At 31.8% G+C, this 72,089-nt stretch overlaps 1 long non-coding RNA gene across 1 annotated transcript; it reads right to left on the bottom strand.

The window, feature by feature from the left end:
* Window positions 1-42,545: 42,545 nt before the first annotated feature.
* On the bottom strand, window positions 42,546-71,717 carry LOC139527744 (uncharacterized). Its single transcript, XR_011665427.1, has 3 exons — window positions 71,155-71,717; window positions 69,506-69,603; window positions 42,546-45,741 (listed from the first exon to the last, which is right to left on the bottom strand). It is a non-coding gene; the product is annotated as an uncharacterized lncRNA (long non-coding RNA).
* Window positions 71,718-72,089: the final 372 nt, after the last annotated feature.

Below are 72,089 nucleotides of genomic sequence, written 5' to 3'. Positions count from 1 at the left end.
TCAATCGTCGTGTTTATTACATATTGTTATAGATTACATGTTTAGTATGATTTTAGTTGATAATGTTCAATATAAACACTACATAAAAATGTGTACTCTGTACATTTTGATTTAGATTAAGTGTAGTTTTGCACAGGCAAAAAAAAAGATTTATTATTATAATTGTGGATTTGTTTTACCTTACAGCTTTCCTAAGAAGAGTATCTCCTCACCTGAAAAATGTTCCATATCACTAGGATCGTTAGGTTCTTCTTCAGGAAAACAATCGTTGTCCTTTCCACTTCTGCTACTTCTGCTACTTTTTTTCGACTTTGAGGACATGGTTTAATCTGTTTTTGTACTTAATACACTGTTTAACTGTGAATAAAACATTAAGTTTAACGGCATCATCTTTACTGCAACAGATACTCATCTCAACAAAAATATATCTCTTCAGTGGTGCTTAATGCTTTATGATGCCTGTATCATATAATTTCTTATAAAAGACAGAGAGACAAATTATTACTACATTCCAGCATAACAATGTTCATTCATTATCCGATGACATAACGAATGTCAGAAAGGAAAACAATAGCATACTTGGGTATTGGTGATGTTCTGTCATTATCAAAGTAATTGATGTCAATTAAAAACATTCAGATTTGATCATTACAATCCTTACTACAAAGCTGTATTTGGGAAGAAATGTCTATTACAATTACTTTCTAACGATTATTGTCTGCTAGATTGATAAAACCGTAAGTTCAATTGCTGGAAGGTTCAATAAAACATGACAAAAGAGCCGTACGGTGCTTACGTCCACTTCATTTTAATTTTGATGGATAGTTTTTCATTGGCAATCATATCACATCTCATTGTCTTGAGATATCCGTATAACTGTTAGAAGATGGGGTATGGTTGCATAATAGACAACTCTTCACACGAGACCAAATGGCATAGACGTTTACAACAAAAGCCTTAGTTATCCAAAAAGGCCCCAAAATGACAAATGTAAAAGAATTGAAAAAAAAATAATGGCCTGACTATTGTACAAAACAATAAACGAAAACACATGACATACAGCAACAGATGACAACCAGGCCTCTACATAAGGAAAGATAAAAACACACTGGTGTTGGGTCAAACTGGTTTGTTATCGTAACAGCATGCCTCTTTACCTTGGATAATTGTTGGATTACTAATATGTATACAAAGGGATTTTATTTGACTGATACATTTGTTTTTCTTTTGATATTATTGCAATATGAATTTGTATTGTTACAATATCAATAATTTCCTTTCAAATATAACAAATGTAATTTGAATCTAGAATTTATTTGTTTTTCGTTTCAAATCTTTAAAGAAAAAAAGCACACTAAACAAAATGCGTACAAATAAAAGGTTTACAAGCGTTCCCGTTTATTTTATTACCAATTTCTGAATGAATTGATTCAAAGATGCAAGTTCATGCTTGTTACAGACCGATATCTTACTCTTAATAATTAAATGGTTAATTGTTTTCAAAATAATAATTTTAGCACATATCTGTAAGATCCATGAGTATATGCACCATTCAATTTAATTTTATTTGTTGTTTTGTCCTTAATAAAAGAAAATGTGATAATATATTCCCTTGCCATACCGTATTTTGTGTATATAGAAGAAAGAGCATACCTGAAACATTGCACTGCAAATAAGCATAAAGGACAAGGTTCACTTATGGCACAAAATGGCCTAAAATATCAACATTTTTACATAAAACACCATAAGGGTCACAATTGGTTCATAAATGGGTCTATTTCATAAATCTTAATGCTAGATACATCAGTTCTTTTCATAAAAGTACATAATATTCTCACAAGTAAGCCCATTTTGGACAGTTTGTCAAAATATGATGATTTTGTGCAATTTTTAGACCTAAAAGCTTACGAAACACATTGGCCGCCACCTACGATCCAGAATGTGTTGGTACCAAAAGATTCCATTTTTTTGTATAGAATTCATCAATATAAAAACTTTTTGGATCGTGGATGAAGGCCATGGTTAATTATGCAAAAAACAATTGAAATTATGGGGAAAAAGTACCAAAATTGACCTTAAAATACAAATAATGTTTTTAAGGGTTCATAGCTTCATAAATTGTAAAGGAAGGTGCCAGAAAAATACATTTTTTTGTCTTAATAGTATTATCACAAGTACTTCTTTGTGAAATTTGTAATTTTTTGGCCTGTTTTAAAAAACGTCAAAAATTTAGGGCCAATTTTAACCCTTCGTGAACCTTCTCCTTTTCAATGACTATCTATATAAAACAAGCTTCAAAAACAATAACGATTTAATACAAATAATACCAAATGCACTGATGTAACCCCTGTAAGACTAACGATACTATTTGCAGATGGTGTAATTTTACATATATTAAAAATGTGTTACCTACTATATAGATTCCATCTGTCATTTTCAACTTGAAATAAAGTTCCCCACACTAGCGATTTACTAAGTTGTATGTTTAAAAATTGAAAATAAAAGTAAACTGATTATTGAAGGAACACCAACGGATTTTAATATAATATAACAGGTTGAGTGAACAAGAAAGCTTTAATATATTCTTGTCGAGTGGTCCATATGTCCCTACTCTTTAAAAGGTTTAATTACGGAATGCAGGATCTGACAAGCTAACCTTTGTTTAATATGTAAGAAAATCACTACTACATATTATCTTCGATAAAGCAATCAGCTATTACTGACAAGTTTATAAATATGTTTTCGGTAAGGGTTTAAATTTTCCATAACAAAACATTCATTATTTTTAAAAGGACACACACATCTTCTATGCAGATCGTAAATATTCCCCTTTCAAAAACTCGATCAATGGACACTGAAAGGTACAGAAAGGGTATTATAAATTCATTTAAATCTGTATTCCTAGTTTTAAACTTAACGTAAGCACAGGTACACTAAAACAATATTAATTAACGTACACAATGCACGACATATTATGCATATACACTTACCAATGAAAATTAATGCCGTTCTACACTTATATCAACGTTGGTAGAATATCAGAGCAGATGTCATGCAGAAACGTATAATTATCAGAGAGTGCATGAAGAAAAATCAGCTATGTAGTAAAGTGTTATTAATTTATATTTACTGTTTTTTTTATCAAACGCTTATCATTTTTAATTTAACGATTAATTATCTGGTATTTTGTTGTTTCAAGTTTAAGTTTGTTTAAAGTAAGCACAGAGCAAGATTTTGACATACCTACAAGGTATCGAATACTTCCTCTGTTCCTTTTTTTCTAAATATGTAACATAAAGGTAAATTTGTATGATTTTAAATTATACTTGTTTGCCATGTGACGGTTTCAACTGAGTTCATTTTGACTAAAGAAATAACTCTTAATGTTATGTCGAAAATAACTCTATTATCATTTTCGTGGAACAGATTGCGTGACTTATGTAAAACGTGGTAAGGTGGGATAGTAACGGACTGACTAAGCATAACTTAAAATGAATGATTAAGAATTCTTGGAAGTCAAAGTTAATCATAATATCTAATTTGATGATAAAACGATAATGGCCATGATGAAATAAAACGGGATAATGACACCATTGAATATTTTATGCTGATGAATAAACGAAAAACAAAACCATGCCCAAATGGAAAAAAGTTTACCAGGTAACAAAGTGACAATACCAAGTAAGGAACATGACCGTTATTTTCTCTGTCTTCCGTTGGTTTTATTTAATTTCGGACTTCCTGCTTTTAGATATTCGATAGAAGTTCTTTTTTTTTTGTCCATTAGTTATTTATTTTCTGGGGCAGTAAACTATAATACTACAATTTCGCTTCAGAACCATACTTAACAGGGGCGGATCCAGACATTTTAAAAAGGGGGTCCCAACCCAGGACAAAAGGGGGGGTTCCAACCACACGTCCCCATTCAAATGCATCGATCGTCGAAAAAGGGGGGTTCAAACCCCCGGACCCCCCCCCCTGGATCATTTAAACAGCAACATAAACAGGAAAGAAATAATCATAGTGATGATGGCAATGCATGAAAATTACCTCTGGTCAATCACGTGAATTCAGCAACTAATGATCATGTTTTAAAAAATGTATAAACAGCAACTTATAAAAACTTTACTATTTTTCGCCGAATGCACGTTTACATCGGTTTTTTCGTTGGTGATACTTTAAACGACACAAAACATGTTCTGACATTACTTGAATTCAGAATTAACATAATGGATATTTGTTAATATATTGTTCATCCCCACATAAAATAAATTTTTCAAATACTATCACAAAAGTGTCGGCATTCACCTACATGTTATAGCTAACCAAACTTTTACACAGATTGATTCAAACGGGATATAGTTCATATACTGCTATCAGTTTTGTGATTTGTTTTTAAATTTAATAGAATTTAATTTAATGAAAATTAAATTCATTTATTGAATTAACATATACTTGTATTGAGACTCGACAAATCGAGTTGTCCTTACTCTTATTATGCTAATTTGAGCATGTGACAGCCGAGTAGTAAAAGTCCGTGCAATTTAACGGTCTCTTTTTAACCTTGAAAACCGAACTGAGTGGACGTTAAAAAATTAAGACCCATCCTCTCCCACCCTTAAGTATTGAACTTTGTTTGCTGCTGGTTTTATTTATTTTTCAGATGCTCCAGTCTTCATACAAATATCCGTCATGGTAACATGCTGAAGCAGTCACACAACCGGAGCGAAATTTACTTCATTTTATGCAGACTATGGATAGCCCAGCTGCTAATTCTAAAATATTGCTGAATGGACCGCCCTTCAGTACACCAGCTTTGGATCGCCCAGCTGTGATACAATGATTAGTTCAATAGTCATCAACATTTTATTGATTGACAAATATTTTGGTTGTGTACTGTTGTTGTAACAGTTGTTGTTGTTTTATGAATGAATTTTGATTAAATGTTGCCATGACAATTCAATATTCAAACAAAATCAGTGTTTATTATTTGTTGTAGTGAAATTTAAATCAAGGCATCAATGGCGTCTGTTCGTCAATTCTAATAATTGGTTAATTTACACCAAGTGATATTTTTGATCAAATGATATATTCAATAATATTGATTTACTCATTTGATCTTAACATCGGAAATAAACACATTTATTTTAAAATCAGTTGTTGGCATGCTCAGTGTTATGTTCTTCTGATATGTTTTATGATGGCATAATACTTAACCTCTAACGGTAGGGATTGTACTTGAATTTTATATGATAAAGACATAATCTTTTAATCAATTTAATTGAGGTCTAACGAATAATGAAATACGAAATATTTTATTAAAGAAAGCTCTATTATGAACATGAGTCAATCAAAGCATATATACAATCATTTAAACAATCTCACTACAATTAATACTAAACAAGTATCAAACTATTGTGTTCCAAGGAGAGTAATTCTAGTGTATATAGAAATAAAAAAACAGTCAGTTAAAAGTTGTAGATTTATAAATAGGAATCCAATGAACAAAAAAATTCAAAAAGTCACACTTTTACTCTTAAGAAAATTAGAAATGTTAAGGTACTTATCTATACTTCTGCATACATCAGTGTCTTCACTACGTAACAACCACATATATACAATGAGAATTGATATTCTTAGTATTTACAATATTTTTGAATAGTTTTACACTAGTTATTTTACTATATAACTTGCTGTCATGTTTGAGTCAAGGCTTCGTGTTTAAGGCCGTGCATTGTACTTTGACCTGTATTTGTTTACGTTTTACACATTGTGACTTTAATGGACAATTGTTATATTAGCACTCATACTACATCTCCTTATTTTTATATATGTCTTCTTTCTATATATATGTCTCAAAGTGTTCCACCTGCTAGAAACCCTCGGTCATTAAAATATTAACCTTCATATGTAAAAGACTTAGGCCGTATTAAACTTCACATTGACCTAAACTCGGTGTTGTGTTAGTGTAACTCACACATAAACTAAACATATTCCGTTCCCATTGATAAAACTCAATGTTTACATGTAGTTTAAATTATGTTTTGTCTTCATGCAGTCGATACATGTAGTCGATGTAGGCCTTGTGTAGGATGAGTGCACACAAAACTATGCATTCATAACTTTAATTTTCCCATGTATATTTAAAAAAAATTCAATGTTGATATAAAATTGATAATTTTAACACTTATTAATAAAGTTCTTTACAGAAATATTTGTCTTAATATTTATTTGTTATAAAAATACTTTACGTAGCATTGTTAATCCCCAATCAAGACTCATCTATTATCATTGCCAAACACATAACTCATTTGATGTACAACTAGTGTACATTACATTAAACCAAATGTAAACATGTTTACTGTACACGGCGTTTGGTGTGAACACGGCCTTATGTCTTGTTGATTACATCATTTTATTGGAACCCCAAAACATGTAAATGAAAATGAAATAAAGATTTTTTGTGAATATTTACAAAGCAATTACACATCAATTGTTTAAATCTTTATATATCGTGTAAATGTAATATTGGTTTTTCAATTGGTACATATATTTTGTATCAATATGTTTTGCTACAATGTTATTCAAATAAGCACATTTTTTTTATTTGGAAATGAAGCTGGTACTGTAAAGACTTCTTGCATAGGTCTTGGTTTTTGGTATATGAGCTGCGTCAGAAAGAAATCGACCTTATGAAAGTGCACGTTTTAATGTGCATGTATTAGACTGGTTAATTTTAGAACAATTAAATCAAAAACAATTGAGAGGTTTAGGTCTGTTTTGTACAGTTTTCATAATAACTCAATTTTCTAAATTTTCCCTAAATGATTTTTCCCACCCGAAAAAGATTTAAGAATGTAAAAGTTATCAAAGGTACCAGGATTATAATTTAGTACGCCAGACGTGCGTTTTGTCTACATAAAACTCATCAGTGATGCTCATATCAAAATACTTATAAAGTCAAACAAGTAAAAAGTTGAAGAGCATGAGGGATCAAAAATTCCAAAAAATTGTGCCAAATACGGCTAAGGTAATCTATGCCTGGGATAAAAAATCCTTAGTGTTTCGAAAAATTCAATGTTTTGTAAACAGGAAATTTAAAAAAAAAATGACCACATTATTGATATTCATGTCAACATGTTGACTACTGGGCTGGTATTACCCTCGGAGACGAAACTTCCACCAGCAGTGGCATCCACCCAGTGGTGTAAAAGTTATCAAAGGTACCAGAATTATAATTTAGTACGCCAGAGGCGCGTTTTGTCTACATAAGACTACATTGAATTTGATTTAAATAAGGTCTTTCAGACTCACTTCATACGTTAAACAACGATTTGTTCAATCCTTCCTTCTCTTTTTTTAATTCTTTTTTTTTTCTTCAAAAATTAAGGGCGTCCGCTTCAAGTATCTGTTTCACAGATAATAATGCACAGTCATTGGACATAAGTGAGTTCCAACTAAAAAATGTCCTATCATTACAACTAAAATCGATAGTTTTCAAAACAATATTACCAAGTTACTAAATGGTCCATTTATATAAAAAAAGATACCATACATGTTAGATGTAGAAATGTTTAAACAATTATTGTTTATTTGGCCCTGATACTATTCATGTTCATTTAAATTATCTGACAAGATGAACACACATAATGTTTTTGGGGGAAACATTTGCTACATGTATATATTCTAACCAAATTAATATTCTAACCAAATTAAAATCGTAAAAATTTGCACGTCTTGTTTTTAACCAATCAGAAAATGAAAGCAACTCTCACAAAAAATATTACCACATACACATCATTTAAACTTCACGCAGTTCTACATATAATTGTGTCTTTATTATACAAATCGTTAGAAAAGTGACTTGGTAATATTTTTTTGGAAAACTATCGATCTTAGTTGAAAAGATAGGATATTTTGTCAGTGAGAACTCCCTTTTGTCCAATGGCTGTATATATTTTCTTTTTCTTTAACACAATTTTGTCATCTTTAATGAAATAACAGAATTTTACTTAATGTGATATATTCATGACTAAGAATTGGACAATTTCATCATAAACACATTTTTCTACTAGGAAAATGTGGTTGGTGAAATTGAAGGGAAACAACTGCCAGCAACCGATTCCTTTCTTCTCTTCTTTTATGTCACGTAAATGCCCCATTGATTAATAACGTGTTTAACTGAGTAAGACTGTTTTATCATCTTTAAAAGCTGGTTCATGTTATAGTACTACTCATTAAACAGATAACATTATGCTAAAATATTTATGAATTAATAGCATTATATTATGTAGAAAATTAAAAAATATAACGGGAATTTCTCGCTACATTAAAGACCTGTGGGACACCTTCTGCTGTTGTCTGTTCTATGGTCGGGTCGTTGTCTCTTTGACACATTCCCCATTTCCATTCTCAATTTTATATAATTCTTGTCTGATTTGCATATTAGGAAATACGTAAATATGATTGGTCGAGAGGACTTCCGGTAGTTGTTCTTGACGTTGTATATTTTTTTATAGACGACGTTGACCGAATTGTTTTTCATAACCAATGTAAATAAGATGGCGGTCATAATAAAACAATACGGATTGACGTAATTTTCACTCCGCGTTAATCGTAAAATTTAATAATTTTTTTTTTAGAAAGCAAATTTCATGGAGTACATATTTTTGCATTAACGGACAAATATAGTCATGCGCCAGGCTTATTCAGTGAGTCTAATATATACAATTTATGTGTGATAGAGGTTATGAGTTTGGAAAAATAAATTCCTTATCTCCAATTTTAAAGAATTATAAGGTTAAACGGCTTTTTAAAGGAATTTATTGGTGTATAAACTGGACCAAGTCAATCCCAAACATATCATCAAAGTCCATCGGACTTTTATTTGTAAGGAGTGAATTGGTCTAATTTTTACACCAATAATTCCTTTAAAAGGGCGTTCAATCCTATACTGACATTGTGCTTAAATATTTATGAGTCAATAGCATTATATTATGTAGAAATAGATATCAAATGTACTAGGTTTATAATTTAGTACGCCAGACGCCCGTTTCGTCTACATAAGACTCATCAGTGACGCTCATATCAAAATATTTATAAAGTCAAACAAGTACAAAGTTGAGAGCAATGAGAATCCAAAATTCCATAAAGTTGTGCCAAATACGGCTAAGGTTATATATGCCTTGGACAAGAAAATCCTTAGTTTTTCGAAAAATTTAAACTTTTGTAAAGAGAAAATTTATAAAAATGACCACATTATTGATATTCATGTCAACACTTCTACTGGGCTGGTGATAACCTCGGGGACAAAACGTCCATCAGCAGTGTTATCGATCCCCGATAGCTATGATAATGTAAGTTGCAGTGTAGCCTTAATAATTTAAACATTTGAAAGACCTACTGACCTTTTGTATGCATTGTATTTGGAAAAGTTAGATAAGATAAAGTTCATTTATAGAAAAATATAGCGTAACCCTATATTAAGAAAAAAATTGGATTGAAACCTGTGAGCCCCCTTAATTTAACAAAAATAGTTCACTGTACAGTCTTTGACAATGAGCAAACGCTATACCGGACAGTGGTTTTAATAACAGCACAACATTTGAACAAATTGTAAATTTTTTTTGCAATGGGCTTACATTTAACTCAAAAGACTGCAACAAGGAACCAAACAATAACCAGTAATATGTAAATCATAGACACAAAGCGCTGAAATGAGAGTACTAACAATAGATATTTAAATGAAAGTTTATTAAAATGTTCATAAACATGATAAAATAGCCATTTTATTGCTGTATTTCTCTTCACTGATAATTTTTGAGTTTTGTGTATTTGTAGGTCAGACATCTAAGTTTTCATGATCATCATTCAACAGATGAATACTGAACAGAAAACTTGGAAGATGATATTTTTCTCAATAGTGCGACTTTTTTTTATTAATTTGAAATGGAACGTTTTTTTCATACATTTAATAGAAAAAAGGAAATTTCAACATAATGACTATAAACAAAAAGGAGTCATATCATCACGATCATAGATGCTCAAGAACTTGATCATGTAAATGCAACAATGTAATTATCAATTGAAAGAAGGAACGAATGAAAAAAAAATTAGTATGTTGTTGTCCAAATAAACCTGCTTTGTCTTCTCATTTGAATCGCTCCATCCAATACAGATGTACGGAGGAAGATCTTTGAAGAACAGATTGAAAAATGTTTTGTCTAAGAATTGCGGGAATATTCTAGTGGATGAAATAATTTATTGACTTGACTCTTATATAGTGGACTGAATAATTGTACATTGCTCTAGCATAAATAGAGCAAAATCCTGCATTCTCGCAATCTCCTGGCACCTAATTTAATCTTTCAAATGACCATTGTTTATGTATGAAATTAAAGAAAGAAAAAAAAAAACTCAAAGAAATTTCATTTTATTTAATGTTAGTTTTTTTATTTTCATTACCTTATGCTTAAAATTCATTTACTTTCAAAGGAGTTTTATTTAAATAATCATCCGGTTTGTTAGAAATCTTGATCGATTTATTTTGCATAACTACGTGCAATTGTAAACAAATGACCCCCTTTTCTCTCTAAAGACTGTTACGCGTATTTAAATCAATCAATTATTTCTCAAGCATTGACATATATCCTCTGATTTTCTCTTTTTTTTGTAAACTGTTCAATATGTCGGATACATAAATCATTTGGAAATGTTATTTATTTGAGGTCGAGTCGACAATATTCTACTTTCGTTTTTTACCTTGATTCTCTGACACCACGTGGGCTTTGAAAAATGAACTTCAAAAGATACTGTTTTCCAGATTCTGAAGAATATGATCTACTAGACTTTCTTTAATTTGACTAATATTTTTCCATAACATAAGATTGTCATCCTATCTGATTGTCTTCACGTTTTAAAAGCAAAAAAAAGCCAACGAGTTAATGACCATCGGAACGTCTCTATTGTTATCGTTCAATGACCACCGGAACGTCTCTCTTGTTATCTTTGAAAAGAAACGATGCATTTTGACTTTAAATAGACAACCAATCAGTGACCTGAATTCATGTAAACTATATTTAACCCAAGGTAAACACTGACTTTTCATCCTTGTTTATCGTGACCGCGACTTTGCGACAATATACGTCTCTCGGCTGCCTGTAAACATTTGAAAAAGATATTTTTTCTTTTTGAATTGATATTTTTGTCAGTGAAGTAGCCGGCACTTGAAGCCACCGTAAGCGACGGATTTCCGCCGGCTACCGGCTTCAATGGAAAGCCCTGCAAGCAGCGAAAAAGAAAACTAAAACTTTAACACAAAAAGTGTTTAAATTATAAATTTGCAAATATAAGCATAATATTATGTACACCACAAAGGTATATAATTCAAATTGTTTGCATATTCATGTATTGCAATGAAACTATAACAAAGAAAACCTTACCTCATGAAAAGAGTAAACTATTCAGTCAGAATGTGAAATATTTTTTTCAGGTCTATTTTTCAATATAAAATAAACAAGACAAAGATTTCAAAACAATATTTTGTCATTTATTTAAACATGGCATCATTTTGTTTCAGTGAAAAAACTTTACTCTTTGACCTTAAATTTTATAATACATTCCAAAATCAGAATTATAATCTTTATTGTCATATAAACAAATGAAAAATATGTTTGTGACAAAATGAAAAAAAAATTATATATATATAAAGTAGCATGGGTTCGAATCCCGGCGAGGGAAGAACCAAAAATTTGCGAAAGCAAATTTACAGATCTAACATTGTTGGGTTGATGTTTAGACGAGTTGTAAATATATATATAGATATATATATATATAGATATATATATATATATAAAAATATAAAAAAAAACTTGTATACATTTAAAACGTTTTACTACCAAACAGCATTCATTGCAACATACACATACTGTATATTTATATCTATATATTTATAATTTGAATCCCATAGGATTTTATTTTGTCAATCCCATGTTTTTATAAATCAAATAACAAAATAAACATAATAGTAACAGTAGAAAACCAATGAAATTATTGAATCCCATGTAATTCTGCACATTTTGGTTCTATACATGACATTGTAGCTCTTATTTGAGGCGGCGGCGGATTTGCAAATGAGCGTTTTGCAAATTTAAAGTGTCCAGTGTTTATAGATGTTTTGTAACTTGTCGATTCGTAAATTGATCATTCTTTTATTGATGATTTGTAACTTGTCGATTCGTTAAATGTTAATGTGTGAAATGTCATCGTTGTATTATGCTAACGCTCATTATGACGACATATGGCGCTCTGTTTCTTCTTCGGTGTATAAGCCTCCTGTAATTATATATAAGTAGGAGCATCGCCAAATGGAATATATACCAAAGTAATTTAAATCACATATATACAGCACATACATATAAAAGAAAACAACTAGATATTAAATGCATTGTTTGTTTTATATGCCCTGTTACATGTACATTTAACAGGGACTCGGCTTTATATAGGGGTGACCTCGAATAAACATGTTTGTTTACTGTACTGGTCACCAAACCTGGGATGGGGGTGTGTCACTTCCCGTATTAAGGTTTATACAGATGTGTCGCTGGAACGGGCTTCTTGATCAACTTTGCAGATATATTACTGTCACTTGGCAGGAAACTTCTACTTAATATTTAACCGTGTCAAAAAATACTAAATGCATGAAATATATGACGGTGCTGGAAAATTTATACTTAAATATTGTCCTTGGCCGCAAATTTTTGACTAAAATCATAATTTATATATAATGGGAGAAATGGTTTGACACCGATTATTCCTTAATATTATAATCTCAATATGAAAATTTCAGAAAAGAATGTAATTATCTAATGATATATTTTAATACAAGAAGCAAATGGACGAACAATCTTTATCTATTTGGCTCATGAAGATAAAAAATGTTTTATTATATCATATTTGTACTTTAAATCTGTATTGAATATGCACTATTTTGCAACAAAATCTAAAAGAACCAGAAAACTAAACGAGGACCTAAAATGAACTACCAATATTTCCAACGTAGCCAAGAATGCAAAATTAGCATTTGGATTCCTGATAAGAAATTTGAGATATTGTTCATCGGAATACATGAAAACCTCATACATTTCAATGGTCAGGTCAATAATTGGATACCATATGGTCAATAGTATGCATGGGACCAGTACACATCTACAAACACCAATAAGCTTGAAGAATACAGCGATATCCTGCGATATTTATAACAGGAGACTACAAATCCGGATAAGTTGGTTGCGTCTCAAACACGCTCACCAAACTGAAACTACAAGACATACAGACAAGATGCTCAAGCCAGAAGCTAATATTTCTGTACGAGGTGGTCGAGGGCTGGTTTTTCTGTGCTATATAACCAGACATTTAAAAGAAAAGCTAGTCCAAAAAGAACACTGAATCGCTTCCAAGGGCCCGATTTAACAACTATCAGTCAAGAGATGTGGTAAAAAACATGCACAGTATGCAATAGTATGCATGGGACCAGTACACATCTACAAACACTAATAAGCTTGAAAGAATACAGCGATATCCTGCGATATTTATAACAGGAGACTACAAATCCGGATAAGTTGGTTGCGTCTCAAACACGCTCACCAAACTGAAACTACAAGACATACAGACAAGATGCTCAAGCCAGAAGCTAATATTTCTGTACGAGGTGGTCGAGGGCTGGTTTTTCTGTGCTATATAACCAGACATTTAAAAGAAAAGCTAGTCCAAAAAGAACACTGAATCGCTTCCAAGGGCCCGATTTAACAACTATCAGTCAAGAGATGTGGTAAAAAAACATGCACAGTATGCAATAGTATGCATGGGACCAGTACACATCTACAAACACTAATAAGCTTGAAAGAATACAGCGATATCCTGCGATATTTATAACAGGAGACTACAAATCCGGATAAGTTGGTTGCGTCTCAAACACGCTCACCAAACTGAAACTACAAGACATACAGACAAGATGCTCAAGCCAGAAGCTAATATTTCTGTACGAGGTGGTCGAGGGCTGGTTTTTCTGTGCTATATAACCAGACATTTAAAAGAAAAGCTAGTCCAAAAAGAACACCGAATCGCTTCCAAGGGCCCGATTTAACAACTATCAGTCAAGAGATGTGGTAAAAAAACATGCAGATAAAAAACTACACAAAGTATTTTGAGATCTCAACGAGCAAAATACCACAATATTCTATCTAATATTTCGTAAAAACAGTATTCGAATGGAACCCCCTTGAAGAAACTGTAGTTCGCACACCGAGCGTTGACAGCCGTTCAGAAAATGCTCTCGTGGATCGTCAATACCTCGACGGCGCTCTCTCTATAGCGTTGTATTAAAGCCGGTATTTGTATTCACAGCGTTTTCCTACAGATACAGATACAGATACAGAATGATCATGGTACTAGGTCGAAATATATTAGGTGTCCCCTTTGGATATTGTGATAATGACCATGATCGTAAAACTATGAAACTGTTTATTTTTTACTACACGCGTCACTTACATAAAATTGAGAATGAAATGGAGAATGTATCATAGAGACAACAACCCGACCATAGAGCAGACAACAGCCGAAGGCCAGCAATTGATCTTCAATGCAGCGAGAAACTCTCGTACCCGGAGGATTCTTCAGCTGGCCCCTAAACAAATATGTATACTAGATAATGGACGTCTCACTAAACTTCGATTTATACACAAGAAACTAAAATTAAAAATCATACAAGACTTACAAATGCCAGTGGCTCATGACTTGGGACAGGCGCAAAAATGCGGCTTGGATAAACTTTTTTTTTTAGATCTCACCACCCCCACCTCCACCCCCTAATACTCCAACTTAAGTGACGCCCTATTCCTTTGACTTGTCAGAGAAAAGATCTTGTAATCGCGCCATTTGCATGACAGAGACAATTATCTCCAATATGCTTACACTAATTTCATTTCTCCATGAAAAAATTTGCATATGATTTGGGGTTTGGCCCAGGGGAATGTATCATGTCATTTATAGGGTAAAATTGTAGTCTGCCAGGCGGAATACAACGTAGTTTGTCAATTGGATATTAGGATTATATTGTTACGAATTCATTGCAAATGATTTTTTTTAATTTTATGTGACATGCAAATTATTTTTTTAGCTTTATTGATTAACAACATGAACTAGGGTGATCTCGGGTGCTCCAGAAGGGTAAACAGATTTTGCTCCACATGTTGCACCTGTCGTGTTGCTTAATTTATTATAAATCTGGTAAATAGTTTTATTCGGTAAGTCACATTCATGAAAAGGGAGGGGGTATTGCAGTTACGTCATAAGGAACATATCCGATATTATCTGTGAAACAGTTATTCTATAACGGTCAACCAACTCATTTGGAACTCTTGGTTTAATAGTTTCATTGAGAGAAGCAACCCTCTATCAAGGAAATCTTGATAGAAAACTGTATCTCAATATAAACATGTTGGGCTCTTTTACAGCCAAATGTTCAGTGGTTTTCTCTTTTCGAAGGTGGTATGCATATGGTTGTCTAAAATTTCTTACTTTTTTTTTGAATTTAGGGGAATAGTTATTATTTATATAAACAAATCCCATGGCCACATCGATATAATACATTTACAAGTAACAACAATCAGACATCAACGCAACGCCAATTTTGATATAGTTGAAGGGCATCTAGAGGTCAATATACTGTCTCGAACAATAGACAAAATAAGAAAAAGTTAGCGAATTATGCAGAAGAAGTATTATTTTATACATGTATTTGCAAGATTTAAAAGATATGGTTTAAAAAAATGAGTTTTAGGTTCCACCTTCCACTTTAGAAAACTGGGATTTCATTGCGACTATTCTATTAGAGGGGTATTTCATTGGTCGTATATTTGGAATCTTAATTTATTGTGAAGTCAGATTTGAACATCGACCTGAAGAATAAGGGTCGAGTAAAGACCGAACATCAATTTTAGTCTTATATGTGTATACATATAGGATTGAATCAGTGGTGATGGTAAATAGACACTTGCAAGTCTCTTAAAGTTTTGAAGGTTTCTTCACCTGTAAACTACAATTAGGTAGAGGTATGTTCTTATTTCCTACAGAGGGGTACTCAACCTATATCAATTCATGCATGAAGCGATTGTTACTTGCTAGATGCTGAAAGATTTTACCAGAGGCATTAAGGTCTGTTTTTAGCCAAAGAAAATGAAATGTTTGATAACTTTTTCAAATTGGCACATAATGTTCAGAAATGCATAGGGTCAAGAAATATATATGAAAAACATAACAATTGTTATGTTATGACGTCGCAATGACGTCATGCTATGTACAGGGTTGAGTTCAATAGCGTAGCATCTACGTAGCGGCTACGTAGCTGCTATCAATATCTATGTATTAGCTAGTCTATAGCTACACGTTCAATAGTCAAAATCTACGTAGCAATACGTAGCTGCTACGATATTGAACGCAACCCTGTTTTAACTAAAACGATGAAAAAACAGAATTTATGCAGTTTTCTATCTTTATTTCGGATGTGGAAACATCGTGCGCAGCCAAGAATCAACAACAAAATAATTTAACAGAAGCTTTATTATAACTATTGACAAAATCTCACGAAATATAATGTTGTTTCTTAGGTGCGTACATAGTTTTTCAATAAAAAATATACATAAAATTTCAATGAAAAACAAGGAAAATCCCGATTTTTTTTTTACAAAATATGCAAATTAAGTCATGAATTGTTGCCATGGTAACTTTTCCAATGTCAAAGTTTTTTTGTTTTTCTAAATACCTTGTACTTTAGTCAAGTTTTCAGTAATGTATGATAACTTTTAAATTTGCAGTAATTTTGGGGTCAGATAAGGACCTTATTGCCCAGTGGCGGATCCAGAGGGGGGGGGGGGGGGATTCCTGGGGTTGGAACCCCCTTTTTTTTGGCCGATCAATGCATTTGAATGTAGTTGGAACCCCCCTTTATCCTGGGTTGGGAACCCCCCCCCCCCTTTTTAAAATGGCTGGATCAGCCCCTGTTGCCCCAACTCCTTTGTGAAAGTTTTAACCGGTGCATGTACCTAAATGTGATAAAACAAATCATGTCTTTTTTAGGACTTCTGATCCAACTATGTCGTAAGGCATGTGTGTGATATGTGGTTATGGCCGATGGATGTTCATGAACTTGATGAAGGCCCTGTAGTACAAAGTATATCACTGGATTGAGCTCGTTGTCTAGGTGTATTATTAAAAGGGCTTTGCTTTGAGCTTAGTTCATTGTTATGCGATTCTTTTTTTTTTTTAGAAATAAAAATTTGACAGAAAACTCACAAGGAGTTGTCTAATTAGTATCCATTTTTTGAACAATGTAAGAAGTAAAATGGAGATAAAAGCATTTTAGATGAATTTGAACCAAACATTTTTTGTCCATTAGCCATATTTAAAAAAAAAGCACAAATTTAGCAAACAATGGTACTCGTGCTACTACAAATATGATGCCATGTTGTTTGGTTACATTTTTTTTTTTATACATCGTACTGCATACTGACTACTTAGTCCTGGGTGTTAATGGTCATTCAGTATGTAAAAATAACACCTCATAAGGGCTATCAGGCCTAATTGATTTCTAAAACTATATTTCATTGTTCAACATTTATCATTCATTCGTTTATTTCTTAATTTGTGTGAATTGACAGTACATATTACTAATTACTACACGTTCATACCACAACAAAACTGCCTTTATGTACTGCTATCACTTATAATTGTATCCATAAAACAACAAAACAAAATTAAAAAATACAAAATTTTGCACTATCTTTTTCATTTAAATACTATAACTTTTTGGATATTTATACATATTAAGTAGATATATTCACTTGACATTTTATCAGAACACTTCTGAAGCAGCTATGAATCTTTAATGGTTCTTTTGTTGATTCTCATTTTCATACTGGTCTAAACTTTTTTTTGCTTTGAACATGCTTGGGAGGAGATATTTTTGATGAATTAATAAAAAGTAACATAGAAGTTTACTTTCTATCTCTTCTAGCCTGACGCATCAGTCCGGGCAATTTCAATATTTATAACCATTATAGATATCCTCCAATCTGAGAAACAATTTCGACATTTAAACAAATAGTTTTACTAATAAAACTGACGATCCACCACAAAGTAACATAAATAAAACCATACAAAAAGTAAATAAATACATGTTCTCAGATACCATCTCCCATACAAAAAAAATCACATCATGAACAACATATTGTGTCATTATCATTTGGTATTCAATGCAATTAGTGTCTCCTCCGTGACAGTCTTGAACATAAAAAAATGAATATTAAATAACCAACACTCATAATATATGCCCAGGGTGGCTGTCATTGTGCAACACAGTTAATAATATTGAACCCTAAGGGGAAAAAACATAGAACTCTGTTTTTACATAAAACTACGTCAAACATCCAAAAAATACTATCCACACCGATCTGTGTTCTGACTTGTTTATGCATTAAATTAAATAACTGAACGATATAATGATACTTTTAAATAGACTGACCTATTTCAAGTACAGCGAAAACCAGATTTTGTTCAAGGTTTTTAAAGTGTGTTTGCATTGTGTTTTAACATTATAGATAATTACTCAAACACAAGTACTGGTTAACCATACAAATCTATAGAAGTGGTGTACTACTTGAAAGAATAAAGATATCTGACGAACTTGCAATCAAATTTTGGAAAAGCTACTATTGCCGAACTAGTACAAGATTTCCCGCCGAAAATCCATAGCCTTTATTTTCATTGCAAATTGATGATTTGATGATTTTATTTTTCTCGAATATGTTATTCTATAACAGACACACATTTCAATATATCAGTTTGAAAATGTGTAAGTTGTATAAAGCAGCAATTGCCATTTTCATAACGGAAGCTTATTATCAATTTATTTGCCGAACTAAGTAAAAACTATGTATATGTTATATGTTGCTATAAATAGTTCACACAAATAATTTTCCACGAATTATTTCTACTTAATATGAAAGATAAGATACCTGAAGTAATCAATAACCACTGCTTTTGTTACGGCCTTTAAAAATTCAAAAGAAATAAAGTCTAATATGAATCGATTTGGTTAACTGTTGAATATCTGCAATAGTATTGTTACAATTAGTACACTCATTTGTTGTCATTCAACTTTTATATATTATAGTTCATTCCAAAACGTAATTGATAATTACAACCCAGTGTTGTATCATTTTGTTATTTGTCGGGGTCGGATATTTATATTCTCTATTTTCATCTGCCTTATATGGTTTTTTTTATGATTTTTTCTCAAGTTATATTGTAGAGTCGTTAGTCATTACTGCTAAACGCATAATGGAGAAGGTTTTGTTTTTAGTCGTAACTATAAATGTAGGATTGCCTGTCTCACGGTTATGTTTTGTTATAGATAATAGCATTCATATATCGACCGTTGCAACCTTTTATCTTTAAAAGCTGGTTCATGTTATAGTACTACTCATTAAACAGATAACATTATGCTAAAATATTTATGAATTAATAGCATTATATTATGTAGAAAATTAAAAAATATAACGGGAATTTCTCGCTACATTAAAGACCTGTTGGACACCTTCTGCTGTTGTCTGTTCTATGGTCGGGTCGTTGTCTCTTTGACACATTCCCCATTTCCATTCTCAATTTTATATAATTCTTGTCTGATTTGCATATTAGGAAATACGTAAATATGATAGGTCGAGAGGACTTCCGGTAGTTGTTCTTGACGTTGTATATTTTTTATAGACGACGTTGACCGAATTGTTTTTCATAACCAATGTAAATAAGATGGCGGTCTTTTTAAAACAATACGGATCGACGTAATTTTCACTGCGCGTTAATTGTAAAATTTAATAATTTTTTTTTTAGAAAGCAAATTTCATGGAGTACACATTTTTGCATTAACGGACAAATATAGTCATGCGCCAGGCTTATTCAGTGAGTCTAATATATACAATTTATGTGTGATAGAGGTTATGAGTTTGGAAAAATAAATTCCTTATCTCCAATTTTAAAGAATTATAAGGTTAAACGGCTTTTTAAAGGAATTTATTGGTGTATAAACTGGACCAAGTCACTCCTCGGACTTTTATTTGTAAGGAGTGAATTGGTCGAATTTTTACACCAATAATTCCTTTAAAAGGGTGTTCAATCCTATACTGACATTGTGCTTAAATATTTATGAGTCAATAGCATTATATTATGTAGAAATAGTTATCAAAGGTACTAGGTTTATAATTTAGTACGCCAGACGCCCGTTTCGTCTACATAAGACTCATCAGTGACGCTCATATAAAAATATTTATAAAGTCAAACAAGTACAAAAGTGAGAGCAATGAGAATCCAAAATTCCATAAAGTTGTGCCAAATACGGCTAAGGTTATATATGCCTTGGACAAGAAAATCCTTAGTTTTTCGAAAAATTTAAACTTTTGTAAAGAGAAAATTTATAAAAATGACCACATTATTGATATTCATGTCAACACTTCTACTGGGCTGGTGATAACCTCGGGGACAAAACGTCCATCAGCAGTGTTATCGATCCCCGATAGCTATGATAATGTAAGCTGCAGTGTAGCCTTAATAATTTAAACATTTGAAAGACCTACTGACCTTTTGTATGCATTGTATTTGGAAAAGTTAGATAAGATAAAGTTCATTTATAGAAAAATATAGCGTAACCCTATATTAAGAAAAAAAATGGATTGAAACCTGCGAGCCCCCTTAATTTAACAAAAATAGTTCACTGTGCAGCCTTTGACAATGAGCAAACGCTATACCGGACAGTGGTTTTAATAACAGCACAACATTTGAACAAATTGTAAAAAAAATTTGCAATGGGCTTACATTTAACTCAAAAGACTGCAACAAGGAACCAAACAATAACCAGTAATATGTAAATCATAGACACAAAGCACTGAAATAAGAGTACTAACAATAGATATTTAAATGAAAGTTTATTAAAATGTTCATAAACATGATAAAATAGCCATTTTATTGCTGTATTTCTCTTCACTGATAATTTTTGAGTTTTGTGTATTTGTAGGTCAGACATCTAAGTTTTCATGATCATCATTCAACAGATGAATACTGAACAGAAAACTTGGAAGATGATATTTTTCTCAATAGTGCGACTTTTTTTTATTAATTTGAAATGGAACGTTTTTTTCCTACATTTAATAGAAAAAAGGAAATTTCAACATAATGACTATAAACAAAAAGGAGTCATATCATCACGATCATAGATGCTCAAGAACTTGATCATGTAAATGCAACAATGTAATTATCAATTGAAAGAAGGAACGAATGAAAAAAATATTAGTATGTTGTTGTCCAAATAACCTGCTTTGTCTTCTCATTTGAATCGCTCCATCCAATACAGATGTACGGAGGAAGATCTTTGAAGAACAGATTGAAAAATGTTTTGTCTAAGAATTGCGGGAATATTCTAGTGGATGAAATAATTTATTGACTTGACTCTTATATAGTGGACTGAATAATTGTACATTGCTCTGGCATAAATAGAGCAAAATCCTGCATTCTCGCAATCTCCTGGCACCTAATTTAATCTTTCAAATGACCATTTTTTATGTATGAAATTAAAGAAAGAAAAAAAAAACTCAAAGAAATTTCATTTTTTTTTTAATGTTAGTTTTTTTTATTTTCATTACCTTATGCTTAAAATTCATTTACTTTTAAAGGAGTTTTATTTAAATAATCATCCGGTTTGTTAGAAATCTTGATCGATTTATTTTTGCATAACTACGTGCATTTGTAAACAAATGACCCCCTTTTCTCTCTAAAGACTGTTACGCGTATTTAAATCAATCAATTATTTCTCAAACATTGACAGAAAATTGATATATCCTCTGATTTTCTCTTTTTTTTTTTGTAAACTGTTCAATATGTCGGATACATAAATCATTTGGAAATGTTATTTATTTGAGGTCGAGTCGACAATATTCTACTTTCGTTTTTGACCTTGATTATCTGAACACCACGTGGGCTTTGAAAAATGATACTGTTTTCCAGATTCTGAAGAATATGATCTACTACACTTTCTTTTATTTGACTAATATTATTCCATAACATAAGATTGTCATCCTATCTGATTGTCTTCACGTTTAAAAGCCAAAAAAGCCAACGAGTTAATGACCATCGGAGCGTCCCTATTGTTATCGTTCAATGACCACCGGAACGTCTCTCTTGTTATCTTTGAAAAGAAACGATGCATTTTGACTTTAAATAGACAACCAATCAGTGACCTGAATTCATGTAAACTATATTTAACCCAAGGTAAACACTGACTTTTCATCCTTGTTTATCGTGACCGCGACTTCGCGACAATATACGTCTCTCGGCTGCCTGTAAACATTTTAAAAAGATATTTTTTTCTTTTTGAATTTATATTTTTGTCAGTGAAGTAGCCGGCACTTGAAGTCACCGTAAGCGGCGGATTTCCGCCGGCTACCGGCTTCAATGGAAAGCCCTGACTGTGAAGCAGCGAAAAAGAAAACTAAAACTTTAACACAAAAAGTGTTTAAATTATAAATTTGCAAATATAAGCATAATATTATGTACACCACAAAGGTATATAATTCAAATTGTTTGCATATTCATGTATTGCAATGAAACTATAACAAAGAAAACCTTACCTCATGAAAAGAGTAAACTATTCAGTCAGAATGTGAAATATTTTTTTCAGTTCTATTTTTCATTATAAAATAAACAAGACAAAGATTTCAAAACAATATTTTTTCATTTATTTAAACATGTCATCATTTTGTTTCAGTGAAAAAACTTTACTCTTTGACCTTAAATTTTATTATACATTCCAAAATCAGAATTATAATCTTTATTGTCATATTAACAAATGAAAAATATGTTTGTGACAAAATGAAAAAAAAATTATATATATATATCATTGATGGCGATCCGATGGATACATCTGTTGTAGAGTTGTCACTGACTCAGACGTACTTATAAATATAATTATTTTCTGTGACTGTATATTACATTAATTTGTAGGATCCTTTACTATAGATAATTTAGCTGATCTGTAACAATAACATCTTCATGCCTTATATATCATGTACTGTAGTACGCCGCTAGATTAAAACTGACGAGGAAAGGTAACATACGACCAGCGAAAGCTCTTTTTTTGAGAGCCCAGGTGGTCGTGTGGTCTAGCGAGACGGCTGCAGTGCAGGCGATTTGGTGTCACGATATCACAGTAGCATGGGTTCGAATCCCGGCGAGGGAAGAACCAAAAATTTGCGAAAGCAAATTTACAGTTCTAACATTGTTGGGTTGATGTTTAGACGAGTTGTATATATATATATATAAAACATAAAAAAACTTGTACATTTTAAAACTTTTTACTACCAAACAGCATTCATTGCAACATACACATACTGTATATTTATATCTATATATTTATAATTTGAATCCCATAGGATTTTATTTTGTCAATCCCATGTTTTTATAAATCAAATAACAAAATAAATAATAACAGTAGAAAACCAATGAAATTATTGAATCCCATGTAATTCTGCACATTTTGGTTCTATACATAACATTGTAGCTCTTATTTGAGGCGGCGGCGAATTTCCAAATGAGCGTTTTGCAAATTAAAAGTGTCCAGTGTTTATAGATGTTTTGTAACTTGTCGATTCGTAAATTGTTCATTTTTTTTATTGATGATTTGTAACTTGTCGATTCGTTAAATGTTAATGTGTGAAATGTCATCGTTGTATTATGCTAACGCTCATTAGAGATGTCCAATAAAATGACATACGTACCTAACTCGACGTACGCACGTAACGGGACCGGTTATTGCTAACCAATTAATTTTGTTAAATGCGTTTCTCAAGTTTTAACTAAGTATTCCTAAACTATGAAACCCATTCATAATAAATTTTATCAATATCAAATATTTCTAAGATGATGAAAAACGAAAGAAATCATGATTTTTATATATCACGTGATTATTAAGAATCCCGCCTAAACTTCACTGTCATAAGACCACGTATATATACGTATCTTTACCTATCATACGATTCATTTTAGTTGTCTTTCATGGTTTTGACAATGAGTTTGATTTTCAGATATACTTTGTAAAATTTAATGAACCTTTTATTATTTGATATTTGTATTGATTTTGTTTGTCGTTTTCAGATAGATTCTTCTTTTCGATTTTTAATGTTTTATAATATTGAATTTCCGTGGGTATTAATTTACATAGATTTTGTCGTAATTTCAGAAAAAAAAATGAACTCAAAATGTTAATCAGAACGTTTCTCTGTTAAAGTTGATAACTGGGATTCATTATACTTTATTAAGTATCATTTAAAAAAAAAAAAAAACATTTTATATTCATTATTATATACTTGTATATGGGATTGACTGGTAGCAGGATAGCCTCGAATACAAATTCAATTATTTTGTTGGACCCCCTGATCGAATGACTTTAAGACTGTATTTTTCGGCTTCTTCACCAATCATGATGCATTCACGAGCAAGAGCAGGTATTGGTTTACTCGTAGAAAGACAAGTGTTTCTTTATAGTGGTTACGCTCTCTTGTTACCTAGCATATGAAAATGCGACTCTTAATTGTCGGGCATGTTTAAAAAGGTATATGTATTAATCATTATAATTAATTTTCATCATCCTCAGTATATATGTAATATTTGTCGCTGGATATAAGACATACATCAGTATCATCATCATCATCATAAGTACTATAGCTTGAGGCCTAATCTTCGTCGTCAGTACATGTATTATATATAGCTTGAGGCTTCTTCGTCGTAAGTATAACGTGAGGCTTAATTCTTATCTGATATTTTAGCCAGTTTATGTCGAGAACTTATTTTACGCAAGCATCTCTATGATACATAGTTTTTATAAATATCCAAGTTAAAGCCAATGGAGATCATAGAAGTATGTTTATCAAACGATCATGTCACTATTAAAACAGATAGAAAGGGATTGACTCGTGAGACTGAAACGAAGCATAAAAACAGCTAGCCATTTCTTATTTTGTTACGGATGTGACTGTCCCACGTCAGAAGCTTTTATTTCAGTGCTTATCGTTTGTTGTTGTGTTTTCGTTGATTTTTTTTAACATTAATTTGACTGTTAGTTTTAGTTGTTTTACATTTGTCATTTTGGAGCCTCTTATAGCTGACTACATTGTTGAAAGCCCTTCGTTGGACTAAAGTTGTTAAAATTTCTGTGTCATTTTAGTCTCTTGTAAAGAGTTGTCTCATTGACAATCATGCTACACCTTGTTTTTTGTACATATCACAAATTAAGAATAAAAAAATCATAGATAGTCTAGAAAAGCGAGACCTTTTGTCATGTCAAAAGTACAGAGTATCTGTAGGACCATTAGTGGTCATAACTGTATAGATTTTATGTAGTGCCCATGTGTCCATTAGATTACATGTAAGTATCACATTTCTGTGTTCAGTGAGCTACAAAATCACGGGAAAAAAATCCAATTCAGCTGCAGTATGTATTCTTAAACTTTTAAATCACATGCGAGATGCCTAATGTTCAGACATTGTTGTTTTTAAAAATTATTTATCAAAGTCAAACGACAATCATTTATAAGTTTTTTTTTCGTGCAATACAGTTTGGGTTATGGCCGGATCCAAGATATCTGAAAGAGGGTGTAGTTTTCGATAATTGAATTTATACTGACGAGCGGAGCGATGCAAAAAACAATTATACGCTAAAAATGATATTGTGGAAAACATGAGATTTTAAAACTTATTTAGACATCGAAAAGGGGAGTACGCCATCTACCCCTGTATCCTCGGATGCAAGTTTAGGTATACTTAAACAAAAACCTTGCCCCATAATTTGGTATAGGTAAAGACGAAAAAGTACTTTTGAAAAATATATCATTGATATGAATTTCTGCCCACATCAAATTATCTTCAATTAAATTATAGAAAAATACTATTTTGTTTTAAAAGTCGAGTACACCTTTTACATTCGGGTGTGTTGGAATCTACTTTCAACGTTTAATCTTTTTTGAACAATAAAAATGCAACCTTCTCGCTTCGGAATTCGTTATTTTAATATTTTTATGCTAAATTTCGTCTTGGTAGTTTTTGAAATTCATAATTTGAGAAGAACTAAAATATGGGTCAAGTGAAATGACAAGAAATAATGGGTGTGTTTGATTACAAGTTGCTAATTTAATTGTTCCATTATATTATTTGTGTCAATAAAATCATTCAAAGTTTAATGACAAAATACTTAAAGAGTAAAAAAATTAGTTGGGGTTGAGTTTTACTGAAGGTATATTCCAGCAAACAATGCGTGTTCAAAGAGCAAAATATGCATGCATTGTATGCTCCCCTCCTTCGTGCTTCAATGCAGTAGGACGAAATACGTTGAGTTAGGCCGGTTATGTCGAGTAAAGTCATTTTATTGGAAATCTCTATTATGACGACAAATAGCGCTCTGTTTCTTAATCGGTGTATAAGCCTCCTGTAATTATATATAAGTAGGAGCATCGCCAAATGGAATATATACCAAAGTAATTTAAATCACATATATACAGCACATACATATAAAAGAAAACAACTAGATATTAAATGCATTGTTTGTTTTATATGCCCTGTTACATGTACATTTAACAGGGACTCGGCTTTATATAGGGGTGACCTCGAATAAACATGTTTGTTTACTGTACTGGTCACCAAACCTTGGATGGAGGTGTGTCACTTCCTGTATTAAGGTTTATACAGATGTGTCGCTGGAACGGGCTTCTTGATCAACTTTGCAGATGTATTACTGTCACTTGGCAGGAAACTTCTACTTAATATTTAACCGTGTCAAAAAATACTAAATGCATGAAATATATGACCACTGATGACGGTGCTGGAAAATTTATACTTAAATATTGTCCTTGGCCGCAAATTTTTGACTAAAATCATAATTTATATATAATGGGAGAAATGGTTTGACACCGATTATTCCTTAATATTATAATCTCAATATGAAAATTTCAGAAAAGAATGTAATTATCTAATGATATATTTTAATACAAGAAGCAAATGGACGAACAATCTTTATCTATTTGGCTCATGAAGATAAAAAATGTTTTATTATATCATATTTGTACTTTAAAGCTGTATTGAATATGCACTTTTTTGCAACAAAATCTAAAAGAACCAGAAAACTAAACGAGGACCTAAAATGAACTACCAATATTTCCAACGTAGCCAAGAATGCAAAATTAGCATTTGGATTCCTGATAAGAAATTTGAGATATTGTTCATCGGAATACAAGAAAACCTCATACATTTCAATGGTCAGGTCAATAATTGGATACCATATGGTCAATAGTATGCATGGGACCAGTACAGATCTACAAACACCAATAAGCTTGAAAGAATACAGCGATATCCTGCGATATTGATAACAGGAGACTACAAATCCGGATAAGTTGGTTGCGTCTCAAACACGCTCACCAAACTGAAACTACAACACATACAGACAAGATGCTCAAGCCAGAAGCTAATATTTCTGTACGAGGTGGTCGAGGGCTGGTTTTTCTGAGCTATATAACCAGACATTTAAAAGAAAAGCTAGTCCAAAAAGAACACTGAATCGCTTCCAAGGGCCCGATTTAACAACTATCAGTCAAGAGATGTGGTAAAAAAACATGCAGATAAAAAACTACACAAAGAATTTTGAGATCTCAACGAGCAAAATACCACAATATTCTATCTAATATTTCGTAAAAACAGTATTCGAATGGTACCCCCTTGAAGAAACTGTAGTTCGCACACCGAGCGTTGACAGCCGTTCAGAAAATGCTCTCGTGGATCGTCAATACCTCGACGGCGCTCTCTCTATAGCGTTGTATTAAAGCCGGTATTTGTATCCACAGCGTTTTCCTACAGATACAGATACAGATACAGAATGATCATGGTACTAGGTCAAAATATATTAGGTGTCCCCTTTGGATATTGTGATAATGACCATGATCGTAAAACTATGAAACTGTTTATTTTTTACTACACGCGTCACTTACATAAAATTGAGAATGAAATGGAGAATGTATCATAGAGACAACAACCCGACCATTGAGCAGACAACAGCCGAAGGCCAGCAATTGATCTTCAATGCAGCGAGAAACTCTCGTACCCGGAGGAGTCCTTCAGCTGGCCCCTAAACAAATATGTATACTAGATAATGGACGTCTCACTAAACTTCGATTTATACACAAGAAACTAAAATTAAAAATCATACAAGACTTACAAATGCCAGTGGCTCATGACTTGGGACAGGCGCAAAAATGCGGCTTGGATAAAAAAAATAATTTAAGATCTCACCACCCCCACCCCCACCCCCTAATACTCCAACTTAAGTGACGCCCTATTCCTTTGACTTGTCAGAGAAAAGATCTTGTAATCTCGCCATTTGCATGACAGAGACAATTATCTCCAATATGCTTACACTGATTTCATTTCTCCATGAAAAAATTTGCATATCATTTGGGGTTTGGCCCAGGGGAATGTATCATGTCATTTGTAGAGTAAAATGGTAGTCTGCCAGGCGGAATACAACGTAGTTTGTCAATTGGATATATTAGGATTATATTGTTACGAATTCATTGCAAATGATTTTTTTTAATTTTATGTGACATGCAAATTATTTTTTTAGCTTTATTGATTAACAACATGAACTAAGGGTGATCTCGGGTGCTCCAGAAGGGTAAACAGATTTTGCTCCACATGTTGCACCTGTCGTGTTGCTTAATATATTATAAATCTGGTAAATAGTTTTATTCGGTAAGTCACATTCATGAAAAGGGAGGGGGTATTGCAGTTACGTCATAAGGAACATATCCGATATTATCTGTGAAACAGTTATTCTATAACGGTCAACCAACTCATTTGGAACTCTTGGTTTAATAGTTTCATTGAGAGAAGCAACCCTCTATCAAGGAAATCATGATAGAAAACTGTATCTCAATATAAACATGTTGGGCTCTTTTACAGCCAAATGGTCAGTGGTTTTCTCTTTTCGAAGGTGGTATGCATATGGTTGTCTAAAATTTCTTACTTTTTTTTTGAATTTAGGGGAATAGTTATTATTTATATAAACAAATCCCATGGCCACATCGATATAATACATTTACAAGTAACAACAATCAGACATCAACGCAACGCCAATTTTGATATAGTTGAAGGGCATCTAGAGGTCAATATACTGTCTCGAACAATAGACAAAATAAGAAAAAGCTAGCGAATTATGCAGAAGAAGTATTATTTTATACATGTATTTGCAAGATTTAAAAGATATGGTTTAAAAAAATGAGTTTTAGGTTCCACCTTCCACTTTAGAAAACTGGGATTTCATTGCGACTATTCTATTAGAGGGGTATTTCATTGGTCGTATATTTGGAATCTTAATTTATTGTGAAGTCAGATTTGAACATCGACTTGAAGAATAAGGGTCGAGTAAAGACCGAACATCAATTTTAGTCTTATATGTGTATACATATAGTATTGCATCAGTGGTGATGGTAAATAGACACTTGCAAGTCTCTTAACGTTTTGAAGGTTTCTTCACCTGTAAACTACAATTAGGTAGAGGTATGTTCTTATTTCCTACAGAGGGGTACTCAACCTATATCATCAATTCATGCATAAGCGATTGTTACTTGCTAGATGCTGAAAGATTTTACCAGAGGCATTAAGGTCTGTTTTTAGCCCAAGAAAATGAAATGTTTGATAACTTTTTCAAATTGGCACATAATGTTCAGAAATGCATAGGGTCAAGAAATATAAATGAAAAACATAACAATTGTTATGACATAACAATTGTTATGTTATGACGTCGCAATGACGTCATGCTATGTACAGGGTTGAGTTCAATAGCGTAGCATCTACGTAGCGGCTACGTAGCTGCTATCAATATCTATGTATTAGATAATCTATAGCTACACGTTCAATAGTCAAAATCTACGTAGCAATACGTAGCTGCCACGATATTGAACGCAACCCTGTTTTAACTAAAACGATGAAAAAACAGAATTTATGCAGTTTTCTATCTTTATTTCGGATGTGGAAACATCGTGCGCAGCCAAGAAACAACAAAATAATTTAACAGAAGCTTTATTATAACTATTGACAAAATCTCACGAAATATAATGTTGTTTCTTAGGTGCGTACATAGTTTTTCAATAAAAAATATACAAAAAAATTCAATGAAAAACAAGGAAAATCCCGATTTTTTTTTCTCCAAAATATGCAAATTAAGTCATGAATTGTTGCCATGGTAACTTTTTCAATGTCATAGTTTTTTTGTTTTTCTGAATACCTTGTACTTTAGTCAAGTTTTCAGTATTGTATGATAACTTTTAAATTTGCAGTAATTTTGGGGTCAGATAAGGACCTTATTGCCCAGTGCCGGATCCAGAGGGGGGGGGGGGGGTTCCGGGGGTTGGAACCCCCCTTTTTTTTGGCCGATCAATGCATTTGAATGGGGACATATAGTTGGAACCTCCCCTTTATCCTGGGTTAGGAACCCCCCCCCCTTTTTAAAATGGCTGGATCAGCCCCTGTTGCCCCAACTCCTTTGTGAAAGTTTTAACCGGTGCATGTACCTAAATATGATAAAACAAATCATGTCTTTTTTAGGACTTCTGATCCAACTATGTCGTAAGGCATGTGTGTGATATGTGGTTATGGCCGATGGATGTTCATGAACTTGTTGAAGGCCCTGTAGTACAAAGTATATCACTGGATTGAGCTCGTTGTCTAGGTGTATTATTAAAAGGGCTTTGCTTTGAGCTTAGTTCATTGTTATGCGATTCTTTTTTTTTTTTTTTTGAAATAAAAATTTGACAGAAAACTCACAAGGAGTTGTCTAATTAGTATCCATTTTTTGAACAATGTAAGAAGTAAAATGGAGATAAAAGCATTTTAGATGAATTTGAACCAAACATTTTTTGTCCATTAGCCATATTTAAAAAAAAAGCACAAATTTAGCAAACAATGGTACTCGTGCTACTACAAATATGATGCCATGTTGTTTGGTTACATTTTTTTTATACATCGTACTGCTACTGACTACTTAGTCCTGGGTGTTAATGGTCATTCAGTATGTAAAAATAACACCTCATAAGGGCTATCAGGCCTAATTGATTTCTAAAACTATATTTCATTGTTCAACATTTATCATTCATTCGTTTATTTCTTAATTTGTGTAAATTGACAGTACATATTACTAATTACTACACGTTCATACCACAACAAAACTGCCTTTATGTACTGCTATCACTTATAATTGTATCCATAAAACAACAAAACAAAATTAAAAAATACAAATTTTTGCACTATCTTTTTCATTTAAATACTATAACTTTTTGGATATTTATACATATTAAGTAGATATATTCACTTGACATTTTATCAGATGACTTCAGAAGCAGCTATGAATCTTTAATGGTTCTTTTGTTGATTCTCATTTTCATACTGGTCTAAACTTTTTTTTTTGCTTTGAACATGCTTGGGAGGAGATATTTTTGATGAATTAATAAAAAGTAACATAGAAGTTTACTTTCTATCTCATCTAGCCTGACGCATCAGTCCGGGCAATTTCAATATTTATAACCATTAGATATCCTCCAATCTGAGAAACAATTTCGACATTTAAACAAATAGTTTTACTAATAAAACTGCCGATCCACCACAAAGTAACATAAATAAAACCATACAAAAAGTAAATAAATACATGTTCTCAGATACCATCTCCCATACAAAAAAAATCACAGCATGAACAACATATTGTGTCATTATCATTTGGTATTCAATGCAATTAGTGTCTCCTCCGTGACAGTCTTGAACATAAAAAATGAATATTAAATAACCAACACTCATAATATATGCCCAGGGTGGCTGTCATTGTGCAACACAGTTAATAATATTGAACCCTAAGGGGAAAAAACATAGAACTCTGTTTTTACATAAAACTACGTCAAACATTCAAAAAATACTATCCACACCGATCTGTGCTCTGACTTGTTTATGCATTAAATTAAATAACTGAACGATATAATGATACTTTTAAATAGACTGACCTATTTCAAGTACAGCGAAAACCAGATTTTGTTCAAGGTTTTTAAAGTGTGTGTGTATTGTGTTTTAACATTATAGATAATTACTCAAACACAAGTACTGGTTAACCATACAAATCTATAGAAGTGGTGTACTACTTAAAAGAATAAAGATATCTGACGAACTTGCAATCAAATTTTGGAAAAGCTATTATTGCCGAACTAGTACAAGATTTCCCGCCGAAAATCCATAGTCTTTATTTTCATTGCAAATTGATGATCTGATGATTTTATTTTTCTCGAATATGTTATTCTATAACAGACACACATTTCAATATATCAGTTTGAAAATGTGTTAGTTGTATAAAGCAGCAATTGCCATTTTCATAACGGAAGCTTATTATCAATTTATTTGCCGAACTAAGTAAAAACTATGTATATGTTATATGTTGCTATAAATAGTTCACACAAATAATTTTCCACGAATTTCTACTTAATATGAAAGATAAGATACCTGAAGTAATCAATAACCACTGCTTTTGTTACGGCCTTTAAAAATTCAAAAGAAATAAAGTCTAATATGAATCGATTTGGTTAACTGTTGAATATCTGCAATAGTATTGTTACAATTAGTACACTCATTTGTTGTCATTCAACTTTTATATATTACTAGAACACACCCGCGAAATCGCGGGCATTCAGAGCGCATTTGAGAGGATGTTAAGTGTTGTAGTCAGAATTTTGTAAAAGATTTATAATGACTTTAGAATTTCAGGAAAAGTATCAAAAGTCATAGGTACTTGGGGACAGGAAAATGTTTTTTTATTAACCCTCCTCCAAATGATATCAGACAGAAAATACACTTTATTCGTAGTATATGTATTTGTTTCAAAGTAAAAAGAAAAACGCAAACCGGAGGTCTAATCTGACTTAAATTTCGTCCAACGACGGATATAAGACAGAAAATACACTGTATTCGTAGTATTAATGTATGTTCAAAGTATACAGAAAAACGCAAACCGGAAGTCTAATCTGACTTAAAATTTCGCCCAATGACGGAAACATATCCGGACGTTTTTTTTCTCGTTTTTCACCCAAAATAACTCAATCTGAATAATCATATGAATGGATGACAAATGCGATTATGCACTGAACCAATAGGACACAGAGGCATGATGATTAATTTATTGTGGAAAGAAGAGAAGCGACACCCAAAATGAGGTCTTCTCGTTTAATAGTATAGATAGTTCATTCCAAAACGTAATTGATAATTATAACCCAGTGTTGTATCATTTTGTTATTTGTCGGGGTCGGATATTTATATTCTCTATTTTCATTTGCCTCAGTGTATATAAAGTGCGAATCCAGCTAGTTCATTTTTACTGTTATATGCGGGTATGTCTATTGTAGAATAAAGGATCATGGGAAAACTGTATTTGTTTACGTTTTGAAAATATCAAGTTAAAGGATTTTAAGTTAAGTTTTAACATATTTTCATTGTGATATGTCTTTATAATATACAAACATAGCATTAAACTTCAAATAAGTGTTATACAAGCATCATAATATAGCATATCGATTATTGAAAGCGATCCATTTTAACTATAGATGCGATGAATTATCACTGTTAGTGCAGTCATTATTAATGTAGAATTTTCAAAGATGCGAGGAATTTTTATTGTAGAATTATGTGATAAATGCACTTGCAACAAATGAAAAAAAAACTTAGTTGATGACTTTAGGATTTATGATACATGTATTTTCCAATTGAAATACAAACTCCTCATTCATTCTTCATCAAATATATAGCTTTTCAAACTTGTAACAAAAGCGATTCTCAAAATGTCATATTGTATTCTTCAGATTACGTTTATCCTTGATTTTAACTTATATAGTGAATCACTGGAGCGTGACAGCAGCGGGCCCTCTTAAGCAGTCAGTGGGCCTCTACTTATGAAAAATTCTAGATCCGCGAATGGATACTACCACAGAGGTAAAACCATGCACATTTGGGTTATTGTACACGAAATGCATGCTACAATTCATATTTGTTGATTTTAGACCCTTTGGAACTCTATGTGGGCTATTTCAGCAACTAGGCAAAAAATCCCCAAACTTGATACAAGGTCAGATTCAGCATGTCAACGAATTCCAAATATCTATATTAAAGGACTTTTGTCTATAAATTTGGACCCCACAAAATTGAAAAAGGGACCAAAAATATGAAAAAATGCATGCATCGGATACTTTTGTTATTGAAGGCATGACTGTAACAATGGGATGAATATACAAAAATATCTTTTTCTGGGGTCTCATTGGGGGGTTCTTATCCCGGATCCCGCTTACTGTTTTGGCAGATTCCCGTACTCCGCTTATTGTTTTGTCAGATTCCCGTATCCCGCTTATACTATGCAGTTCTAATTTTTTGTAATTATCCGTGTCCCGCTAGACTTCATTTCCCGTTTTTCTCTACACAATCATTTGACTTTTACCTGTCACGCTTGCAAAAAATCGGCAATCCGGCGTGACGCTTATACCCAAATGCGACCCACTATTTTACTCTATTTTGACTCATATAAAGCCCATTATAAATATATTAAAAAAGTAGCGTAGATTTTTTCATCCCTTTTTATCCCGTCTCGTTTCGTTTTTGAGCCATATAGATGTCGTATGTGACAATGAGACAACTCTCCATCCGAGTCACAATTTATAAAAGTAGACCATTATACGTCAAAATACGGTCTTCAACATGGAGTCTTGGTTCACACCAAACAGCAAGTTATAAAGGGCTCCAGTGTAAAACCTTTTAAACGGGAAAACAAATCTGCAATCTATATCAAGATATACGTAATTAGTGGTGAAGTGTCATGGAAATGGATAAAAAAAAAATAAGGATAAAGATCTCTATACGCTTTATAAGAAACTAAATGGAATACATTTGAAATAAATGTTATTTCTATTGAATTTAGTAGAGTGTTTTAAAACCAAACTTTTATCCGTAAGTTAAATTTTATCAAATCTTTCTCTTACTTTATCTATTATTTGAGCAAGTCGGCTAAATTAAGGCTTTACAGCTAATTCCTAATGCATGTAGAGCAAAACTTTGGATGGCTTGCTTGCTTTGTTTGTATAATTGTTTATACAAACTTTGTAAATAAGATTGACATTTTTAAACAATATGAATAGGCATAGTTTAACCTGTATTTTTAATATTTGAATTAAATTGGGTATTATCACAATGATTATCCAATAAAAAAAGCAAGCAAATCAACTAAAATCTTGCTCTACATGCTTAAAGAAATGAGCTGTAATAAAAAAAAAATAATAATTATACAGTGAAAATGCACCGCATATACAATACTAATGATTCGCTCCACAGTTAAAATGAAAGAATAGTATCATTATTCGACAGTAAACATGACTAGCATTACGAAATCATCATAGTGGAATTTAGTTAAATATGAAGAAACTGAATGACAAAACATATTCTACGTTATACAACTTTAATAATTGTATTAAAATGAATATTTTTTTACTGCAACAACATCTCACCTGTTAGTTATAAAGCACCTGCACGATCTGTTCGTGAAATGTCCTAAAAATTCACCTATTTTGGTATATATTTCACAGTTGGATGGCTTTAGGCGCGATAAATCCCGCTCGCATCTCTTACTTTGTTTTATTAGTATTATGTATTTCTGAACATATACATTTTAACTATTTTTCTTCATTTTCTTCAAAAATTAAAAAAAGTTCGTCTGTTTATTTATCATTCTACATTAGACATTTATACCGGGCTGAAGTACGTTCACTATTCACTATTCACTTTTCACTATTCAAAATTCATGAATAGTGAATTGTGTTTTGTGCACTATTCACTATTCAAGTTTATTATTGAATAACTTTAATATCTTCTTGTATGTCCTGGATATATAAAAAAAAGATGTCGTATGATTGCCAATGAGACAAAACTTCACAAGAGACTAAATTACACAGCAATTGACAGCTACAGGTCATTGTACAGCCTTCAACTATAAGAAAAGCTCATACACCATAGTTAGTCACCGAATAAGAACGGCCTTATTAATGTACAAAAAATTCACGAAAAACAATAAAGTATTTAACACAGCAAAAAAACGACAACCACTTGATTACACACTCCTTACTTGGGACAGGTACATACATGTATACAGAATGTGGCGGGGGTTAAATATATTAGCGTGACCCCCCCCCCCCCCCCCTAACCTAGGACAGTGGTGAAACAGTGCAACATAAGAACGACCTTATAAAAATGATTTGTGTAAGGCTAAACTAAACTCATCGAATGAATACAAATAGAAATACATGTAACAAAAAACATAGAGTAATCGTGGACAGATATACTTGTACATCTCAACAACAAAAAGACACTAAGTACAGTTCTGAGAGTACTCGCAGCTACTGATACATGTATAATACATTCTATGCATATCTACAAGCTTACGGTACAATTGTCGCACTTAAGTTGTAACATATATTTCGTAAAGGGGGAAAAAGGGGGGGGGTGGTCCACTTTTATTCATCAAGCATTAATCTTATCATTCGTTTCCCCCATCACTACTCTATCGGATTGTTCTCACCAAATGAAAACCACCGGGGAGGGCAAACTAATTATAATGTCTCAAAGTGCCAATAATTCTTTTCTAAATCTCATTATCCAATTTAATATAAATACTCTAATCTCATTTTTTCACATTTATGCATAAAACATGGAAAATATAAAAACTATAAATATATATATACAGGTAACAAAAGTTTCGTATAAAAAAAGTTTCGTATAAAAAACAAGGAGTATTTTCTCAGAGAAAAATCTAATAGTCGCACTAAAAAAGAGGATACCGTAAACCCTTGAATCATAAAACAAGAAAAAATACTTCCAAAGGACGTTACGATCGAGTTTTGAACCCTCGAATCCCCTAATTTCAGGTATATCCTATATGCCATAAGAAAGCTTATAAAATGAGGAACATAAGCTATTTAATGAATATAGTGCACGGATTTGGTTTAAGGGATATTACGGTGCTCAAAAATAAAAAACGGCCAAAATCAAGAAAAATTAATTCCAAAGGACCGTCACGATCGAGTTTTAAACCCTCGAATCCCCTAATTGCAGGTATATCCTATATACCATAAGAAAGCTTGTAAAATAAGGAACATAAGCTATATAGTGAATATAGTGCACAGATTCGGTTTAAGGGGTATCGAGGCGCCCGAAAATAAAAAACAGTCAAAATCAAGAAAAAATACTTTCAAAGGACGTTGCGATCAAGTTTTGAACCCTCGAATGCCCTAATTGCAGGTATATCCTATATACCATAAGAAAGCTTATATAATAAGGAACACACGCTATATAGTGAATATAGTGCACAGATTCGGTTTAAGGAGTATTGGGGCGCCCGAAAATAACAAACGGTCAAAATCAAGAAAAATTACTTCCAAAGGACGTTGCGATCAAGTTTTGAACCCTCGAATCCCCTATATAATTACAAGTATAACCTATATACCATAAGAAAGCTTATAAAATAAGGAACACAAGCTTCATAGTGAATATAGTGCACAGATTCGGTTTAAGGGGTATCGAGGCGCCCGAAAATAAAAAACAGTCAAAATCAAGAAAAAATACTTCCAAAGGACGGTACGATCGAGTTTTTAACCCTCGAATCACCTCATTACAGCTATATCCTATACACCATAAGAAAGCTTATAAAATAAGGAACACAAGCTTCATAGTGAATATAGTGCACAGATTCGGTTTAAGGGGTATCAAGGCGCCCGAAAATAAAAAAAACAGTCAAAATCAAGAAAAAATACTTCCAAAGGACCTTACGATCGAGTTTTGAACCCTCGAATCCCCTAATTACAGGTATATCCTATATACCATAAGAAAGCTTATAAAATAAGGAACACAAGCTTTATAGTGAATATAGTGCACAGATTCGGTTTAAGGGGTATCAAGGCGCCCGAAAATAAAAAACGGCAAAAATTACTTCCAAAGGACGTTGCGATCAAGTTTTGAACCCTCGAATCCCCTAATTACAAGTATATCCAATATACCATAAGAAAGCTTATACAATAAGGAACACAAGCTTCATAGTGAATATAGTGCACAGATTCGGTTTAAGGGGTATCGAGGCGCCCGAAAATAAAAAACGGCAAAAATTAAGAAAAATTACTTCCAAAGGACGTTGCGATCAAGTTTTGAACCCTCGAATCCCCTAATTGCAGGTATATCCTATATACCATAAGAAAGCTTATATAATAAGGAACACAAGCTATACAGTGAATATAGTGCACAGATTCGGTTTAAGGAGTATTGGGGCGCCCGAAAATAACAAACGGTCAAAATCAAGAAAAAATACTTCCAAAGGACGTTACGATTGAGTTTTGAACCCTTGAATCCCCTAATTACAGGTACATGTATATCCTATATATCCAAAGAAAGGTAATAGAAGGGGGAACAAAACCTATATAGTGAATATAGTGCACAGATCCGATTTAAGGGGTATTGGAGCGCCCGAATGTTAAAAACGGCCGATTTGAAGAAAATATGCTTCCCCCATGACGTTACGATCGAGTTTTGAACCCTTGAATCCCCTAATTCCAGGTATATCCTATATATCCTAAGAAAGGTAATAGAAGGGGGAACAAAACCTATATAGTGAATATAGTGCACAGATCCGATTTAAGGGGTATTGGAGCGCCCGAATGTTAAAAACGGCCGATTTGAAGAAAAAATGCTTCCCCCATGACGTTACGATCGAGTTTTAAACCCTTGAATCCCCTAATTACAGGTATATCCTATATGTCCTAAGAAAGGTAATAGAAGGGGGAACAAAACTTATATAGTGAATATAGTGCACAGATCCGATTTAAGGGGTATTGGAGCGCCCGAATGTTAAAAACGGCCGATTTGAAGAAAAAATGCTTCCCCCATGACGTTACGATCGAGTTTTGAACCCTTGAATCCCCTAATTACAGGTATATCCTATATATCCAAAGAAAGGTAATAGAAGGGGGAACAAAACCTATATAGTGAATATAGTGCACAGATCCGATTTAAGGGGTATTGGAGCGCCCGAATGTTAAAAACGGCCGATTTGAAGAAAAAATGCTTCCCCCATGACGTTACGATCGAGTTTTGAACCCTTGAATCCCCTAATTACATGTATATCCTATATATCCTAAGAAAGGTAATAGAAGGGGGAACAAAACCTATATAGTGAATATAGTGCAAAGATCCGATTTAAGGGGTATTGGAGCGCCCGAATGTTAAAAACGGCCGATTTGAAGAAAAAATGCTTCCCCCATGACGTTACGATCGAGTTTTGAACCCTTGAATCCCCTAATTACAGGTATATCCTATATATCCTAAGAAAGGTATTAGAAGGGGGAACAAAACCTTTATAGTGAATATAGTGCACAGATCCGATTTAAGGGGTATTGGAGCGCCCGAATACCAAAAAAGACCGCATGTACTTTGCATGAGGACTGTGTTTTTAAAACATTGACGTAAACGATTACTATTCTAGACTTTTAATCATGTGATACACAATATGAAATGGACGAAAATTAAAGTGAGCTTTTTTTCCGGTATATTCTCAGAAATTTGTTTTCTTGAGGTGAATATTTTCTGTACAATTTCATTAAATGCCTAATATATTTTCCGTTAGTTTATTTTAGGTTTGCCAGAATGTTAATTCTTGATTTTGGTCATCCGAATCTGTGCAATATATTCACTATATAGCTTGTGTACCTCATTTTATAAGCTTTCTTATGGTATATAGGATATACCTGTAATTAGGGGATTCGAGGGTTCAAAATTCGATCGTAACATCCTTTGGATGTAATTTTTCTTGATTTTGGCCGTTTTATATTTTCAGGCGCCCTAATACCCCTTAAAGCGAATTAGTGCACTATATTCACTATAAAGATTGTGTTCCTCATTTTATAAGCTTTCTTATGGTATATAGGATGTACCTGTAATTAGGGGATTCGAGGGTTCAAAACTCGATCGTAACGTCCTTTGGGAGTATTTTTTCTTGATTTTGACCGGGTTTTTTTTCTCGGGCGCCTCAATACCCCTTAAACCGAATCTGTGCACTATATTCACTATATATCTTGTGTTCCTCATATTATAAGCTTTCTTATGGTATATAGGATGTTCCTGTACTTAGGGGATTCGAGGGTTTAAAACTCGATCGTAACGTCCTTTGGAAGTAATTTTTCTTTATTTTGACTGTTTTTTATTTTTGGGTGCCCCAATACCCCTTTATCATTTTTTTCAGAGTTTGTTCCTATAGCTGTTTCTTGATATTGTTTCAGTTTCGTACCAAACGCATCCCAAGTTTAAAATTTTTCATCCAAAACAAAATTGGTAATAGGAATCTCTTCATACATTGTTCAAAGTATAATGACAGTAATAAGAGTAGATGTGCAGTTCAATACTTAAAAAAGTGAACACTTTTCTCAGCCCGAGTTCTCAACAACAAATCATTTTTCGCCTTTTGCACTACTAATCTTAAGTTGTACCTTTAAGAACATCAAAACCATTAAGAGCCAATCTGCCAGAAAACCATGCAAAACCGTCCGAATGCCAATTTTGCCAAATGAGTTCATACTTGGCACATTGGTGCACCTTATTGATGTTATTAACCACACAAATTTTTTTTTGGAAATTTTGAACCGATCTTGATTTTTTTAGGCGCCATCTTTAAACAGCTGAAATTGCTCGAAAACGTCAAAAATAAGCCTTTTTTGGCATATTTTGATGGTTTAAATAAAAAAACATGGCAATATTTATAATTTTTTGATAGTTGTTCCTAGTAATACATTACTTTAAGTGTAAGAATGCATAGAAATAACAATGCTGTCTATAAAGTGTATGTATAATCTAACCATTTCAATATGTTCTATTTAGCTTCAAGTCCAAAATGGCTGATTTTGGTCATCTTTAAGAGCCAAAATACTCCAAGACCCGTTTATTATTGTAAAACAACATATCTAGGCTTAAATTAAAATATTGTTTGTTTGCCCTTTACCGACCGACCCTATCAATTCGTTCCGCCTGAAAATCTTTTATTTGTATTTACCAGCAAGATTTTATTTTATTTTATTTTTTCGTTCCGACCAAAAATTTTATATTTGTATTTCCCGCTCAAAACATTTTTACCGGAATCCTCGGGTTTTATCTTTAACGGATAAGGTCCGGTCCGTTTGGTATCACCTGAGCGTTTGACATGAACACTTGCATTTGAAGTTTCAATGCATTTGTTTGAAATCGATGTCGAACGCTTCCTGAAATCATGATATGACGTACGTTACTTTGTACCTTTATACTTTAAGAGCAGGGTTCATTTACAAAAAAGTTCGTTTGATACAATATTATCAACGTGTGTACAAACTAATTTGTAAACGGACGTTGTGTTCTATGTTGGGATTGCCTTTTGTAATTAGCAGATCAGGATGATTATGTTAACGATGCTGATATATTATTTATATCTGACATGAACCAAAAGTGACAAAACCCTGTAAAGTGGAGAATATCTGGCAGTAAAATCGCCAAGTTTTTCATACAGATCATTTATAAATGTGATGTAAAATACGTGAGTTTTAAGTCTTTTTATTGGAAACCAACTTTTAGGCACACATGAAATTTTTAACACTCTAGGGACTTTTTCTACTAGTAATGTATGACTTCCCGGACTTATCTTACCAGTACAAAGTTATCTCTTACAGAAAACCTTTAGGTAAGCGTACAAGGTACGTAGTACAGAATATGAGTGCAAGTTCAAACTCTTCAAAGTTCCAGGCATATAAACATTGAAGATATGCGGCACAGGTCTATATTTTGATATTTGAAAACAAAATAGTAGTGCATATGAATTAGCTTCACATTCTACGTGATATTTTTTTTCAAAACTAATAGTCCCAGAAAACTTATTTGCAAAAACAAAACGGACCAAAATGACATTATGCAGATTTTGTATCTATAAAATAAAATATAATACCTACCTGCCTACCCATGACAAATAATATACCGAGCCAAGTTATTTTATTGGGGAAAAAAATAAAATATTTTACCTACCTACCTACCCTGTTTCAAAACATAGAGTCGGAAAAGGGCAAACAAACAATATTTTAATTTAGGCCCTACTTGCAAAGTATAACTATATATATTCAATCAAAAAAAATATTAAGCTCGGCAAATAATGTTGGTGTCTAGTATATGCCACAACAAAATGGGGTAGCCTGCATATTCAAATTTTCTCAATTTTGCCGTCTAATTTTTAAAATCTGACATATTATAAGATCTGGATTTATGAATAAGTATAACAACAAAAGGAAAAGATTAATTAATGTTTCATTTAATACATTAAGAAAAAAATCATATACAAATACAAATTATTCATTACAAATCTAGAGGCTCCCAGGAGCTGAAATAGCTTGAATTGACAAATTGTGCACCTCAAAACGATAAAAAACACATAATTCATTAGCAATAAATTTAAAACAATTCAGAATAAGTTCAGACTGTAAAAATAAGTTTTTCTGACCACTTTTGCAATATTTTCTTATATCATATTGATATAGCTGTCAGATATTAGCAGAAAACTCTGAAAATTTGTAAAGGAGAAGGTCCGGTAAGGACTCATTTTGGACTCAAATTTCAGTTTCATCTGACGAAAGATTTTGACCACTTTTTAAACACTTAAGTGTCTATTTCACTTGATTCAATTAGTAAATGTGAAAGATTTTAACTGATTTAGTCATTTAAGACAATCAGATTCATGCTCAAATATGCAAAATCTCTCAAATATGCCAAAAAACGTCACTTTTTAGATGGTTTTTGTCAAAAATGAAAGTGGTCGCATCTGTGTTCATCCACAACCTTTATATATGTTATGTATTATCATAAAATACAACTTACATTTCAATATTAAGAATGAACACGAATGTGGCCACTTTCGTTTAACACGGAAACCGTCTAAAATTTAACTAAAATGATAGAATATTGAAGATTTCAGTAATTTAGCATGACTTATGGTGCTACAACCCGATATATGTCAATTGTATTGTCAAAAACAGCCCATTTTTATGTAGCAGAAGCATTCAACTGTCCAATAAATAACTTAAAGTTTACATTTTAACAATTTTGTAAAACTGTTATATTTTGGGGCCAAAAAGGGGTCTTACCGGACCTACTCCTTTACACACTTCAGGGACAATAGCTCATAGATGTTACGTCCCAATTTTACAGAAAAATTTTGGGTAGTAAAAGATCTTGACATTTTGATAGTTTTACAATATATATATATGCTGCAGTGCAGGCGATTTGGTGTCACGATATCACAGTAGCATTGGTTCGAATCCCGGCGAGGGAAGAACCAAAAATTTGCGAAAGCAAATTTACAGATCTAACATTGTTGGGTTGATGTTAAGACGAGTTGTATATATATATATATATAGCCTAGGTGGTCGTGTGGTCTAGCGGGACGGCTGCAGTGCAGGCGATTTGGTGTCACGATATCACAGCAGCATGGGTTCGAATCCCGGCGAGGGAAGAACCAAAAATTTGCGAAAGCAAATTTACAGATCTAACATTGTTGGGTTGATGTTTAGACGAGTTGTATATACATTATGTACACAGCCATGTATCACCATCATTGATGGCGATCCGATGGATACATCTGTTGTAGGGTTGTCACTGACTCAGACGTACTTATGAATATAATTATTTTCTGTGACTGTATCTTACATTAATTTGTAGGATCCTTTACCATAGATAATTTAGCTGATCTGTAACCATAACATCTTCATGCCTTATATATCATGTACTGTAGTACGCCGCTAGATTAAAACTGACGTGGAAAGGTAACACATGGCCACCGAAAGCTCTTTTTTTGAGAGCCTAGGTGGTCGTGTGGTCTAGCGGGACGGCTGCAGTGCAGGCGATTTGGTGTCACGATATCACAGCAGCATGGGTTCGAATCCCGGCGAGGGAAGAACCAAAAATTTGCGAAAGCAAATTTACAGATCTAACATTGTTGGGTTGATGTTTAGACGAGTTGTATATATATATATATATATACATATATGTATGGTACTTCTTCTAAAGTTTTTAAAATAATGGTTTAAAAGAGAAAACTGTAAACAGTTGCAATATAGAGATGATTTTAACAGACACTAAGAGATGGACTTTTTTATGGCCCTTTGAGCCTAGTATGCTAACAAGGTAATATTTGCCAGGTACCTATATATCTACGTTGCTGCAATGTGGTCAATAAAAACATGAAAATCATAAATGCATCTACTGTAATGTAGTCAATACAAAAATGATAATCATAAATGTATCTTAAACTAGATGTGTGAAAGCAACACGAAAGGCTACGTCTCAAAAATTTGAAAATCTGCAATTTCAATAACACATGTGGATATAAACATGATGGTTGTCTCACATATAAAAAAATCAGCTCTAAATCTGGAGGCATATACAAAAATGTCCATATAAATGTGAATTTTGAACAATTTTCAAAGTTTAAAACCCTTAATTCTGGAAAAAATTACACAGCGGAACGAAACTTAAACTTGATATGTAACTCATCATGGTTAGCTCACATACCAAAAATCAGCCCAATATCTGAAAGCATTTTAATAGAAGAAAGGTCCATATAACTTTGATTTTCCAAAATTTTTCAAAGTCCAAAGCCCGAAATAACAGCAAATATTAGGGTAGCATGACGAAACTTTAACTTGATCTGTAACTCACATACCAAAAATCAGCCCAATATCTGAAAGCTTTTAAGGAAAAAAGTGCATATAACTGTGATTTTCAACAATTTATCAAAGTCCATAGCGGGTAATTTCAACAGAAATTAGGGGAGTGGAACAAAACTTATACTTGATCTGTAACTCATCATAGTCAACTTACATACCAAAAATCAGGCCAATATCTTTGGCGTTTAGAAAAAAACACTGTATAATGGTTTGTTTCGGAATGACTGAATTATGGAATTACGGAAAATCGGTATTTTAGTACAAGGGTAAAACTTAAGGCACCGACTACTTTGTTACTGGCCATAAAAATCCCATAACTAGACGAAAAACAAATTACTTCAGTTTATATTTACTAGTGCCAAATTTTCAAAGAATTTTGAATGAAATTGAATAGCTGTTTAGATTACTGTCATGACTGTACCTCTACATGACATCCTGAGAAATAACAAAATTAAAACAAGTCATATGAATCTTCAAATTTCAATAAAGTTAAATGTTTTTTTTAATACTTGAACAGCAAGGTTTTACTATAAAAACAAGTGTACATTAACTTTCTTGTAAAAGAAAATCCATAACATAAAAATCTTCATTAATGATGAACTGTTATTTTTTGGAACATCATCCCATGGAAGATGTAAGTAGTGTTTTAAAGATGCAAAGTTTCTGTTACTTGTTTGGTTGGTTGAAATTGTTTCTGTCAGAAGCATTATCAGTCTTCCAATCTGATGTTGACTGCTGTAAAGTTCAGTTAGTTGTGAGTCTAGATCTGAAAATCACAAAACATACATGTACATATATAGATCAGGCTGTTAGCTTTCATATTTTTTCATTTTCCTATTTTTTGGCCTTTTATGGCTGAATAGATATGCAGTATTGGTCTTGTGCATTGTTGAAGGCCATATGGCATATGAAGACTTATAGCTTACATATAAGTTGTATGTCATCTATTCTAATTGGCAATCATACCACTTTTTTTCATATTTTTCATTTACATGTTTACCACTGACAGGAAATAAAGATGACAACTTTTTTTTTTGCCATCCTTAGTGGCCATCTTGAAAATGTAATAGTTGTTGAATGCAAAACATAGGACCGCCCTATATATGTACGAATGTACTACATGTATTCCTACTACAAATTGAATTAGTATAAAAGTGATTTTTCAATGGGAAAACCAAGTTAACAAAGACATGTTTAATAAAACTGATGTATAATTATTATAAAGGTGATGACGTATATACTTTGTATGTCATTATAACCATATTTTCCAAACAGTTAAATTAATATATACAGTCAGAGCTCAGACACATACAAGTCTAAACATGTTTCGACTTCTGCAAGTCAATTTAAGTAAATCACAAGAGTTATCTCTCTTTTTTCATATATCGCAATTAGACTTCAACAAGTCGATTTATGTCAAATCTCAATCAATACATAAAATGACTTTTGCAAGTCAATTTTTGTACAGCTGGTAATGTACATATTTTACTTATTATTCAGTAGGGATTATGTCCCCTAATTACAAGAATGGACCTGAAGAAGTCAAATTTAGTCTATGACTAGTACAAGTCTTTTTTTGGAAAAAAGCTGCTTCAGGTGAAAAGATTATAATGAGTGGACAAAGCATTAATGAATATAACCTCATCTCAAAATATTTCATAAAATGAAAGAATGTTTGTGTCTCTGCAAAGTACTATATTTTATAGTTATGGTTATTAGGCAATAATAACAAAAGAATTAACTTTTAACTTTTTATTTTTAACCAAGTGGTTTAAAAACCAAAAATGTATTATTACAGCACCATTGTAAAACATGTATGTACATATCAAAAACAAAGTATAAACATTTTCAACACAATTAACTCTAAAATATGATATAAAAAACATGGGAACTTCTGTTTAAATGTTTAAACCCATGAACTTCATATATTTTTTTAACTTCTAATCAACTAGTTCAATTAAAAATAATATCATTTCTGCACCATTGTATAACATACATACAAAAACATAGATTAAAACATTGTTATCAAAACATGATACTCTAAAAATAAATCAGAAAGAGGTTCCTTTTAAAAATTGCACATCATTTTATTGAGACATGTGATACAGGGACTATGAGTGATATGTTAACAGCTAAGCAGTCAACACATTATAATACTTAAAATGTATTTCTCCATTCTCACTGGGAACAAACTTTTATACAGCAGGTATAGATGAAAATCAATCTGAATAAGTAGAACTCCTCACACACATGACTATTTGTACAACCATAGAAATTTAATGAAACAAGAATGTGTCCATAGCACATTGATTCCCCAAAAGGTACTTTCATTTTTCATGTACTGTGGGCGGTGAAATTGGAATAATCTCTATTTGGCATCAAGACTACATAGATTATATTGGGAACATGTGTACGAAGTTTAAAGTTGATTGGACTTCAATTTTATGAAAAACTATGCAACTGAAGTGAGACAGGAAAATGACCAGAAGAATGAATGAACAAACCAACAGAGCAGAAAACAAAATGCCCCTCTACTATAGTAGGGGTGTATGTTTGGCATAAAAGTAATATATACAAAACATACTCCCTCTCCCTCTTAAAAATATAACAGCAAATAAGATCTATTACAGGTTGGGTTTTGGAATTGATGCAAGTTTGTTTATTCCCAATTCACCCATTTTTTTTTTTAAAAGAAGACATCAAACAGCTAATAAAGTAGGGCCAAAATAGTTCTTAACAGAAATGAGATCAAGCAATCAGCAGGCAATATCACATCTTATCATACAAACTACAGGTTTATCATGTACATATAACAATAACAACAACTTAAAACAATTATATGTTAACTTGGCACACTGTACAACAAAAGATCAAATAAATCTTGATAAAGAATCAGAACAATTATGCATTATACTAGTCTAAACATATTTTAACAAGTTATAGTAACCTTGTTAAGGTAGCACTACAGACAAATTTTAGTGATTTTATTTAACACATTACTTTTCCGAATCAGAAGGATGATTAATATAAATTTATTTTTATGTTTCAATAAAATCAAAAGAAAAACAAAGGAAAAAGTGGGATTCCTTGGCATTGTCCAGAAATATTAAGACTTGTTTTAATAGGTCTATTTGTCATGTTTGTGTTTCATTAACTGGATGAAAACACTTGATTGAATAAGGTTTTTTATATTTTCTACTCTTTTCATGTCTTTCGTTCTAATTTTTGGAATATATGTAGAAAACTCAATTTTCACTTATTTCTTATTAATAATGGATTTTCAAAGTTAAAATAAAATCTTGACTTTTTTTATTTTGAGTGCAACAGACTGACCACATTTGACCTGTTTAAATAACTTGATGAAAACAAATTATATTACAATGCAGTAATCTAACACTGCTAAAATAAACTACATAACATGCATAAAATAAAAACTTTCATAATATTTATATACATTTTCAAAAGAAAACTGAAACCAGGAAGAACCAGTATTTTAAATGACATACATAATCAAACAGCTAAATGACAAATATGATACATGAAATACATGAAACAGTTGAGCAAGGTTTTGGATCAGAAACTACAAAATAAAATAGACATCAACAAAGACAAAATCATAATATCATGAATACAAGTACTGACAAATGACAAAAACCTGAGTATAAAAATATGTTAACAAAAAAATTCAGTCAAATTGTGTCAAAGTAATTTAAAAAAGTCTTAGACAAAACATCAAATCTTAATTCTGTTTAATAAAGGCATTATTTAAAAAATATCTAAAATAAAACAAAGAACCAGTATGTAGCTTTGTAGTCCTGTGATATGCATTACGGATTATTCCAATTATATTAGCACTAAATGTTATATTCAATGTTAAAAAGCACTAAAGTGTTGTTCTGAAGGTGAAGCACTAACATAAAATATTTAATCAGCACTACAATGAAATTTCCAGGTTTTAAGCATAAACATGATGAAGAGAAAGGTTTGACATTGGAAAACTGTGTTCATTGTTGCAATACTTGAACAACAACAGCATGAACATATACATTAAAGTACATTTCTGAATAAAAGTTTAACATTTGACTTGTGTTGACATTGAACCTTGTAACACCTGAACAACAACAGCATGAACATATACATTAAAGTACATTTCTGAATAAAAGTTTAACATTTGACTTGTGTTGACATTGAACCTTGTAACACCTGAACAACAACAGCATGAACATATACATTAAAGTACATTTCTGAATAAAAGTTTAACATTTGACTTGTGTTGACATTGAACCTTGTAACACCTGAACAACAACAGCATGAACATATACATTAAAGTACATTTCTGAATAAAAGTTTAACATTTGACTTGTGTTGACATTGAACCTTGTAACACCTGAACAACAACAGCATGAACATATACATTAAAGTACATTTCTGAATAAAAGTTTAACATTTGACTTGTGTTGACATTGAACCTTGTAACACCTGAACAACAACAGCATGAACATATACATTAAAGTACATTTCTGAATAAAAGTTTAACATTTGACTTGTGTTGACATTGAACCTTGTAACACCTGAACAACAACAGCATGAACATATACATTAAAGTACATTTCTGAATAAAAGTTGTAATATTTGACTTGTGTTGAAATTTCAAGGCTTATGGAGGTCAGATCATGCTAATCACTACCAGCTATAGTTCATTCTTTCATACACTATTGATTATTTATGTTATTTTGAATAGACAGAAAAAATATTACATTTTTTTCTAAAAGTTAATTATATTAAATCATTGTTTGAGATCAGAATTTTGTTGTGCTTATAAAAAATTTAAAGTTAATATTTCACTAGTATACACTTGATAACATATTGAGAAAGGGATAATTTTTTACATAATAAGTAAATCTTTATGCATAAGTACGTCCATAAGCCTTCAAAATTCTTAGTCAGTAACATGTAGGGACATCAATCAATAAAAAATTTTTGGCAAAAAGAAAGAAATTTTTCCTGAATTTCTTTATATTGTTTGATATGCCAAATCCGGCCATATGAGTCTTTTGTAGTTAATTCTACGTTTGTATCGAATATAAATTCTCGTCTCACACAAGATGTGTCCTCCTTTGATGGCCATTTGTAGTCATTTCCTGTTGAAATTTTTTTTAGAAAGTTTATCTTGAAGGTGTCATTCAACTTTTCTGTAACAAGGCCAGCGAACCATTCGCTCTCATAGGCCACAGCCACATAGTGCCCAATTTTGATATCATCTTCTGAAAAGTAATTGAATAATTATAAATATATGTTGACTATGCTAACCCTAAAAGGCTAGAAAAAATGACTATTTTTTTACCAAAATAAAATAATTCACAGTATACAAATGTCTGGTCCTCCTACTACCACAAACAAACTATATGTAATTAAATTCAGAATATGATAAACAAAATTTTAGTATCTTCTACACTTTCAAAGACTTTTGATGATTAAAAGTATGATGTATATCTCTTTTTTACGACACTGGTGTGCATCAAGAAAACTTAATCAAATTAATGGATAGAACATTTACCATTTTGTAGTATAAGTTCAAATTTTGTGTCATTATACAAGTACTATTGTATAATTAATATGATATTATAATGATTTACATTGTTTTGGTTCAGCATGTCTGTTGTTGGTTATTGTCTAGTTTTCCTTACCTTTACTCATGTCAAATTCTAAAATTCCTTCCTCAGTATTCATCTAAAAAAGAAAGCAAAACAATAAAAGTCAATTTTTCCTTTCTTGGAAGGATAAAATAAAATTATGTAATTGACATACATAGTGTGTTCATTTTTCAGTCAAAGTCCTTTTTTGGAACACCATAGAGGTTTCATGATTAAATGATACATTAAATATCAAATCCATATCTTCAAACATGAAGAAAAGAAGTGTGAAAAACTGATCTGTTGGATTGACAGATGGACAGAGTGCAAACCCAAAGTCCCCTTCAACTTCTTCGCCATAGGAGTAGAAAAAAGTTTAATCTGTTGATATAAGCATTATACAACGAAACTTTTAGTAGATTTATTACCTTCAGCTGCAAAAGATCCTGAACAATGGGATTTCCCAATTCTTCTGTAAGTGTAGCAGCATATGAAAAGCTAAAAAAATAAAATAAAGTTAAACAAATTTCTCAAGTTTATTGGTGAGACAAATAAGTGGTTTTTGTTTTATCACTTCTTGAAAATTGAGAATGTGATGTAAAAATATATTCGACATTGTACTTGTAATAGTGTTGTTTAAGTTGTCTGTATATTTCTTATCCTTACTGTTAGGTTCAATTTTGGTTGTAATGTCATTCATAATTATATTTTCTGTTTGTTTGGCCTACAATATGACAATCTGCTAATATAATTGTGTGCTACTAGACTTTTGTCAACTAAAAGATTTGGCTAGGTTTAATCCACCATTATGAGCAAAGAAATGTCTGTACAAAATAAAGAATATGTCAGTTGCTTTCCATACATTGATGTGTTTAATCATTCTATTTTGTTTCATTTGAATAATGCAGACTTTCCAATTAAAACTTTTCTTTGAGTTCATTATTTTTGCTTATTGAATATCGTTTTCACCTAATTGTTCAAATATAAAATATGTTCACGTTACTTAAAGATTTATCTCATTGTTTATTAATATATATTTTCTTCATATTTGTCACAAACCTGTCATCAGGTAGAACTTCTTCGTAATGTGTTTCTTCTTCTTCTTGCACAATAGCATTCTCTTCAGTAACATCTTTTTCTACTTCCTCTTGGTCTTTTTCTTTCTCCTCCTTCTCTTTCTCTTGGTCTTTTTCTTTCTCCTCCTTCTCTTTCTCTTGATCTTTTTCTTTCTCAACCATCTCTTGATCTTTTGCTTTCTCCTCCTTCTCTTTCTCTTGATGTTTTTCTTTCTCTACCATCTCTTGATCTTTTGCTTTCTTATCCTTCTCTTTCTCTTGATCTTTTTCATTCTCAACCATCTCTTGATCTTTTGCTTTCTCCTCCTTCTCTTTCTCTTGATGTTTTTCTTTCTCTACCATCTCTTGATCTTTTGCTTTCTTATCCTTTTGTCTGTTAACTCTGACAAGAGAAAACAGTTACATTCAAAACTTGTGACCAATATTAAAGAACATCATGTTAACTTTCAAATTCGACATGTTAAAGACCATGAAGACAAAAAAGATCTATTACAGAAGTCGAAAATAGTTGTTGCAGTTCCACTGAAACTAGTTATAAGATTTAGATGCATGACCTTTTCATAAATATGTTTGGGTCTTGAAGTTAACCAATTTTGATAACTTATCGACTTTGTAGGAGTGGCTATTTGCAACCTTTTAATTAGTTCCCGAGAAAAATGGTACGAAAATTTTCAACTTAACTATTATGAGTAAAATCATACAAGTGTTTGGTAAACAGGAAGTTGTCTTGTAAAGAATCTGAAAATACATCAAACGGTAAAGCAGACTTATATGAGCCCTGAAACCAAATTTCAGAAATCCATGTATTGTAGTTCTTGAGAAAAATGTGACAAAAATATTCATCATGTTCATGGGAAGAAAGGACTGACGGAACGACAAATAGATGGATAGACAGAGGTAAAAGAGTTTACAACCCCCCCCTTTTTTTTTTTTTAAAGCAGGTGTATATTACACATATATCTCATGAAACTGAAGCCAAATACTGCTACATACTTGTTTATAACAGGACTATGGTCACTGTCATGACTGCTTATAGTGGTCTTATCATTGTCACTTTCACTACTCATGCTACTCTCAGTACTGCTACTTTGGATGCTGTAAAAAATAAGAAATTGTACAATTTTGGTCATTTAAAATGAATTGATGAAAACATAATACAACTTTATAAACCATTCAAGTGAAATGTCTTAAGGATGTTTAAAGTTAAGGTTTTGTAATTATTTGCCAGATGTTTGGACTCTAGTGTATTACTGATTTCAAACTTGTATGAATTTCAAATCCTCCATTTTTTTTTAATTTCCACTAAATACATCTTTAATTCATAGGTGACAAAAGTTACCATGTTTTTTTTTTTAGACGAGTTTCAGTGTAAGAATGTATAATATAAATTTAAGAAGATATTATGTGCTTACTAAGTGCCCTTCTTTCTACCACCTCGTCCCTTTCCTCCTCTTCCATTACCTCTTCCGATTTTACCCCTTCTGACTTGTGGCCTGCCACGAGAAGCACCCCTGTAAATAAATTTAATGTATATGAAATTTCTAAATTATGATAATTTTTGGCAACAGAACAATGCAGAAATTAAATAGTGGCAGGTTCAAGTAATGTTTTGTTTTCAATTTTTCAAACTCATGAAACATTCAAGTTTTGAGTTGTGTCTTAAAGTTTCTGAAAAGAATTTTTACACAAGAATTGTTGAACCTTATATTAGATATCATACTGTCTCTTGACAATATCAACAATTTATTTGTTATTTAATTTACTTTTTTGTTTGTTTGACAACTTAATGACATTATAATGTATTTGAAGATTTGACTTCAAATAAATTATCACAGATATCTTTTGTTTCAAAACGTTTTACAATATCCTGATATTCATTACATGACGTCATCTGCTTTTAGATAATTTGATAATATTATATGATAAACATGATAAAAGTAATATACTTTTAGTAGACCAACTATGAATGCACATTGACTCTTTCACTTTTTTGCTTATCTTTTTCTTTTCTAATTGCCTTCCTTATAATGTAGATTGCGTAATTGTTGTATAAATGTAATGTTTCTAGTGATATAGAGATATGTTACCTGGTTGGTAGCGTCCTGGAAGGGATACATACAGCTTTAGTGGTTGGTTTCCTACAAAGTAAAATCTTAATTTAATTCAGACCCCAACATTCATGTACTTATTACATTAGGGCTTTTCCAGAGAAAAATGTATTTGGGGTGGGGGATTGGCAGGCAGTTTTTGTCAGAACCCGCCACCCAGACAATTGTAACTGAGAATTATAATGTGAAAAGTTACTGTGATACCCATCACCATGTATTATTAATATATAAGGTTAAAGTCTGAGTCAGCATTTTCTGTCATTTTTTAAAATTCAACATCTTGAAATGTGAAAAGGAACTATATATCCTATCAATAATTTCAGCTTATTTTATTATGTACAACTTATCAATTTAAAATCCATAGATATTTCTACATTTAGTCCTTATTTTAAAGGTAAAGAATAGAATTGAGAATGGAAATGGGGAATGTGTCAAAGAGACAACAACCCGACCAAATAAAAAAACAACAGCAGAAGGTCACCAACAGGTCTTCAATGTAGCGAGAAATTCCCGCACCCGGAGGCGTCTTTCAGCTGGCACTTATTGGCACATTAATTAAATGTATGTCGAATTTTTCAGCACAAGTCAGGATAAGGTATAGTTTTGACATGAAACATGTGAAATGACTGCTACATCATTCAAGCCTAATACAAAGCAGCCATAAATACTCAAAATTAACTTGAGTTTAACATAGAAAGCAAAGGGGCTCTGAATTAATGGTTTTACACCTAAAGAGATGTTTTTATGAGAGTTTTTACCTCTGTTTAAAAGATTCTTCGTACAGCCTTTTCCTGGCTGTTTTTCTTTGCTGTGCTAAATGCTGTTCATCATGTTCATGCTGTTGTGGTTCAATCTGTTGTGTCTGTTGTGGTTCAATCTGTTGTGTCTGTTGTGGTTCAATCTGTTGTGTCTGTTGTTGTTCAATCTGTTGTGGTGGTTCAATCTGTTGTGGTTGATGGGGGGATGGTGATTCATGGAGGACTTGTCTGGAAAAATATAAATCACATTCATGCCAATAAAACAAACTCTTATCAGAACATTTGATACTGCAATGTATTCAACAAACTTCGTAAAAGTATTCTTTTGGCATGTTTGGTGGAGTAAAATATAATTATTTATTATCTCATCACTTGGCATCTGATGTCATATCTTAACATGTAAACAAATCTTATACTCTGAACTTACTGGGCTTAATAATAAGTAACTATCATATTTTAACATGTAGAAAAATCTTATACTCTGATCTTACTGGGCTTAATAATAAGTTACTATATTTGATCACAAATAAATAGAAATAATATCTGCTAAGCAGATTTGTTTTCAGTTTGAGTGGACTTTAGTTCTATAACTCTCTGAATGATACTTACACATTGACATCCGGAGAATTAATGGCAATTTGGAGGTTCTCCAGTTGGCTTTTTTGTTGCTCAGCCAGTGTCCTGCCGCTCCCTACACCAAAACTGAAGTTGTCCTTTCCTGGTGTAAGGAGCTCTATTACAGCATCTTTCTGGACCACTGGCATTGCTGGCTTCTTCCTCCTCTTGCCATATGGTACCTCATCAGTCAATGGCAATCCCTCCATGAATCTGCTTTTCAATTCCCCATATCCATACGATTGTATAATTTTTGACCCTTTCTTCCTGATTAAAAATAAAGTATCCAAAGGTTCATAGGTTTGTTCCCTTTCCAGTTTTACCGCCAGTTGTTTTAGCTTATTCATTACCCTACTTTTTGATTTCTTTAATGCTTTTATTCTGCAGTTCCTCTCCTCCTCTAAATTTATGTAAGTTTTGAAAGTTCCTGGTTTGAGTTTTCTATGTACAGTTCCTGTGTCATTATAATTAGTGCTGTTGTCCTCTGTAGCTACAAGAAGATATACAAGTATCAATATGTATTAGAAGCTGTGTATTAACTTCAAAATATATTTTAGTTTTAGAAGGGCAATTAAATTTGCTATAATTTTCAAAGATCACAATGAATATTCTTTTTCTTTTTTATTATGACATTACATTTATTACATGTATAAGTTTACAAATCAATACCCTTGGTTCTGCAGGTAGGCATGGTAAGTGATTTTTTTTCACATTTTATTTAACAAAGTTGGCATGTACTTTCTATGATGAATCTTAATTCATCATTTTATGTATTTCAAGTATTTGGTTGGGTAACTTATGGAGAAACATTGCCTGTCTTGGTTTTCCAATGGCTTTATCAGTTTGTCTCTGGCTTATGAGTTAGAAATTTGATTTCTATGTCAACTTTTTTGGCATAATGATAAGAAATACACTATATTTCACTGAAATTTAGCCATAAAAAGCTGTAAAAAATGTTCCTTTGTCATAACAGTTAACATGGTTTAGAAATTCAAAACATGCATGATAAATTAATCAAGATTCTCATTTTAAACTTACATGCATATCATGTATCATGCATATGCTCGAACAACATGCACCTATGAAAGAAATTTGTTTTGCATGCACACACATATAAAAAAAGGTTTCTCATCCAACACCCTTGTTTGTTTGAATGTTGTCTTAACTTTAGACTGATAATACATGTATCTTATTCAAACACTGTTGGGGGTTTAATTTTAAGACTTTATATCAAATAGTTTTTAAGTCATGATGATTTGGCCAAATTTGCTACATGTTTTTTTTTCTTCATGTTCTACAAATACCTTGCTCTCAATTTAATACGGCATTTTCTCTGCAGATATGCTCGTGTCTCTAAATTGAGTTTGCACCTCCTCTCCATTATACAAAAAAGCACACATATCATGAACACAATCACAAACATGCACAATATGTCCATGCTGATGAGGTCAATTTCTAAAACAAAGAAAAATCATATTTTAATCAACACACATGTTATAATGGCATGTCCAACACAGAAAATATAGTTAAGTACAATGTTTTTTAGTACTGTTTTTGGCCTAATACCCCCCTCCCCTTTTAAACACTATTTTTTTTCATAAATTGCACATTTAACCTGTCATTTTCAAAATAGATTTTTTTTTACTTTAGATTTCTGTAGCTTCAAGTTTAAGGAAAAAAAAATTGAAAAGATTGAAATTCATGTGATTTTTCATTAGCCACAGTACTAGTTTAAATGCAGACACTCTTGACTTGGGAGTTTCAATGTTGTGAAACACTCCATTCTAGAAAATGCAATGTTTCAATGTTCTGAAACACTCCATTCTAGAAAATGCAATGCGTGGGGTGGTTATTGGGTCAAATACAGTACATGTTTATATTTATAAGGAAAAGTTAAGCATATGTTAAGTAGATATGATATATATTTTATTTTTTTTTAAAACCAGGCGGTGATCGTGAACTCTGTTCATTATATGCATGATCATGATCATGATGGTCAATAGGAGTATTATTCAATATGGAAATTCAACCAGTTATTAGTTAGAAATAGAACATGCATAAGTACCATCAGTACAATGTATTCAAGCATTAAAATACATGCACAAGAATTTTACAATAGGGTCATGCTTTATAAAGTCAAAGGTACCTATTCAGCAAGTAATGTGGCAAGATCCATACTATGGGTTTCTTGGGCATCCATTACAACCTTGAGCTCATTTAAGAAATGTACCAGCTTTGCTTTCCTTTTTGTTTTAACTTCCTGCTGATACAATTCCTTATGATAATCTAACTGAAATTTATCTTCAATCTGGTCTAAAAGTTTTTCAATTTCGTGCTGCAGTTGTTTAATTGTCATGCTATTGGTGCTTTGAAACTTCTGTTTTTCAGATGGGGTGACTGCAACTGGGTGACGAAAACTGCAATGCTCAGGTAGAACTGGAAGGCCTAAAAATTCAGTTTTTAAAAGATGAATCCTCTTTGTCAGGGCTAATTTAGAAAAATCTGTAAGTTCTTCATCAAGGGCTATTCCAGAAATTGACACATGATCCCCTTTTTTCCCTAAATAGTCACTTCTCCTTAAAAGCATTCTGTAAACAACAATAGCATCATCAATACCAAGTGATCGTGCCTTGCCCATATCTTGCTTTTCAGACTTGATCTGGAACAGTTTTAAACAATGCTCTTTTATCATTTCTAAAATCTTGTTGTTGCGACAAACTGTGAGCCAGATTTTGTCAGAAGGCACACCTTTTGGGATCCAGGACTTCAGTTGTTTGTTTTTTTCTTCGAGAATGAAGTCGAAGTCTTCTCCTAAGGAAGGGTTTCCACTTGTTGTTATTGATGAGTATTTGTCACTAAGAGATCTTACATCATCAGGCATCATACGATCTTGAATGGAATCATACAACTCTATCATTTGGTACTTTGGATGATTTCTACCATGAAAGATTTCCTTGGTCATGTATTTGGCACTTTTTAAAAGATCAGCATTATTTCTTCGGGTTGCCATTCTGAAATTGATTATTCCTTGTGAATATTTGCAAACTTGGTCCACCATGTATGTAAAATTTGGATAGGATGATGAAGTATAATTTTCAGAACTGTATTTTAAAAATCCTTTTGCATCAGGTTTTTTGTTTGTGAGCATACTGTGTCTAACATAAGGCAAAACCAACTCTTGAAGAGTTCCCAAATGAAATATTAGTAAGAGGCGCCAGCTTTTGTGGTGATCTTTACAAGACTTAGCAAAATTTTTAGCTGAATCAGACTCAAATCCCATAGTTTGACAAAGGTTTTCCAAGACTGGTATCCAATTCAGTTCAAAAAATCCTTTTATTAAATTCATCTCATAATGGCCCGAACCTATTCTTACATACAACCAATCGAATTCAAAAACAAAGCGTCTTTGAACAGTGGGATGGATTTCTGTGGTATGGTTGGAGTAGTTGTCCATTGACAAAAATGATTTTCCACATCCTTCAATGGCACATACAACAGCTTCTTCTTTCAGTTTTTTTATTATCATGTATGGAAGACCATCACAACATACAAAGGTCCAATGGCGTTTTGTTCCACCATACTTAATTATACCATTTTCTTCACCAATTTTTTTCAGCACTCTGGCCACTGTAGCAATACTGTTTGGATTGCAAAAAACTGGGTCACTCAGTACGACTTCATGTTTTCCATCATGATATGAGGTGATATGACTGAACTGTGTCATTTCACTGTGCACCTGTGTCATATTTGATTCTTCGGCATCATCATTTTCAAAAATTATCTTAGGATGCTCTGGTTTATCAACAGAAAAGGGAGCATTGCTATTTTTCTTCTTCTTTTCTTTAGCAATCTTCAAACCCTCTCGTTCACGGCAATTTGAACATACAAATTTTCTTTTTAAATTTAAAGTTCCACACAGATCACATTTAATGTAGGTTTCATCTTGTACTTCTCTTTTAACAAGATCATCAATGACATCTTCATAGTTTCCATTCTTTAATGTTTGTTCTTTCAAAACAGTATCTATTGCATCATCTAGAAAGTGGTACAGTTGTTCATTGTGGTCTATTTCCATTTTGCAGAATCTTTCACTGCCCTGGTCAATCATCTCACAAATGACATTTTTGAGTTTTCTATTTTGGTGAGTCTTGTTTTTGTCTTTTCTTCCAAGATTTGATTCTATGTCAAACTTTAACGTCTTTTCAGGTTTGAACTCTGCCTTTGTCTGTAAAGTTTCTTCAGCTGGTAGTGCCATAAAAGCTTTATTGGTAATAATTGATATCGCAATTTTGTTACGTGGTTTTATTGACCATGTTTTTCCGATAACTTGCTCGTTATCAAATACATTCATCAGGTCAGATGATGGAAGTGGTTGTGCCTCACTACTTTGATCTTTAATCCAAGATGTAACTGTCTTGTAATGTCCAGCTGGGGTTACATTGCCAATCATATCAACAAGCAACCTGCTTCCTGTCAGTGAATATGCTGTAAGATTTAGCAGAAAAGATACAGGGGAAATCAAGGTTCTGTTACAAAGGGTGTATATTTGCTCCATTGCACGTGAAACTAATAAGGTCTCAGTCGGCTTATTTTCTACCAATTGGAGATTGGTACCAAGTCCAGCTAGCCCCAATAAATATCCTACCAGAGGTCCATATCTGTTCTTTGTCCACTTATACACATCAAAATTTGCCATTGCTTCAGTATCTTTGTACAGCATTGAAAAGGAACTAGAATCCTTTGAAATGGGGCAGCGTTGTTTGTTTCCAATGGAATTACATAGAAGAGTTTCTTCATCTGGTGATAAAATGTCAAGCATTTTATTAAAATACATGCATTTCTGGTTTGAGTTCAGCTTGGCCATAACATGTTTGGTATGCTGTAACAAGCCCTCAAGAAGAGAATATTCATTTTGACTATTTACACTGGAATGACTAGTTGAAGGATTTGTTTTATCATCTGGATTTGAAGTAACACTTGAATTAACAAAGCTAATGTCTTCATCATTCTGGAATTCATTTCTTCTTTTTCTTTTTTTGGGTCTTCCACGAGGTGAACTAGATGGCAAACATATTTCACAATTTATACTATGAGGTGGATAAAATTGTTTTGGGGTAAGTGATTTCAGGTCTAATGAAGTATTTAGACTCTCTCCATTTGTTTCCCTATATCTATACAAGTTTCTTGAATGAGGACTACACAAAAAAGGTGGATACAAGTCATCTGTTTCTAAAAATACATCTATTCCATATATGCTTAAAATTTCTGCAGCAAACCTCTGTTTCCCATATAGCTTAGTATCTCTTATAAATCCATTGCAAAGGCGACATAACGTTGATAACTTATCTTTATGTTCCTGATTATCAGACATATTGCTCAAAAGTATGATATATTATCATAAAAAACATGGTTGAATGACAAATATCAGCAGGAAGTCTAAACAAAGTCAATGAAAGTGCTGTGAATAACCAATTTACATGGTTAATACCAGTAATGTGTTGGTTTACCTGCAAATAAATAAGTTTTATGGCTTTTGGTCTTCCTTTATTGAAATGTTGAGGAAAAGTTGACAGGGACGGTGAGGGGCAACTTTTAGAACTCTCTTTTAAAAAATGCCAAAAACATTATATGAATAAAAAACTGCAAGCTTCATTAATTATTTTCAACATAATCATAAAGAATAACAATTTAATTTAACCTTGTTTCAAGCCGAGTACTAAACAAGAAATAAATTATTATCATAATTTGAAATCACCCCCTAATCTTTTATCACATCGGATTATTTAATTGGAAAATATGAGTTAAATAAATATCAAAAGAATAAATAGAAATGAAAGCATTTAGAATTGTCTCATATAAAATACATGTATTACACTTTATTTCAACCTCAATTAAATTCTGGATGAATGTTAGGATTCTCTGTCTCTTGGCTTATCATAAATCTACATCCCCCCTTTTTTTAACATCTGATTAAACTTGATTGGAAAAATTCAAATACATTTAAAAAGAAGAATAGGAATGAAATCTTTTTATATTGTCCAAGACATATTGTAAGATATAATGTCTTATATACAATGTTGTAATTCTAAATAATTTAACCTTGTTCCAAGCATAGTACTAAATGAAACATTTTCAGACTTATTCAAGTCCAAAACGACAAAATAGAACACTTAATTGATTGAAAGCTTTTGGAATTACCTCATGAAATAAATTATGTCTTTACTTATATAAAATAGTGCAATTCAATGAAACCTTGTTCCCAGCAGAGTACTAAACGAAATACATTTTCAGACTTATTCAAGTCCAAAAGGAGCATTATACACTGTATATGCAATGACGACAAAATAGAAGTTTTTTTAATTAACTCAGGAAATCTGACAAATTTTATACTCATATGCAACCTCCCTCTGAATTAAGATCTTTGTGAATAAATTCATTTTCAGATTATATATAAAATAAAATATATTAATGAAAATCAAATTCTGGATGAATGTTAGGATTCTCTGTTTCTTGGCTTATCATAAATCTACATCCCCCCTTTTTTTAACATCTGATTAAACTTGATTGGAAAAATTCAAATACATTTAAAAAGAAGAATAGGAATGAAATCTTTTTATATTGTCCAAGAGATATTGTAAGATATTATGTCTTATATACAATGTTGTAATTCTAAATAATTAAACCTTGTTCCAAGCATAGTACTAAATGAAACATTTTCAGACTTATTCAAGTCCAAAACGACAAAATAGAACACTTAATTGATTGAAAGCTTTTGGAATTACCTCATGAAATAAATTATGTCTTTACTTATATAAAATAGTGCAATTCAATGAAACCTTGTTCCCAGCAGAGTACTAAACGAAATACATTTTCAGACTTATTCAAGTCCAAAAGGAGCATTATACACTGTATATGCAATGACGACAAAATAGAAGTTTTTTTAATTAACTCAGGAAATCTGACAAATTTTATACTCATATGCAACCTCCCTCTGAATTAAGATCTTTGTGAATAAATTCATTTTCAGATTATATATAAAATAAAATATATTAATGAAAATCAAATTCTGGATGAATGTTAGGATTCTCTGTTTCTTGGCTTATCATAAATCTACATCCCCCCTTTTTTTAACATCTGATTAAAATTGATTGGAAAAATTCAAATACATTTAAAAAGAAGAATAGGAATGAAATCTTTTTATATTGTCCAAGAGATATTGTAAGATATTATGTCTTATATACAATGTTGTAATTCTAAATAATTAAACCTTGTTCCAAGCATAGTACTAAATGAAACATTTTCAGACTTATTCAAGTCCAAAACGACAAAATAGAACACTTAATTGATTGAAAGTTTTGGAATTACCTCATGAAATAAATTATGTCTTTACTTATATAAAATAGTGCAATTCAATGAAACCTTGTTCCCAGCAGAGTACTAAACGAAATACATTTTCAGACTTATTCAAGTCCAAAAGGAGCATTATACACTGTATATGCAATGACGACAAAATAGAAGTTTTTTGAATTAACTCAGGAAATCTGACAAATTTTATACTCATATGCAACCTCCCTCTGAATTAAGATCTTCGTGAATAAATTCATTTTCAGATTATATATAAAATCAAATATATTAATGAAAATCAAATTCTGGATGAATGTTAGGATTCTCTGTCTCTTGGCTTATCATAAATCTACATCCCCCCTTTTTTTAACATCTGATTAAACTTGATTGGAAAAATTCAAATACATTTAAAAAGAAGAATAGGAATGAAATCTTTTTATATTGTCCAAGACATATTGTAAGATATAATGTCTTATATACAATGTTGTAATTCTAAATAATTTAACCTTGTTCCAAGCATAGTACTAAATGAAACATTTTCAGACTTATTCAAGTCCAAAACGACAAAATAGAACACTTAATTGATTGAAAGCTTTTGGAATTACCTCATGAAATAAATTATGTCTTTACTTATATAAAATAGTGCAATTCAATGAAACCTTGTTCCCAGCAGAGTACTAAACGAAATACATTTTCAGACTTATTCAAGTCCAAAAGGAGCATTATACACTGTATATGCAATGACGACAAAATAGAAGTTTTTTTAATTAACTCAGGAAATCTGACAAATTTTATACTCATATGCAACCTCCCTCTGAATTAAGATCTTTGTGAATAAATTCATTTTCAGATTATATATAAAATAAAATATATTAATGAAAATCAAATTCTGGATGAATGTTAGGATTCTCTGTTTCTTGGCTTATCATAAATCTACATCCCCCCTTTTTTTAACATCTGATTAAACTTGATTGGAAAAATTCAAATACATTTAAAAAGAAGAATAGGAATGAAATCTTTTTATATTGTCCAAGAGATATTGTAAGATATTATGTCTTATATACAATGTTGTAATTCTAAATAATTAAACCTTGTTCCAAGCATAGTACTAAATGAAACATTTTCAGACTTATTCAAGTCCAAAACGACAAAATAGAACACTTAATTGATTGAAAGCTTTTGGAATTACCTCATGAAATAAATTATGTCTTTACTTATATAAAATAGTGCAATTCAATGAAACCTTGTTCCCAGCAGAGTACTAAACGAAATACATTTTCAGACTTATTCAAGTCCAAAAGGAGCATTATACACTGTATATGCAATGACGACAAAATAGAAGTTTTTTTAATTAACTCAGGAAATCTGACAAATTTTATACTCATATGCAACCTCCCTCTGAATTAAGATCTTTGTGAATAAATTCATTTTCAGATTATATATAAAATAAAATATATTAATGAAAATCAAATTCTGGATGAATGTTAGGATTCTCTGTTTCTTGGCTTATCATAAATCTACATCCCCCCTTTTTTTAACATCTGATTAAACTTGATTGGAAAAATTCAAATACATTTAAAAAGAAGAATAGGTATGAAATCTTTTAATATTGTCCAAGAGATATTGTAAGATATTATGTCTTATATAAAATATTGTAATTCAATGTAACCTTGTTCCAAGCAAAGTACTAAATTAAACATTTTCAGACTTATTCAAGTCATAAACGACAAAGTAGAACACATTAATTGATTGAAAGCTTTTGGAATTACCTCATGAAATAAATTATGTCTTTACTTATATAAAATTTTGCAATTCAATAAAACCTTGTTCCCAGCAGAGTACTAAATGAAATACATTTTCAGACTTATTCAAGTCCAAAAGGAGCATTATACACTGTATATATGCAATGACGACAAAATAGAAGCTTTTTGAATTAACTCATTATACTCATATGCAACCTCCCTCTGAATTAAGATCTTCGTGAATAAATTCATTTTCAGATTATATATAAAATCAAAAATATTAATGAAAATTAAATTCTGGATGAATGTTAGGATTCTCTGTCTCTTGTCTTATCATAAATCTACACTCCCCTTTTTTTAACATCTGATTAAACTTGATTGGAAAAATTCAAATACATTTAAAAAGAAGAATAGGAATGAAATCTTTTAATATTGTCGGAGATATTGTAAGATATTATGTCTTATATACAATGTTGTAATTCTAAATAATTTAACCTTGTTCCAAGCATAGTACTAAATGAAACATTTTCAGACTTATTCAAGTCCAAAACGACAAAATAGAACACTTAATTGATTGAAAGCTTTTGGAATTACCTCATGAAATAAATTATGTCTTTACTTATATAAAATAGTGCAATTCAATGAAACCTTGTTCCCAGCAGAGTACAAAATGAAATACATTTTCAGACTTATTCAAGTCCAAAAGGAGCATTATACACTGTATATGCAATGACGACAAAATAGAAGTTTTTTGAATTAACTCAGGAAATCTGACAAATTTTATACTCATATGCAACCTCCCTCTGAATTAAGATTATATATAAAATCAAAAATATTAATGAAAATCAAATTCTGGATGAATGTTAGGATTCTCTGTTTCTTGGCTTATCATAAATTTACACCCCCCCCCTTTTTTTAACATCTGATTAATCTTGATTGGAAAAATTCAAATACATTTAAAAAGAAGAATAGGAATGAAATCTTTTAATATTGTCCAAGAGATATTGTAAGACATTATGTAACCTTGTTCCAATCACAGTAATAAAGGAAAAACATTTTCAGACTTATTCAGGTCCAAACTAAGATCCTAAATAAAACAAATTCAGGTTCAGTCGGACTTAAACATGTAGTATATATTCAGTTCCAAAAGGAGCATATATACATTGTATATGCAGACAAAAAAATAGAAAATTTGAATGAATGCTTTAATTTATATTCAAAGAAAAAATAGAAGTGAAAGCTTTTGGAATTATCACAGAAAATATATTATGCCTTATATAAAAAAAACTGCACTTCAATTTAACCTTGTTCCATTCACAGTAATTAAGAAAAAAACATTTTCAAAGTTCTTCATTTCCAAACAAAGGTTAAAAATAAACTGAATACTTTTTCAGACTTATTCAAGTCAAAATAAGACACCCATGTACACTTGCTCTTTGCTTGTCACTACTTTTACTTATTGAGTAAATGGAGGAATTATTTTGGACAGAAGATGTTCACTTTTTTCAGAAACATCTCTCTTTTTCATTTTTTTTTTAAAATTTATATGAAATCAGATGAAGAACAAATGTGCAAAATCTAGCATGCAGTGTATTGGATATCATAAAACCATTGCAATGGTACAGTTACTGTTAGTGATTTTAATTCATACCAGACTAAATATGGGCGTATAAAATAGCATCTACTTACTTTCACTATCATGACTTGTAGTTCCTTGATTTTCATCTGTATTCATTTTGAGATTTTCAGTTAGTTTGTTGGCTGAAAGCATAAATAAGTCATATTGGTCAACATTCTTCATCATGTTCATTTGTACATCAGACAAATAAGTTAACACAGCTGTATACAGTTAATGATAAAAATAAAACTATTTTGTTTTTGCTATTAAGCAATGCTAAGACTCATCAAATAACTTACTTGAAACAATTATATTTTTTTGAAATAACTTAAGTTATTTTTTTTACTACATGTACATTGTAACCCAGTTTGAGAAATTCATGTTTTTAAAACTGTCTTGACTACTAAACCTGCATTGAAAAAAATTTACTTACTTTGGGCAGCCTGTCCTGGTTTTTAATACACTACTTCTTAATGGAATATTTCTTAATGAACATGATAGAGATGATAAAGTTAATAAGTGTTCATATAACAAAGAACAATGGACAAGGAAATCCAAATGCAGACATCTGGTCACTAATCAAGAAGACTAGTATACATAGTATATATTTGTATTAAAATTATGCAATTAAACCTCCTGCTAAGAACAGATGAAAACTTTAAAATTAGACCTTTGATCAATTAAAATCAATGTTTTTCTTCCTAATACAAAAAATCTGTTGGAAAAATCAATTATCTGCTTGATGTGACCACAAATCAAACTACATAATTTCAAATTCATTTCCAGGCATATTCCAGTCCAAAAACATGACTGACAGACATAACCAACTTTTTTATATTTCCCCAATGGGCCTTTTTTTTTTTTCTGACAATACTTGATGAATAAATTCAAATTATAATGAAAATTTATTTGGAAAAAAACCTACTTCAATAATAAAACTTACAAAGACACTTTCTTCTTTTCTTCTTAAGACTGAATAATGTTATTAGTTATCAACGATAACAGGATTATAAGATTTAGTGTCACTTGTTCAATTATAAATAATAAAACACATCTGGAACAAGAAATATTGTAAAACGTTTTAAAAGAATGCTGTAAGGAATTCTCGATAACAATCAAACTCCTTTTATGTTCATTATGTTTCAAATAACTTATATTAACTATATTTTAACTTTAATTGGGGTTAAGAGCCCCCCCCCCCCCCCCCCCCCCCTGTCATATAACAGCACACAGTCTGATGGATTTTGATAAATGCAACACACTTTCACTGCCATTAATAGCATTGCTTTGTGTTGAAGGCCATACAACAACATATAATGGTTTACTTTTATTAATTGTTATCTGGATGAAAAGTTTTCTCATTGGCACTCATACCACATCTTCATATATCTATATGTGAGTCTAAGGCGACTAAATAAATCATTAGAATGAAAATTTTAGGAATCAACAGGAAAGTTTTGTACACAATCTTACCCCAAAATAAATAAATTAAATTTTAGACTTATTTAAGTCCAAATAAACACAGACATTTTCAGTCTCTTGGTATACTCTCTCTCAGTGTGAAATGAACAAAGATAGCAAAAAACCGATAAGAGATAGCTTTTAGTATCATTACATAACATAAATCACCAATGAGCTTAGCTGCAATCAAAGTTCTAACAATTTCACTTTCAGACCTATTCGAGTCCAAATTGGACTCGCAGAGACATAAGCCATTTCTAGTTTATCTTTAAAAAACAGAACCTTTCAGAAATACCAGAAGATATGTTTTATATAAATTTATTAAAATTATACATCAATGTACATGTACATGAATCATTGAACCAAGCAGAGTAAAAACAAGAACTTAATTGATTTCTGATTTATTCAGATAGAAGTGAATATATCATGTATATGAACAAAGAAGATAAAATAAAACAATTTAAAAAAAAGCTTCTTGAATTATCACATGAAATCTGACTAATTTTCTCGGTCTATAGTCAAACCTGTCAAATGTAGCACAAGCTACCTTCAATCCAACATTTACAAAATTCAGTTTAGACTTATTCAAGTCTAAATAGGACTAGCATGAACTTTTCCAAAATTTCTTAAAGACTGTTAATTTTAACCCTGGCTATTGTCTTGGTTGATGATCAATCAACCATGCAAGCCCATCAATACATTGTACATGATACGAAAGAAAAAAAAATTATAAATAAATACAAAACATGCAAAATGATTTTTTTTTAGTGACAGAATGATGTTACATAACAAGAAGTAATTGTAACAGGATGCTGTGACCACCAGGGACTTTGATTTGTTTTATTGTCCCATACAAGATTATATATGGTTTAGGGGTGGGGATCTCAACCATTTAAAAGTTTTTCATACATATGGCATGTATGGGGTGGGGTAGCTCCCATGAACTCCCTACATGTATATTACATTTGATGTGTTTTATTCTTCCTAACAAGAATATATATGGTTTAAGGGTGGGGATCTTGACCGTTAAAAAGATAATAGCACATTCTCGAATTGATCGGGGTGGGTTGACACCCCCAGGGACTTCTCTTTAATTTCATTTGACTTGTCTAATCATCCCATTCAAGAAAATATATGGTTTAGGGGTGGGGATCTGGTCCGTTTATAGGATAATATCATATTCTCAAATCGAAAACAGGTTGTGGTGACCCCCCAGGGATTTCCCTTTAATTTCTTTGAATTTGATTTGTCGTCCCATTCAAGAAAATATATAGTTAAGGGGTGGGGATCTGGACCTTTACAAGATAAAAGCATATATTATCAAATTCAAGGGGGTGGGGATGACTCCCATGGACTCACTCTCAATTGATTTGTGTTATTGTTATGTGATAATTTCTGAAGATTGTGTGTGTTTATCACTTTTAGTTTTCAAGTTATATTCATTTGACAATTTTAGAAAATAAACTCCCTCCCTTCTTTCTATCAAGAAGAAAAAAATCATAATTCTCAAACATTGCATTATTTAATGTTTATCATAACCATGATAACACACAGTATCGTTTGGAATTTGTTTCAGAAAATATACGGTAATACGGGTAATAACAATATAATTGCCGAAGACATCACGAGTTGTCTCCCGAAATTACAAATAAATAACAGAGACAACACTTATTGACCTATAGAAGTCGAATGTTGTTTTCGGGTAGGTCACTTCAAAAGGCACGCGTACCAATTTAGAAGTCACGCGCCTTGATGGCACTGACAAAATATTGTTTACTTGATATCCCTTCATCTGTAAAAAATGTGTTTAGAAACCTAAAAAATCGGGGAACAACTGTGGATCATTTCAAAAACGTGCCTAAATAACCCTACTTTTGCCCCTAAAATGATAAAAATCAATACTGTACTCACTGACTTTCACGTTTCAGTTCTTTTCTAACAATGGCGTCAGGTAGCATGAAGTCCCGTAAAAAACCGCGTGATCGTAGGTCTCGTCATAAGGCGGTAAATTCAAAAAAACCACGGTTGATGAAAATATACCACAAAACGGAAAACGACGTGAACAAGTCAAAACTTGACTTTACGATTTTTACACTTTTTGACTTGTTTGAGTCAAAACATGTTTAGACTTGTATGTGTCTGAGCTCTGACTGATATAGGTTAATAATATCTTACCAGTATCTTGTTCTTTACATGTATTTAGTTTGACCTGGCTATTGTCACATTCACAAAAATCATCAGCATTGCCTGCATCTATTATCATGATAATAGTCCTACAAATGAAAAGTGTTAAACTATAAAATAATTCTTCAATTTTGTATCACAGGAATTGTAGGGTAGTGTAGCATCACTGTGCATGTTTTTTTTTTGTTTCTTTTAAAAAGGGCTCTATAAATATAATTCATACATTTATACATACATGTACATCAATGTACATGTAAGGTCCCAAAATTGAACTTTATAAAAGTTTGCAATGCTTTTGATATTTTAGTCGCCATGGCCTACATTCATTGACATTGTATAATAGATCATTAAACAAGATTATTCTTTAGATAAAGTTATCTAGTGTTTCATGTACAGAATGTTGTATGTAAAACATGTTTTGGAATGAGGCTTTACCACCAGGTAGAAGCTTTTTTAATAAACAAAGACCTGAACATGTACAACTTCCATTAAAAACTTAAAATTAAACTTAGGGTAAGAGAATAAAAACATATTGTCCTGCTTAATGTTGAATATGTTGAAATAAATTTTGATTACTATCATGCTTATCATGCTTATGGTCTATAAATTGTTTTTTTAAGCAAAAAATTAATATACATGTACATGATGTATATTGTACCCTGGTTAATAGCTTAACAATTTAAATTCTGTCCTTAGCTGACAAGGATATTTTGACCATTCTAATCCTCCCCCTTTCTTTTTGGTAATTAAATGGTCTCAAGACTCACGCCATATACACATTTAATATATAACTGTTGCATGGGTTTATTAATGCGATTTTATAATTCAAGACTGAAATGTGATTCAAATTTTGAGATATTCAGAAATATCCTGTTTGATTCATATAAAAAATACTCAAAATGTGAGTTTTAATTAAATTGCAATTACAAAAAAAAAATGTTTTACATGATTACCCTTTCACATTCTAGCTATAATAAAAACATTACAATAATATCTCAATTTACAGTATATTATTTGTTTGCACTTCGCTATGGGAAATAGATAAGATGTCCTAGAACAGGTCAGGTGTAAAAGAATATTCACATGCCCTTTCAACTCCCTCCGTTCTTTTTTCATCTGGCTATTGTATCAAATGTTGGTCCCCTAATTTCAGATTGACTATATAGTGGGTCTCATTAGGGGGCTAGGATGAAATTTGAAAAAAATAGGCAGGACAGGAGTTTTGAGTAAAAAAAAGAAGGCAGGATGAGACACTTGCAAAAAAATAAGTCAGGACGACAATTTAGGTAAAAAAAGTCAAGATAAACTAAAAAAAAAAGAAGGCAGGACCAAACAGAGTGAAAAATAAAAAGGCAGCACAGAAATTACAGCTAAAAAAAAATGCAGGACAAAAATTTTCATCCTAGCCCCCCCCCCCCCCCCCCATAAAAATCAAATGGAAGCTCCCTTAGGTGCATAGTATAAGCGGGATACTGGAATCTAACAAAACAATAAGCGGTGTTCCGGGATCAGAACCCCACACCCCCAATGAGATTCCCTTAAACGGCCTTTATACATGTATAAAGAACTAATAAAAATTGATTGTTAAGAAGTTGTACTACTACTTATGAAAATTGATTGTTAAGAGTTGTACAATGTACCTGATCCTAGTGGAATGACTCGTCCTGTATACACCCTGTCAGGAAATGATGAAGATCCTTGGTCAGCTTTCAAATTGGCTTTGCTGGAAGACGGTTGGATGGGATGTTGACATCTTGCTTGACTATGATGTCAATGAATTCCATAAAAGTCCCTGTACTTCAAGCATATTCTAACATGTCTAAGACGAGATGATATAACAACCATAGGAAAATAAACCACTCCTCGTCTTATATAAAACAAGGACTCCTGTTGGAAATTCTACACCATAGTTTGCATCATGTTTATTCACTAAGTTATGATTATTGTCTGGTAAATTATTGTCATGATTGGCAGATTCTTGCATTGGCAGTAATTATTCTTTTGTTCTTTAGTGCATTCAGATATCTTAAATAGTTTGTAATATGTAGATGCATAATGCTGGGATAGCCCAAATAGTCCTCCTAGATTATTAAAGTTGCAAACTTCGCTGTAAACTTTGTCTGCCAAGTCCATCATCACTGGGAGCTGACATGTTGCCCAAGGGAGATAAGTCAATGGAAGAGCATAAAAGATGTACTCCCTGGTTTCAGCCAATTTATTGATTTTTGCACTTGCAGTACAAAAACGTCTTATTTAAATTTTTAGACACATTTATTTTACTTTTTTAAATGATTGTATTAGCTATTTTATTACAATTGTATTTAGAATTAAATTAAAATAAAAATAGATATGATTCTGGCGAAAATTAAGTAGCCATTTTTTTTTATTTTATGTGAAGGATTGAGATGATATATAAAAAATTGTCAAGTTGTGATTGTCGATTTGGACGATTTTCTGAATATTGCATGGTTTTCTGGCGGATTGGCTCTTAATACGTTAAACTATTTATACGCCATTTGCTGAATAATAATATTTATTATTTATCATTATTAGAAGTATAATTGTTTAGTACATA

Source organism: Mytilus edulis, chromosome 6, assembly GCF_963676685.1.
Source record: "Mytilus edulis chromosome 6, xbMytEdul2.2, whole genome shotgun sequence".
Taxonomy (NCBI): domain Eukaryota; kingdom Metazoa; phylum Mollusca; class Bivalvia; order Mytilida; family Mytilidae; genus Mytilus; species Mytilus edulis.
This window is presented reverse-complemented; position numbering and strand designations above follow the sequence as displayed.